Below are 68301 nucleotides of genomic sequence, written 5' to 3'. Positions count from 1 at the left end.
GGTTCTGCTTTTGTTCCCACAGAGAATGAGAAACTGTGGATTCCTTCCAAACTAATGTGGTTTGATGGACCAAGACCCCACAGAAAGGTTGCAATGCACACCCCCAAAATTTACTTCACCCAGCAAAAACCAGGAAGAAGTTAGGAAAGAACTATGCCCAAATGCCCAAATATTATTTACAAATATTTGTTTACATTTAAAGGGGGATATGCTACAGAGATTCACATTGATGTAGATCTTGGTCTATTGATACAAATTTTAGGTCACTTTTGTTATATGTATATTTCTTTGGCTCTTGATTAAGGTATTGTGTTTGTGCAGCTTATTTAAAAATGTAATGTATAATTGAGAAATACAGGTTAGTAGATATTCATCTATAATAGTCATTTGTAGTCATGTTATTTAGATTTTCTAGATATATAGAGATATATTTCAGTTAGATAATCTACAAATTTTTCAAAGACTAGCAGAATATGGCATTTAAATGTTGTAAGAATTTAGGACTTTTCATGACAGTGGGACACATCTCCTAGAAGCATCAATCTATTTTAAGAGAATGATGGGTGTCAAAGAGGCTCCTTATGGAGTTGGTTAGCCATTTGGGCAAGAAACTGCTCTTACCTGGACTCTTGATAGTAAGCTGTATGAACTGGACATGCAAAACCCACAGAAAAATGATTGCTGAACTTACCTAAAGAAGGTGAGACAGTCAGTCCTTCAGGGTGCCAGATTCATGAACGAATCTGTCAGACATTCTTCAGTACACAGAAGAAAGTGACAAACTGCAAATAAAGGCAAAACAGTCTTTCAAATTTTCTGCTTCATGTAAAAGTCTGCTGGATACTATGGGCCTGTAGGCTGAAGATGGACGCCAATGTTACACAATAACTTTGGATGACTGGCCAGGCAGCAAAATGTCTCTGTCAATTCTAGAGTTTTGGAAGTTGCTTACAATGCACTTCCTGTTAACTTAAACTTAGGTAATATTATATCTTTCTGTGGTCTTTGATGAATTTGAAGAATAGAGAATTATAGTTTTTCTTAGTTATGATAAAAGATAAAGTATATATAAATATTATAACTATAATTCTTGCTTGATACTTGTTTTATATGTAATCTTGCCATGTTAAAGTTAAAACCTTTCTTTTTTATTTAGACGGAAAAGGGGAGGTGATGTATGTTGTGAATATATTTTATTTCCATTGGTTAATAAAGAAGCTGCTTACTTTTAACAGAGTAAAGCCAGGCTGAAAGAGATAGAGAGAGAGTAGGTGGAGTCAAGGAGATGCCATGTAGCCACAGGAGCAGACAGATGCCAGAGCTTTGCCTGGTAGTAAGTCACAGCCTCATGGCGATACACAGATAAATAGAAATAGGTTAATTGAAGATGTAAGAGCTTGCTAGGAATACTCTAGAGTCATTGGCCAAGCAGTGTTGCGATTAATACAGTTTCTGTGTGATTATTTCTGGTCAGGCAGCTGGGAACGAACGAACAGCCTCCCCCAACAGTAACAGAACATATGTTCCTTTGAATTAGGACTTCTAGCATTTTTCAAAGTGTTGAACTTCAAAGAAATTTTGTAGTGTGGCCTTTAAGATACTGGCTCTTTTATTTAGCTATTGAAAAGCAGAAAATCCCTTCACTGCTGTAAAAAATCTCGAAAAACCAAAAAAAAAAAAATCTAATTCCTAGTGATCTAAGTACAGGTATGGTTATCAGGCCCCAAAGATGCACTTCATTAATTCACGATACTCTTGTGAAGTTCTTATCTTCTGCTCATGTAGAAACATTGAGGTAGGGTATAAGACATTGCCCTAGCCATTTTTTGAGAGCTCAAATGCATTACCAATAGATGTTTTTTTCGCCCTCACTGCACTCTGACTGTTACTGTAACTGCACTAACCATCGTGAAATTCTAATTGCAAGTTATTGGTGCTCATGCAGTTCTGGCTTCCCTTTTACCTGTTATGAGAGCTCTAATCTCCATGATGGTGGGTCCCTGGGCATTACCCCAACTAGGAGACCTCACAGGCATAATTTGAATGGTTCTCTTCCTCTCACTCAAAACCATAACAACCCAGTTCAGCTGACCCCTCTGCCCTGACACAACACTTCTGAGTTAAATATGGAAACCAAGACCAGACCTGGCTACAAGAGAGCCTGTATCCAAAAAGAAGAAAATAAAAGCAAAACAAAACAAACAAAAAACCCAGTAGCATATCTCAGTGACTCCGGTTTGCTTCATCATCTTACTGCGTGTTGCTGTGTTTGATGATTCCCCCAGGTATGTTCTTAGTGATACTTGCCTTCTTTTCCTTTTTAAAGTACCATTTAAAAATTCAAACCTTGCAAGTTGGAGAGATGCTCAGTGGTTAAGGGCACACTGGTTGCTCTGCCAGACAGCCAAGGTTCAAGTCCCAGTACCCTCATGGCCCAGTATGCACATGGCATCCAACAGCTGTCTGTGGCTCCAATTTGGGGAGTGGCTGGAGGGAATGTGCTGCTCTGACCTGTATGGTCACTGCATGCACGTGAGGCATAGACATACATGCAGACAAAACACCCATACACATAAAATAAAAATAAGAATTAAAAACTTTTAGTAAATAAATGCTAATTTTAAAAATTAATCTTGAATTCTGGTATTATCTTTTTTAATACTCTGTCATCAAACTAAAGCATCTGGATCAGGTCACCTTTTTTGCTCTTTCTCCAGTTATACATCTAGTTTCTTCCTCTAAGGTAGTCGGATCCAGATTCCTCCTCAACAGGAAACAAACATTCCAGATCCCACAGGGCTGCTGCTGTTCTAACTAATGAAGGGCCAATTACAGGTTCTCCTTCTTGTGTTACGCAAGGTTCCGCCTGTTTTCAGACCAGGTTTCAATCTGTGCTGAAAGGTAACAGATCTGTTTTAGTGTAGCAGTAAATACTGACAGCCACAGAAAGGTTTTCTAGGCTGATTGCATTAGCAAACAGAGAATCTGAAACTCATCCATGGAATCATCTCACCCAGATACCTGAATACAGTCTCCAACATTGCACTCCTGAGCTCAACCCAGGCTGCTGCAGAAGCAGCATGCTGCAAGCTAAACATATTCCAAGTCTCCTTGAGTTTTTTGCCTTTGAGTCCTAGAACATCTTTACTGACTTAATGTAAAAATGGGACTGGAGAGATGCTCAAGGCTTAAGAGCACCGGCTGCTTTTGGGGTGAAACCACCAAGTTCAGTGCATAGCACATACCTGGTGTCTCACCATTGCTGTGACTCCAGTGGTACAGAGGAACTGAAGTCGTCCTCTGGCCTCTGTGGGCACTGTGCACAGAAGTGGTACAACATACAGACACATAGGCAAATACTCACACACATCAAATAAAGACAAATAAATCTTTCCTGGGCAAAATGATGGACACCTTTAATCTCAGCATGAGGGAGATAGAGGCAAGTGAATCTCAGTGAGTTCAAGGCCAGTCTCATCTATATAGGGAGTTATAGGACAGTCGAAACTACATATTAAGATCCTATCGCATGCAAACAAACAACTAATTAAAATAAGCATTAGATCACCAATGGGGCATTTAAAGATGTTGTGTTTGCTAGGAGTTCTCTTTCAAGTACTTTGGTTTGCTATTATGGAATCTGGCAAATTATAAGATCTACTGAATTCTGAGGGGCCAGAAACCCTTTTGCATCAGGTGGAATCTAGCAAGAAATGATATTTTGTTGAACTGGCTAACAAGAAGCTAACTGCTTGTGGGTGAAATGTATCAAAGTAATCACTGGTCATTGTTATCAGCATATTTGTCAGGTTGGGGGAAATGTGTTGCAGAAAGCCTACGCTGAGAAGTAAGATGGTACAACACAGAGCAATACAGCATGATAAAATGCGAACAAGTTTTTTTAAAGCAGAGTTTACTTTGCTTCCTGCTGTGTCGGTGAGCACTTCTGTCCTTACTAGCTGTAGCTTTAGGAGAGTCTGAGGCTACCCCTCTCCTCACAGCAGCTAGAGATCCTCTGGAGCAGTGGTTCTCAGCACTCCGAATGCTGCGACCTTAGATACAGTTCCTCATGTTGTGCTGACCTCCAAGTATAAAATCATTTTGTTGCTACTTCTTAACTGTAGTTTTCTTACTGTTATGAATCATAATGTAAATATCTGATATACAGGATATCTGATGTGTGCTCCAAAGGGGTCTTGATCCACAGGTTGAGAACTGCTTGTGCAGAGTAACTGCTTGGTAGACTCGGGTTAGGAGGCATCTCCAGGCCAGTGGATTTTATTAATGTGCTATGCTCTAAAACATTACTCAGTTCTTTCGTATTACTCTGATTACAATATTTTGCATCAGCCCCTTACATGGCCTCCTGGACTTTTATTAAAGAAAGTCAAATTGATTTAAATGAAATTGTGGTTTTAAACCATCAGGCCAGAAATGTCATGGGGAGAGCCGGCTGGACTGACAGGATGGCAGGATAGCCCTGCCTCGCTTAACTTACTTTTTCCAAAGCTCAGCCTCAGTGTTGCAAGTCCACAGATTTTATTTTTGTAAAGATGCCCCAAATTGGTCACCCCAGGGGGCAGAGGCTGTACTAATGCAGGGTACAAGTGAACACTGTGCAAACTGTAACCTCCATCTAAGAGCCAGAGGGACTAACAACTTCTAGGCACCTAAAGGTTTTCTTCCCGTTATGGACTTCAGTTCAGCAGACATTTATTAAGCATGTACGGTACATGTCACTGTGATTCTGGGGATATTTTGAACATCAAAACACACTAACTACATTTGTGGAATCATTGAATTATAATAGAAACACTGTTTTTTTTTTCAGAGCAAATTGTTTTAAGCCTATTTTTGCATTGCCCCATTTTCTGAAGTTATCTCTTCTGATGTCAGCTTGAGCCATTTTGCAGACTGGTAAGCTATCTGCTTTATGCAAGAGGATCATCCAGTAGTCTTGGTCACAAACCCACTCTGATTCTCTCTAGGAATCCCATGCCTCTCTGAACAGTTTTACAGATGATCACAGGCAAGGTATTTGTATTTTCTGCTCTTTGGTTTTATTACCAAGGAGGAATGTCAACATTTAGAATCTTTTAGGTTCTTCTGCAGGGAATCTGGGCAGACAGGTCACCAATGGAATACTGCCCATTCCCTAATAACAAGGTATTACTAATGCAAATTTGTAAAAATTGGAGCCAGTTGACGCTAGCGTGCCCCATTTTCTCACATGTAAGTTTATAACATATAGCTTCCCCTGTGTAACTTATTCAGGTCATCTGGGTTGACCCAGGCTTGTGCCTGTTGCTAATCTTTTCCAGTCTACCCTCTGGAATTTTGTTTGGGCCATGTGAAGGAATCAGACCTTTCTCCTTCTGTTCTTCTGAGTTCAAAAGAGACATCTATCTACTCTTCTTCTCTCCTGTTGCCTCAGTTAGCCCCCCATCTGTCACTTCACCACCCTCAGCATACACGGTGTTCCTTAAATGCCCAGTATTCACCTCTCACTCTTTCCCTCAAGCACAAATGTGTCCGAAGTCTCAGTGATCTCTGCATCCAGTTGAATTCCCTTGCCACATCTGAGCCTCGTTATCTTTGGTGACCTTCACCACAATTCTACTTTATTCGTACATAACCAGAACCAAGAAGCTGTCACCATCTGTAATATACATTGTATTAATAGGTTATCATGCTCTGTTTAAGCAAAAAAGCTGTTTGTAGAGCTAGGGTTGCCTACCCCCTACCTTCGGACCCAAGCATGCTTACCTTAAAATATCCAGAACCCCCTGATGGGGATGGGTTGTGCCTCCACCTCTTAGCCTGTGAGAAAGAAGGAGAGTTGAAAAATAGCGTAGGAGTGAATATACCATTTTCTTGAGAACATAGGGAGTGGGTTGAGTTTTTAAATTACATTTCAGTGACATCATTGACCAGAACTAGAAAGTAAGTGATTGGATGGCTCCTTTCCAAAGCAAAAGCCTCAGCTACTGCTACCCAATGACATGGGAATGGTGAGTTGCAAGGCTCACACAGAAGACTTCTATCTGGGAATTTTTCTGTAGATCAGAGGCTCTAGCTGATGCTTTTATTATCAGTTTCTTCAAGTCACTTTTGCAGGATGATGTATCTGATCCAATGCTCTACTATTTAGTTGCTGCTTGCTGTTCTTGGACTGTTGCTTGTTCTATCCTTAACAAACTCATTCCTTCGAAACAAAAGCAAAGTATGGAGGATCATTCCCTGTATGGACATCTAAGATGATGCATTCCGATGTGGATACGCGGGACGAGCAGCCTCCAGCCCTCGGCACTCATCACTCATACTGCCTGCTCGCATTCTCACAAGATGTCTGACCTCTGAATCTTTCTTTTCTCCTCATCTTAGCTAGCCTTTTGATTTTATTTCCTTCTCTATTCACCCTTTGTCACATCCTCAGTCTCTCTTTATATCTTATCTCCCTCTCTCCCTTTTATCCTAATCTAAAACTGGATCCATGGAGGAAGCTGACTTCCCATATCTGGATTATGAAGCATTACTGTACCCATTAGTTACTTCTCTATTGCGGTGATAAGATCTCATGTCCAAAGCAACTTATAAAGAAAGAGATTATTGGGTTTTAAAGTTCCAGAGGGTTGGAGTCCATGACCATCATGGCAGACAGGCAGGTTCAAGATATAATCAGGAATAGGCTTTGTCTCATATACATAATACACATCTGATACCATATTGGGTCTGCCAGGTCCTCTAGCAACAAGGTAAAGGTGAAATTTATCGATTATTGATTGTAAATGTGCTGAAAACCTCAGAATTTTATAAAAAGACATGATGTCCATAGCAAAGGCTTAAAGAAAGAGGTTTTTATTACATGGCAGCAAGCTAAGGAGATTATAAAGAGATGCCCTACTTCTATAACCAAACACTGCTAACTGCAGGTAGTAACCCAAAGGATACTCAAAGAAATGAAATCCGGCAAATGGATGTGTTCCACTTAACAGAATTTGAAAAATTAAATTATGCACACCACACCATTGATACTTATTCATGTTTTTAATGGGCAACTATCTTGAGCTCAGAAAAGGCTGATTCATTTATTAGAAGTTACGGCCATCATGGGTATACGTGCACAAATAAAGACAGGTAATGGGTGCTGGAGCCTCTGTAGCCGAACCCTGACCATGCTACATGCGACTGAAGCTGCTCAGCGTTCACTAGCGGTCCCAAAAGTTTCAAAGTCCGACAAGATGGCAACCCTCAAGGACCAGCTGATTGTAAATCTCCTTAAGGAGGAACAGGCCCCCCAGAACAAGATTACGGTTGTTGGGGTTGGTGCTGTTGGCACGGCTTGTGCCATCAGTATCCTAATGAAGGACATGGCGGATGAGCTTGCCCTTGTTGATGTCATGGAAGACAAACTGAAGGGAGAATGATGGATCTCCAGCATGGCAGCCTTTTCCTTAGAACACCGAAAATTGTCTCTGGCAAAGACTATAGCGTGACTGCAAACTCCAAGCTGGTCATCATCACAGCGGGGGCCCGTCAGCAAGAGGGAGAGAGTCGGCTCAATCTGGTCCAGCACAACGTGAACATCTTCAAGTTCTTCATAATCAATGTGGTGAAGTACAGTCCAAGCTGCAAGCTGCTTATTGTCTCCAACCCAGTGGATATCTTGACCTATGTGGCCTGGAAGATAAGTGGCTTTCCCAAAAACCGAGTCATCGGGAGTGGTTGCAATCTGGATTCAGCTCGGTTCCGTTACCTGATGGGAGAAAGGCTGGGTGTTCACCCACTGAGCTGTCTTGGATGGGTCCTGGGGGAGCAAGGGGACTCCAGTGTGCCTGTGTGGAGTGGAGTGAATGTCGCTGGTGTCTCCCTGAAGAATCTGAACCCAGAACTGGGCTCCAATGCAGACAAGGAGCAGTGGAAGGAGGTTCACAAGCAGGTGGTTGACAGTGCCTATGAGGTGATCAAACTGAAAGGTTATACGTCCTGGGCCATTGGCCTCTCTGTGGCCGACTTGGCAGAGAGCATGATGAAGAATCTGAGGCGGGTGCATCCCATTTCCACCATGATTAAGGGTCTCTATGGAATCAAGGATGATGTCTTCCTCAGGGTCCCCTGTATCCTGGGACCAAATGGAATATCAGATGTTGTGAAGGTGACTCTGACTTCTGAAGAGGAGACCCGCTTGAAGAAGAGTGCAGATATGCTCTGGGGGATCCAGAAAGAGCTGCAGTTCTAAAAGTCCCCAGATGTCCTAGCGCTTCACTGTCCAGGCTGCAGCAGGGTTTCTATGGAGACCACACACTGTCTCCTCATCTGAGCTGTGGTTAGGGCGGTTGTGTTCCCACAGCTCTACCCTGATGCTAAGTGGTACTTGTGTAGAGGTAACCTGGTTGGTGTGACACTGCCAACTGTGTGCAGGCTTCAGTTACCCTGTGAACCTGCTGTGTCTGTGCTGTGCACCCTCACCAGACATGCCTAGGCCAATGATTTCCCAATTAGTCATAACCTGGCTCCAGTGTGTAAATTCATTATGCATATCTTGTGTATAACTGTTCTAAAGGATATTATTTTGTGTATTAAGTATCTGTAGTGTACATTGAAATATTGTGTAAAGTGAAGATCTGCATATGGATGATGCAACCAACTAAGTGTCATGCCAATGAAAACACCAAATAAATCTTGAACAGTGAAAAAAAAAAAGGGACAGGTAATGGTCCAGCATATGTTTCTAAGAAAATGAAACATTTTTTTCTTATTATAATAAAGAGCATATTATAGGTATATTTAATATCTACAGGCCAGGCAATTATAGAAAGATCAAATTGAGCTATAAAGGATATGCTAAAACAAACAGAAAGGGATGGAAAATACTTCCAGAAATAGATTACATAGTGCTTTACTAACCTTGAATTTTCTTAATGCTAATGAGAAAGAAACTATGGCAGTGGAGAGACATTGGATAATAGAAAAGACTTCTGAATTAAATCAGCCAGTGTATTTCGAGGATGAGTTGACCTCAGAATGGAACCTAGGATATGTGCTATGTTGGGCAAAGGTTTTTGCTCTTGTTTCCACAGGAGAAGAAAAGCTATGGATACCATCAAAATTATTAAAGATTCGGTTTGGAAAGGAGAAAGGTCTTGAGAAAAAAAAATGACAGCTCATCCACAGAAGTGACAATCATACAGGTGGTAAGAAAACCTCATGAGTGTTGGGGCAGGGTTCTGTTCTTGTCTTTGCAGCAAAACACTCATCTTCAAAAAGTGAAGAGACTTTGGACATTTAGATGCCCAAAGAAGAAATGATAACTATCCAGAAAAGATCACCAAGCAAAGAGAAATCTGACTTATGAAAACAGATCATCTACAGGGTAAAATTTCTTTACCTGAACACACACACGCACACACACATATAAAATCTCAGTATAATAATAGTTGTGACTCACTTAAAAAAAATACTGGCTTTGGAGTTGGACAATGGCTATCCTTCTGTAAATCCAAGTATGTTGTTAAGAGAAAAATTCAGAGTTTCTGTCTCATGTTAAGGAGCCATCTGGTATGGGACAGAAAGAAGAAAGAATTTAGGAAAGATTTTACTTTTCCCCATAAATACTTTTGTCTCTATAGTACCTTTCACTGAATATATGTCTATATGAATAATGTTTAAGTTTTCCACAATGAACAATAAATTTTCCTGCAGTGATCTTTGAAGTTGCCAGGAAGAAGATGGGGCCTCACAACAACGACTTCACCTGGTTGATATGACGTCGTGATGCTGAGGGAGCTAATTTAAGATTGGTTTTGTGTACCAGCTGCTCAAGATGATTACACCTTGGATAGCTGGAATGGTGAACCTTCTTACAACGTTCTGGACAGAACTTAAAATGAGATCTTCAGAAAAACCCTATCGTCTACTTTGCAATTACACCAGACAGTGATCTTGAAACTTAACCATCATTTTACTTTCACAGGATCCCATAGAAAGAACATAGCCCCATAACAGCTGGAAGTAATTTTAGAAGATGACATCCCCTCTCCCAACCAACTTTGTCCTCAGGGTTAGGGGCATCAATTAGGAGTTGATTGTAACTGATATAGGGTTGGGGGTTGGGGTGGAAATTATGTAGGCTCAGGGATCTCTTTAATAAAAGGGAAATTGGATGGGATAATAGGTAGAGTAGTGTGAGTTTACTCATACTAATAATAATAATGAGTAAGAGAGTGAATACCTGTGAACTACTATTAATAGACAATTTACATTGGTATGGATTCTTGTATATTGATACAAATTCAAATTATATTTGTTATATTGAATATGCTACTATTTCTGTTTACAATATGTGTACACCTATGCAGTTATATTGTCATTGTATGCATGCATGTTTCTACCTCTGCTTAAGACATTTTGTATACTGATACAATTTTAGAATATTTTTATCATATTGCACTATACATTTCTACCTCTGATCAAGATACTTATTATACATTGTTTACATTTTGAGGTCATTGTCCTCATTTGCTGCTCAGTCATTTAAAGATTGTTTATTATTTTAATATAGAGGTATTAAATATTAAATATAATAGTCACCCATGTTTGTCATACTTAGACTAATCAGGTTTTTTAGACACATGGAGATTATAGTATTTGAACTCAACAGATAGATAGATAGATAGATAGATAGATGAGAGATAGATGATATAGATATAGATATAAATGGATAGAGAGAGGAGGAGGGGGGAGAGAGAATATGAAGTTGGGAGGAAAAAATGTAGGTGATGGATGAAAAATTGGAGGGGAGGTAATGGGGCACATTTGACCCAAACATTCTATGTATGTGTGCATATTAAATAAACATATTTTTAAAATAATACATAAAATTAGGATTTTTCTTATGTTTTATTTTGTCGTACTATGCTAAGAGTAGAACTCAGGGCCTCACCAGGGCTAAATAAATGCTCCATCACAGGATTATATCCGTAGCCAACAAATCCTTTTAAGCAACAAAGCCAATTTCTGGTGAAGAATTAATTTAATACAGATGATGCTTTATGGCAAATTTCGAGGAAATAAACAAAGCATATAATATAACAGAGCAAGGTACTTAGTGACGATCCCCAGTGAAGGTTCTTTATCTAGAAATGAATGATTTGGGTTGAATATGTTCAAAAGGTCTACATGCTTTAGTCAGACCCTTCTTTCTGCCTCTCTCCAACTGGGGAAGAGAGCTGGAAGTCTCTAATGCCTTTGGAGGTCAGTACAAGTACTGTCTGCCAGAGGCAGTCCTGGGAGTGTGCAGCACACAGGAGATATTCAGGATACGTTCTAGCACTTGGCAAGTGCTTTGAGACAGGATTTTAGTCTGCCATGTAAGAACAAAGCCTTCCTAGCTCTTCAGAGGGAGTCAAGTTCTCTGTTAAAATGTTGACAATAACTTAAAAATGTAAGCACTTTTGTTTTGCCACAATGTTTTCAAATGTGCTAATTTTATTTTGCCATGCCTTTTATCTTTTAGAAAGATGACTTTTTTTTTCCTTCTAAATCCATTGACTCAAGGCAAATACTATGTGTTTCTAAGTTCTCCCTTGAGAAAATAATGGCATTATATGGAATTATTACCATAATTGAAAATGGAAAAAGCCACTGAAAAGCTTTTTTGAGGCTTTAAATACACTTTGTGTGGTGATTTGAATGAGCATGTCCCCTTCCACCCCAAAACTCATACTGACATTTACATGCTTGCTCACTAGCTGATCGGAACTGAAGTTTCAAAAGTACAAAAAAGGGTGTGTGTGTGTGTGTGGTGTGTGCCTGTTGTCTATAGATCATGATGTAAACTCTGTTACTGCTTCAGCATCATGCTTGTCTGCTTCCTGCCATGATGATCGTGTACTCACCCTCTGAAACTGTAAGCCAGTCCCCAATTAATGCTTTCTTTTCTTTTTTTTTTTGATTTAATAAAGTTTTATTTTTCCAAAAGTACAGCTGATTGAACCTGTTCATGCATCTTCACCAGCAGCTGGGGCATCTCCACCCTTTGCGTTTCTGGTGTAAATTACTTGGGCTCTGTGCTTTGAAACCAGCTTGATAAGCCCTTTACTAAGGAGCTCTTGAAGAGCTGCCCTGGCCAAGGAACCGCGAATCTTCAGTCTCTCAGAGACCACGGTTGGAGTAATAAGTTTATAGTTGGGCACTTCCTTACAGAGTTTGTCGTATGTAGCCTTGTCAAACAAAGAAACAACCTCTTGTCACTTTTATGAAATAGTTGCAGATTTTTTTTTTTTGAGAAGGGAAATTTAGTTTGTAAATATTTTTCTTGGCAGCTTTCCGACTATTATTTTCTCTCTACACAGAAGATGCTTCTTTGCCTGGCTTACAAGAGAGCATCACATATTTTGACATATTTCAGTTGGAATGAAGCTCATGGCTAAGTAATGAAGGCTACCAAGACAGTAATGCCTTGTGATGTTTTGTTTAGTTCCTAAAAAAACAATGGAGTTATATTTTCATTAAAACATAAAAATTACTTTTGTTAGCACAATTAATCATTGATTTATTCTCTTTTCTCCCATAGTCTAAAGTTGACAAGTCATTTGAGGAAGCAGCCACTTGTGGTACCATGTTGAGTAGGGTGTTGCCTCTGCAGTCACTGGCCTGCTCAGGCAACAGACTGTCCTGAACTCCTTGAGAGCATTGCAGCTGCACAGCTACTGCTTCACGTGAAGATGCTGAGTGACCTAAGGGCCATTGCTCTGGAGCTGTCGACCACCATGGGTAGCAGGAACTCTAAACAAATCCATTTTAAAAGAAAGATAATTTTGTCAGTTGATTTTAGTTCTCTGAAAAAGAAGTCAATATTCTATCCGTTGAGTTGCTACCAACATGCTAACAAGAATCCATGAAGCATTCTACAAGGTTGTAGTGGCTATGGTAACAGCAATTTATAATTAAAACATGCAAATGGAAAACAATTTATAACATTTAAGACATTAGTTAAGTTCCCAGGAATTGCAGTACTATTTATACTTTCAATAAGACTTAATACATTTATATTTCATGCTTTTAGTTTAGTTACTATGCTAAGTAACTAGAATGAAAAAGAACTATTTTTAAAAAAACTATTTTAATGAGTAAGGATGATAAATTACATAATTTCTCATGTGGGAGAGCATGGTTTAGAACCACACACACACAGACACACACACACAAATAAGTGCACATAACACTGCTGGAATCTGAATGAATTTAGTGGTCATTACAACATCATGCTTCTGGTTTTGCTGTTGTGCTGTGGTTTATAAGAGGTCATTATTGCGGAAAATGGGTGAAAGGTAATTGAGCCCTTGTTATTTTTGAAGTTTTCTATGAGTCTATAATTAAGATAAAGCTTGGAAATATGAGTAGCTGCTACGGAGCTGCTTCGTTGCCCTAATTAAATTACATGTAAGCTACAGATAGCTAGAATTAAATAGAAACACAACTCTGATTCTCACCCCCTTTTCCTAAGTCTTAAAAATCCATAGATTTTTCTCTTCCAAATATTCTCCCCAGAAAACTGATAAGGGGCCAATTCTATGCTGAAAATCCAGCTCCTTCCATCTATCACTGATATTCTGTTCAGACTTCAGTTCTTCATTAGATTGTTGTCACTTGAGCCCTGTGTGCTCTTGAGAAATGTTAGCGGGTAAAGAATAAATAAATGAATGAGCTTCCAAATATCTAAAGGGTTTTCTGCGGCAGGCCCTCTAGTTAGGTCAATTCAAAAAACAGTAAAACAAATCAAATATCTCTCCCCACTACTGACCCTTTTCCATCACTCTGTCTCTCTGTTTCCACGATTCTCCCACGCAACAAAGCTTCACAGCTCTAAAATGCTTTGGGTAATTTAATTTCTTTATTTCACACATGTGTGCGTGCACACAGGCACACACACTCAAACACACACACACACACACACTCAAACACACATTTTTATCATTATTGTTCATTCTCTTCCCAAATACTCCCTGTATCTGTTCCTTCTAATTTATTCTTAGAAACACCACTTTACTTTCATTTTGGTACTCAGTGTGTCCTGATTCAGTTTCTGTTCTACATACTAATTTCTGGTAAACATTTTAAGAATACTGTGTTTCTCAGTTACCACACTAAGACTACAATGGCTGTGATCATTTGTTGAGTACACACACTGCATGCTAGGCACTGTGGATATACACACTCCACTCCACAACAAGGCTATAAAGCAGGCCACATTTATCACAATCTTATAGATGAAACCAGAATTCAAAAGATTAACAGTGTATCACACTTTCTAAAGTAGCAAAGCCAGGGCAAGAACTCTAGGCAGCCAGATCCCGATCTCCGTGGGGTATCATTCTCCCAAATGCAGCTATGTACATTCACTGACACACAGAACCTCTGTCCAGGACAATTAGGTCCTCAGTAATGAGTAGCTTCTACAGGCACTTTAGGGAAGAATTGAACTGTTCAGGAAATTTACTGAAGGCAAATAGCGCTCTTCCACTGTCCTTTAAACTTGCGCAGTATCCAGTCCCCATCTTCTTGAAATTTGAGGGAAATTTCATCATTTTGTGGCTTTTCCTGGGTAAAACATGAATGGAATTCTGCTTAGTAATTTGAGTCCAGTTTAGTGGAAGAAACCAAGTTTAGATCTCATTCCATTTTAAAGCTTTTTCTTTTTCTCCACTGAGTTTTCTCCTGGCTGGAAGTCCACAGCAGTAGTAGTCCAAGTGACATATTGGTTCCCCTTCTCAGGATCCTCTTCATTGCTCATTTAAGCTTTATAGCTGTGCTGGAGTGGTGAGGTGGGAGAAGCACACACCCACATTCCCTTCTGACCATATTGGTGCCCTCAGGGGCAAACCTGACTCCCTGCCCCTCACCCCCCTGCTGAGAATGACCCACTGAATATCTGACTAGATGAACATCTAGGCCCCAGTCTTTAGCAGTCACCCCCAACTGTCCCTGGATCTGGAACCTGGGTTGTGAGGGTCTCAGGTTGCTTCTTGTAACAGACAAATGTCTACAGCAAACCTGTGAGCTTGCTCCTACTCAACTTCTTTCTCTTCATTCTTGAGCATAATGTAGTCACTTCATTCCGGTTCCATGAGTTTTGCTATAAAATCAAGTCTGTAATACTCCCCCAAAACTTTGCTTAAGAAATTTAAATATGGCCGGGCGGTGGTGGCGCACACCTTTAATCCCAGCACTCGGGAGGCAGATGCAGGCGGATCTCTGTGAGTTCGAGACCAGCCTGGTCTACAAGAGCTAGTTCGAGGACAGGAACCAAAAGCTACAGAGAAACCCTGTCTCGAAAATCCAAAAAAAGAAAGAAAGAAATTTAAATATGTATTTAAATATTAACTCTTGATTATGTCTAATTTCAATATTCCAAGCAATTAAATATAACATGTATAAAGTACTCCTACATAACAAAAGATGTGGTGGCCTCAAAGGAAAAGTTGTGCAACTGATCTTTTAAGCAGAGATTAGAACATAAGTAAGTGTAAAACTAACTCAAGGTCACATAAACAAAGATATCAAAATGTACTTAATTTGCATTTATTTGTTATTCATTAAATGTTATTGGTTGCCTGCTTCAAGGTGGCTGATTCTTTCAGGAGATGTTTAGCTGCTCAAATCCCTTACTGACTGGAGAGATGGCTCAGCAGCTCAGAGCACTCACTGCTTTGGAAGAGGACCTGGGTTCAGTTCCCAACATCTCCACAGCATCTCAGAGCCATTTGTAACTCCAGTTCCAGGAGATCTGACCCTCACATATACACAATCAAACAATCGTACATAGAAAATAAAAGTACGTGTCTTAAAAAATTAGTGGTCAGTGAAGACAGATATCTGAAGATAGTTTTTTAAAAAAAAGATTTAAATTTAAATCAGATTTGTAGCATCAGATTTTCTTTTTTATTGATTTTTATTGAGCTCTACATTTTTCTCTGTTCCTCTCCCTGCCTTTCCCCTCCCCCTTCAGACCTCCCCCAAGGTCCCCATGCTCCCAATTTACTCAAGAGATCTTGTCTTTTTCTACTTTCTACTTCCCATGTAGATTAAATCTATGTAAGTCTCTCTTAGTGTCCTCATTGTTGTCTAAATTCTCTGGGATTGTGGTTTGTAGGCTAGTTTTCTTTACTTTATGTTTTAAAACCACCTATGAGTGAGTACATGTGATAATTGTCTTTCTGGGTCTGGGTTACCTCACTCAAAATAATGTTTTCCTGAGAAATTCAAGATGCCTTTTTTTTTTCTGTGTAATACTTTATTGTGTAAAAGTACCACATTTTCCTTATCCATTCTTCGATTGAGGGCCATTTAGGTTGTTTCTAGGTTCTGGCTATGACAAACAAAGCTGCTATGAACATAGTTGAGCACATGTTCTTGTGGCATGATTAAGCACCCTTTAGATATATACCCAAAGTATTAATGCGTCTTTTTTTGTTTTTTGTTTTTTTTTTTTTGTTTTTTGAGACAGGGTTTCTCTGTGGCTTTGGAGCCTGTCCTGGAACTAGCTCTGTAGACCAGACTGGTCTCGAACTCACAGAGATCCGCCTGCCTCTGCCTCCCAAGTGCTGGGATTAAAGGCGTGCGTCACCATCGCCTGGCATTACTGGGTCTTGAATAAGGTTGTTTCCTCATTTTCTGAGAAATTGCCACACTGACATCCAAAGGGGCTCTACCAGTGTGCATTCCCACCAGCAATGCAGAAGTGTTCCCTTTTTCTCACAACCTCTCCAGCATAAGTTGTCATCAGTGTTGTTGATCTTGGCCATTATTACAGGTGTAAGATGGAATCTCAGGGTTGTTTTGATTTGCATTTCTTTGGTGACTAAGGATGTTGAACATTTCCTTAAGTGTCTTTCAGCCATTTTAGATTCCTCTGTTGACAGTTCTCTGTTTAGGTCTGTAACTCCATTTTTTAATTGGATTATGTGTTCTTTTGGTGTCCAATTTCTTTAGTTCTTTGTATATTTTGGAGATCAGACCTCTGTCTGATGTGGGGTTAGTGAAGATCTTTTCCCATTCTGAAGGCTGTCATTTTGTCTTGTTGACCGTGTCCTTTGCTTTATAGAAGCTTTTCAGTTTCAGGATGTCCCATTTATTAATTGTTTCTCTCAGTGTCTGTGCTGCTGGGGTTATATTTTGGACGTGGTCTCCAGTGCCAACGCATTCAAGTGTACTTCTCACTTTCTCTTCTATGAGATTCAGTGAGGCTGGCTTTATGTTGAGGATCCGTTTGGACTTGAGTTTTGTGCATGGTGATAGATATGGGTCTATTTTCTTTCTTCTACATGTTGATATCCAGTTATGCCAGCACCACTGGTTAAATACGCTTTCTTTTTTCCATTTGATATTTTTTAGCATCAGATTTTCCAAGGCCAATATAAACCTACTTTTCTTTTCTTTTCTTTTTAAAATATTGTTCAGGCTGGAGAGATGGCTCAATGGTTAAGAGCACTGGCTGCTCTTCCAGGGGTCCTGAGTTCAGTTTCCAGCAACCACACGGTGGCTTGCAACCATCTATAAAGGGATCTGATGCCCTTTTCTGCCATAAAGGTACTCATGTAGATAGAGCACTCATATCCATAAAATAAATAAACAAAATCCTTTAAAAAAAAAAACAGAAGAAGAAATTGTTGAGCTGGCCTGAATGTCTCCTTTGTGAGGACTAGCTTTACAGAAGGCCATCATATAAGCTCCAATACCATTAAAGAAAATCACAGCCAATCCAAATGCAGAGTTATGGCACTTGGTCCTAGTGGATACAGCTATAAAAAAATTCCTACAACCAAGGCTCAGGGAATATTGTGGAATAATGGTCAGAAAGAGTGTAAGAGCCAGAGGATCAAGGGGTTTAATAAAAGACCGTGTCCCCTAGAAATGTCAGAAGTGACACTCTGAAAGTCTCACCAACATGATTGCTCAATCTTGCGCTGACCAAGGATGACACCAATGGACAAGACCATGTGAATGGGGTTAGCTCTCAAGGCTTCAACCCTACCAGCAAGAACCGGGGAATAATACTAGGAGTGCAGGAGCTCTTCTCTAGGGAAGAACACCCCATGGGTGGCTCAGTGCCAAATAGTCAGCCCTGAAAACATATACACAAGCAACATTGCACAGACTGACGAGATTGTATTTAGGAATATATTAGTGTACGCGAGCGCGTGCGTGCATGTGTGTGTGTGTGTGTGTGTGTGTGTGTGTATGCATGTGCGTGTGCATGTGTGTGTAAACATATGCATGAAATAACAATTAGTGGAAAAAGAGGTCATGAATTTGAAGGAGGGTGGGGCAGGGTGTGTGGGAGGGTTAGGATGGAGGAAAGGGAAGGACGAAATATTGTAATTGTGAAAGACCCTCAGAGAGGACCTTCCCTCAGGAGGAGACCCCTGAACCCAAGGAACAATCCGAGACCACTGGCTGCAAACTGCAAGAGGTTTTTTTATTGAGAGTACACAGGTACCTGCGGGTGTCAGAGTCTCTTTGGAAGACTTGCAAGCCCTCAGGCTGGGCAGGGGGTCTTTTATATGGAAATGGGCTGAAGAAGCATGCTTGGTTACAGGGATTCCATTGGTCAGTTCGGATGAGGCGATAGGCTCACTTGGGGACAAGCTCCTTGGGGACATGAAGATATGATAATAGCTGACTTGGCTCTATCTAGGGCACATGTAGTTTTTCCCAGAACTTTTCATTCCCCTCCTAGGCCTGATGTGTGACCATAGATATCCTGTTTGGAAGCCTAGGAGTACCGACTTTACCTTGAACTTATACTTGTTTGTGTGAAAGCCTTGCAAAATGGCATTACAGCAGCTAAGCTGGGGTCTTTCAATTGTATTATAATCTTTTAAAAAGAAATCATTCAATATTAAATTGTTAAAAAAAATTGATGTTGATGCAAACAACTTTAAAGAAAATTAGGTGTGGGATGTTTAGTCTGCGTGTATTTCCAAGTGTTCTGTGCATACCTGGTGCCCTTTGAGTGTCAAAGGTACTGGATCTCCTGGAATTGGGATTATGAATGAGGTGAGCCACTATGTGAGTGCTAGAACTCAAACCCATGTCTATTGGGAAGCAGGCAGTGCTCCTAACTGCTAAGTCATCATTCCAGCACATAAGTCTCCCTTCAAAGCAGAGAAATGTTTTATAGCATATGAAGTTTTCCTTTCCATGTACAAAATATGAAAGGAATCATTTTTCTAGGTTCTTAGAAAACAGAAAATGCCTTGTTTCTATTTCTCACTGAATGTAAGCTCCTTGCTATAAAGGTTTCTCTCTCCCGGTCCTGAGAACCGCGATGTGAGATGGCAGGATGCTCAGTCAAACCAAATGATTTGAATGAAGCCCTTCTAGCATGTGCATCGGTGCTTGTTACCAATCAGTAAGACGGGTGTTAGTTGACCCTCGTGATAGACATGAGGATCAGATATTGACGTGAACAGTGGGGAGCTCATGTGCATTTTCACTGGCTCTGGTTCTCACTAGAGCACAAGAGAATTTATAAGGTTCACTCCTTTGTTAACTTAAAATGAGAAAAAAGCAACGGAAAGGCAACGAAAGGTATGAAAATAAAATGTGTGGATTGTCTTAACACTGTTTTATCCCGTGGTAGATAGAGTGGACTCTAAAAATTAAGTAATTGAATCAGTTTATTATTATCCATTTTGTTCTTTGATTAGAGACTAATCAAAATACATCCTTTTGTATAACTCAAATATTCATTAAAAATGGTCATGTAGTTTTTCAGAAGGAAACCTTCAAGTCTGGGAAGTAGAGATTTTATAGGCCATATTCTCTGACCTAAATTCCAACCAAAAATAAGACCTTAAAATGTAATTACTTGGAAATTATGAAACATAGTTAAGATAAGCCTTGGGGCAAATATAAAATCAAAGGAATCATTGAAAAGAACTGTTCTTCAAAAATCAGTAGAATATGTGAAAGATGTGTTTAGAGTATTCTCATTGTTTTTTTTTCTTTTTTTTTAAATTTTATTTGCTATAATTAAAACAATACATCTATTAATATTAGTACAATCTGATGTCACAGGTAGCGTTTTTTTTTTTTTCTGAACTATATAGTATCCCAGCAAGTTTAAAAGCCAAAGCTTTCTGAAACGGTTAAATGGCTTCGTGTGACATTATATATTTTTCCTTTTTTTTTCTTTTTTTATTGAGAAAAGGAGAAAAAAAAAAAACAAGTTTCCACCTCCTTCCAGCCTCCCATTTCCCTCCCCTCCTCCCCCCCTACACCCCCTCCTCCCCCCCTTCTCCCCCTCCCCCCATTCCTTTCCCCCTCCCTCTCCAGTCCAAAGAGCAGTCAGGGTTTTCTGCCCTGTGGTAAGACCTAGGACCTCCCACATCCGTCCATATCTAGGAAGGTGAACATCCAAACTGGCTGGGCTCCCACAAAGCCATCACATTACGTAGGATCAAACCCCCGTGCCATTGTCCTTTGCGTCTCATCAGTCCTCATTGTTCGCCATGTTCAGAGAGTCCAGTTTTATCCCATGCTTTTTCAGTCACAGTCCAGCTGGTCTTGGTGAGCTCTCAATAGATCAGCTCCACTGTCTCAGTGGGTGGGTGCATCCCTCGTGGTCCCGACTTCTTTGCTCATGTTCTCCCTCCTTCTGCTCCTCATTGGGACTTTGGGAGCTCAGTCCAGTGCTCCAGTGTGGGTCTCTGTCTCTATCTCCATCCATCACCAGATGAAGGTTCTATGATGATATGCAAGATATTCGTCAGTATTGCTCAAGGATAGGGTCATTTCAGGTTCCCTATTCTCAACTGCCCAAGGAACTAACTGGGGACCTCAGCTTGGGCACCTGGGAGCCCCTCTAGGGTCAGGTCTCTTGCCAACCCTAAAGTGGTTCCCTTAACTAAGAATTGTGGTTCCGTGCTCCCCTGTCCAACCTTCCTTTATCCCAATCCTCCTGCTTTCCCAAGGTCCGACCTCCTTCCCTTCTAACTTTTCTCTCCCCATCTCCCCTTACCCCCAACCCACCCCACCCCAAGATACCAATTTTCTCCCCGGCAATTTTATCTACTTCCCTTAGCCAAGAGGATAACTATATGTTTTTCCTTGGGTTCCCCTTCTTACTTAGCTTCTTTAGATTCACCTATTGTAGACTCCGTGACCCTTATTTATGGCTAGAAACCAATTATGAGTGAGTACATCCCATGTTCATCTTTTTGGGTCTGGCTTACCTCACTCAGGATAGTGTTTTCTATTTCCATCCATTTGCATGCAAAATTCGAGAAGTCATTGTTTTTTACCGCTGAGTAGTACTCTAATGTGTAGATATTCCATACTTTCTTCATCCATTCTTCCATTGAAGGGCATCTAGGTTGTTTCCAGGTTCTGGCCGTCCTGATGGGATTCCTCAGCAACTCGAGTATTCTCATTGTTGAAGAAAAACTAAGAATATGGCAACATTTTATTTAAGAAAAATGAGAGACAAACATTTAAGATAAAAATAATATAGAGAGACCTGATACAGTTACACAGGACCCTGTGGAAACATATTTAAAACTCTTGCAGTAGAGAAGTTACTAGAGAAACAAAAGTTAGCAAAACTACCCAAGAAAATTCGAACACATATTGCCATGTGATGATTGCAAAAGTTGGAAACTGACTTTTAATGAAATATAAAGAAAACAAAGGAGAAGTTAAAGCAATTCTGAATAGTTCAGGTGCTATTGTTCCAGACACTACTGCAAAATCCAAGACACCTCAGCTTGTATTCACAAAAATGTGGTACTGTTCTGTCAAATACTGAAACAGCCATGGACCAACATCGATGTATGAACACACTTGAGAAATGCTAAAGTCAAACCTTACCCAAAAAATGTGGGGCAAGGCGGGCTTCTGCTGCTGCTCTGAGGTGGGGCAAGGTGGAATTCTGCTGTTCTGAGGTGGGGCAAGGTGGGCTTCTGCTGCTGCTCTAAGGTAGATCTTGGCAGCCAAGAGGTTCGGATAGAACAGAGAAAGCATCTCACTCTACCCCAGGTTACTTTTAGTCATTAGTGAATAAGATTTTCTTTCAGGTAGTGCATTGTGCTTTTCAATGTTAACACATACTTATGAATTAAGACCATGAGGGAAGGAGGGTGGTATTTGGCTAGAAGTGGGTATATGAAGTATTTACAGTCAGATTAAGAGCTGAGAAAAGTGTGAGAACTAATCTTCCAATTAGCTCTCTTCCAGTTTCTCTGAACAAGCTTCCATTTTCCACAGCCTCAAGCTCACTGAAGACAACCACCAAGCTACTATTAAGAGGAAAAATTTTAACTCATCCACACCAACAACTAAACTGACTTGATATTCACTTTGTTCCTTGTATAGTGAGTGAGGGAAAATGATTTTCTAGGTATGCAAAAACTAAATAAAAGAAACAAAGATAAATAAAAAACTTCACAGTTTTGCCTGATGTTACTTATTGATTTCCAGCTGGGCAAACTTCAATTTGTTCAGAAGTCTCTCCAAATTAATGGTTTGTGTGTGTACGCATGTGCATGCATGCGCTCGCGCGCGTGTGTGTGTGTGTGTGTGTGTGCATGTGTTTGACACTATATGAAGTATTTCTTTTAAATCACATCACAACTGCCTTCAAGAGGAGCTTTGTTCTCAGAACATCCATTAATTCAAGCATCACTATAGGACAAACTCATTTTGTACTGTAGAAGTTCCTAAGTGATTCATCTGTCAGGCTCCCTCTCCTCCTCTCCAAGCACATTCTTCTTCCTCCCACCTCCACAGTTATTTCAGAAGGTTCTGTAGCAGGTTCTCAGAGGCCCCATTGTGTAGTAACAAAAGAACTCCAGCAAGGAGAATCAGGTTCTGTCCTTGCTTGCTGTCCTCAGTGGAAGTATATCCTTTTCCCAGGCCTGAAACTTGCTCACAATTTGAACCCAAGTTCCAGCTCATCATGGAAGTCAGACCTATTGGGTGGATATGCGGGCAGGTGCTGAAGAACTTCTCCGGAAGACGTATGACTTCCTTACTGTAAACTGGGATATGGGCGTGGGAACAACTGGGGACAAATCTCACAGGTTTCCTCGTTTTCCCAGTTACCCAGGAGGTGGGCCAGTGTTCCAAAGTCCTGTGAATGTCAGGGGCTATTTCTCCTAACTTCTCCTTTCCTTAGTTGAGGGGATCCAGAAGGCAGTCATGGACCTTATAGATGAGTTTAAAGATGATCTCCCTACCATCCTAAGAATATCACAGTCTAATCAGGTAATGTGATTTATAATCTTCAAAGGAAGACAAAATATGGGATTTTTATGTATCATACAAATCATTAATACTGATATCAGTAAGTAAAGCTTAAGAAAACATTATTTTTGCTTAGGAAAAGAAATTTCTAATTACTGGGAGGAGTCCTTGGATAGCAGAGAGATAAACCAGGAAGTGAGTGAGGCAGATCAATTAAGATTAAATTAATCACTGTGCCATCAGATAAAAAATCTGAAAGTTTTTCATAGCAGAAACTGACAATGTAGTTCACTTAAGATTTGTTTAATGAAAAAGAAAAAAAAGATTTGTTTAATGTAAAATTAGAAAAAGTAGCTAGAAACACTTAAGTAAAATCTAAAGCAATTAAGTGAATATAAACATTTAACTGAGATAAACTAATCTTGGAGAGACACAGTGTGAATATGTGTGTGTGAATGTGGAAAGTTTACCACCTTAAACAGAATACACACCCACTGTGTTTTTAAAGTGTCCATTTCATAAAAGATTTGAAGGAGATAAAATATTGGAATTGGAGACAGAGGGAAAGAAGAAATTCTGAAGATGTTTATAGTAAAGAAAGACGTGATCTTATCTAATCTAATTATCCCGAGTATCAACTTTGTTACAGGACGCTGGAAAAGACATGTGGCAATGTCACACATCAAGTTTCTAGCCCAAACCAGAAACTGAACCCAAAAGCACTCTGAGCAACATGGCAATTATAAAGTTTACATGTTTCGTTAGGAAAGATATTGGGGCTGTTTTAGCCATGTCTCAAGATAAACCATCTCAAACACTTATCATCACCTCCCTATTGCTTGGGATTGGGGAGAAAAGGCTGTGGAGACAAACAGGATGTGATCACTGTCAGTGAGTTTAATCTAATGAAGACTGGTTGTAATGGTAAGGTTAGTAAGTATTATTAATTTAACCCAGACCTAGGACATGAAGATCTTTGGATGTCATGGAACAAAAGAGGTTGATCTTTTGTCTTAATTATAACACAAACATATGACAGAGAAGATTTTGAGGATGGAAATGACATCCAATTTTCACTTTGAACGTAGTTCTTTGGGCTACAGAGATAGTTAAATGGGTAAGATCGCTTGCTGTGCAAGCAAGAGTTTGTGTCCCCAAAACTCACATAAAAACCAGGCCTTTGCACGTGTCCATCAGCCTAGCATTGCGAGTCTTGGGGTGTCGCTGGTTGATCAGCCTAGCTGAAAGGGTGGCAGCCAGTGAAAGACCTGTCTTGAAATATCAGGCGGAGAATGATACAAGAGGAAATAGGAAGTCCTCCTCTGGCCTCCCCATGGGCCCATGCACATGAACACAGACATGTGCATCACACACACACACACACAGGAGAAAAGAAAAAAGTACTTCTCCAGTGCTAATGTTTTCTTAATGGAGGCAGAGTTTCTAGTAAAATCATGTTATAAATGGTTGCCAGAAACACTGGGAAGATAGAGGGAGTGTAGTATTTAGTCTATCACAAACTGATAGTGTGGGATGGCAAGGCCATACGGGGTAAGGAGGAGTCTACATTTCCTGAGTGACTGGAAGAATAATGACCATTAAGGGAGAGAGAGGACAATTGGACTATGTGAAGGAAAGAGAGTCGGGACATAATAAAATTATTTTAGCAGTTTGGATTCAAGGAATGTAACGAATTGTGTTCAGGCTATGTAGTTGAGCTGTAAATTGAAGTTGCTTAGCTTATAATTCTGACTGTAGACTAACAGAGAAAGTAAGCCTTCTCTATTTGGGTGTCTAGACCTGAAGAGAGTGACGTGAAGTGCGGGATCCCAGGTAGATAGTTGTTGGGCAGCACACAGGTTGTTCAGCTGAGCAAGACAGACTAAGGATGGAAAACTCCAGAGGAAAGGCAAAATTCTGCAATTTCAAACCTTCAAGTTAGATAGAGTCTAGTTACCTCCGTCTCTGTATTCCCCTGGACTTCATACAAAGTATTTTGAAATCCCAGAGACTTTTCTTGACCATATTCTGGAGCTCTGAGAGGAGAGATAGACAGATGTCCAGTGAACCTAGGATAATAGGTACAATAATTATAGAAAAAGCATGAGGGGGAGCCCTAGAGGCCAGAGCATGCTAGAAATGACTTATTTCTTTTCCAAAATGTGCTTCCTCCAACGCCAAAGTTAGAGACATTGAGATTTTGTTCAACCAAAAGAAAACCTGCAAATTTTTATACCCCTTTCACCTTGCTCTATCTTCTGAAAGTATCGCTGTCACTTGATCCAAGACTGTGATTTATGTTCAGACAGATGTGTACCTTCTTCCTAAAGAGAGCTCTATCCTGTTTCCAAAACCTTAAATTTCTTTCCTTATGAGCTTCTTAGACTATTTAAGGAGGAACGCAATGATAGCTTTCGCCCATTGTTCCCCATTCACTTTGCTGACTTAGACCACAAACCCATTTGTGTGTGAGATGCACAAAGCATAGGATGTGTAGAAGAAGAAGAAGAACCCTCCTGAGAAAGTGCTTACCTCTGCTTACTGCAGTACTTGCCCCCACCCCCACCCCCACCCCAATCTCCTAGCTCTGGTTTTGTCTGGATTTGTCAAGAACTATTGCAACATTCACAAAACGTTCCTGATTAAGTTCCACAAATATTAAAAAAGGAAAGAGAAGAAGGTGGGGTCAGGGAGGTGAAGCCACCATCTTCACAGGGCTTGCGGGAGCTTTGTTTTCAGTCGGAGTTCAACATCAGCTGAGCCTATGGAAGATGTGTGATCTGACACCTGTTTGAACGGGATCTCTCCCGTTTATTTGCTGCTGAAATAATGAAAACAAGCAAAGTTGGGAGAAGGGAAATGTGCAGGTGTCTAATTCACTAACCTAGAGAAGAAATATGTATTTTAGATTAGGGATGGATAGGTGAGGGGGTCACATTCTGGGACAGTACAAAGGAAGAATTGAATACGTTTGCTGACAGGCTGGTTTTATAGGCAGAGGATAGTAAGAGCTGTGATAAAAAGAAATGAAAGGTCAGCATTAAAACCGCAGACAACACACCCTGTGGGGAGGGGGAATCCCCACAAACATAGAAACCAGAAGGCCCGGGGTGGGGGTAGGAGATCATGTATTCAAACGGGGAAATCTAGAGCAGGGTTCCAGAAGCCACTTTACTGATTTGCCCTCTGGGTGCTTGGGCGGGGCCTTTCCTCCCCGTCCTCTGCGAACTGCTAAAATAATGGCGAGCAGTGTGCAAAGGAACTCCCACAATTCCACTGGAACCAGATACTAGGCTAAGCGTCTAAGACAAAATTAGCAGGCAAGCATGAAGATGGCTTTATTTGGGGTCGATGTCTATATTTAAAACCACACACATGATCTGATTAGAAAAACAAAGATGGTGGTGGCGCACGCCTTTAATCCCAGTACTCAGGAAGCAAAGGCATGCAGACCTCTGTGAGTTCGAGGCCAACCTGGTCTACAGAGCTAGTTCCAGGACAGTAAGGGCTGTTGCACAAAGAAACCCTGTCTCTCAGAAAACAAAAAACGAAAAAAATTAGAAAAACAATATGAAGAAGAAGAGGAAGAGGAAGAAGAGGAAGTGGAAGAAGAAGAAGAAGAAGAAGAAGAAGAAGAAGAAGAAGAAGAAGAAAAAAAGAAGAAGAAGAAGAAGAAGAAGAAGAAGAAGAAGAAGAAGAAGAAGAAGAAAAAAAAAAGTAATAGTGCTTTGACATCATCACAAATATGGCACTCGACATGAGAAATGTAGGCAGCTGGCCCTCCCTGTCATCGTTTGTTCAGAGTGCAGGCGAGAACCACGCCTGCTCGCATGTGCGTGCGCATGCACATGCAAACGTTGCATTTGCTTTCTTACATCAGTTTCCTGAGGGGGCCAGAGCATGCCTTTCTGGGAATGGGCCAGTTCTACGGTTTGTAGTTGGGAAGATACAAGTGATCAAGAGCATTGCATTGTTGGAAGTAACAAAGCCTTGAATACTATATGGGAAAATTTTTGTTTGTTGGTTTGTTTTATTTGGCTTTATTTTAAAGAAAGCGTTTTAAAAGGCATGCTCATGACCAAATTGTAACAACTAAGCATTAGAGGGAAACAAAGACCACAGTCATGAGCCACAGGTAAAGATGGAAAGTCAGCCAGGATTTCACGGTGACAGCTAAATACGCCTGTATTTCAATGCAGGCTTGCATAGAAAAATGTTTTTAACAATCATTCATATTTTGATCAACTTAAATTATCTGAGCCCTACACGAGATCAGAGCTGACCAAATTATCAATGATAATTAACCTTATTTTTATATAAGACAGAAAAAGCAAAAAGAAAAATGTAGAAGGGGCGTTGGACAGATTGATTAGTCGTCTGGTGGGATAAATCAATTTGCTTAAGAGAAACAGTGACTCCAGCCGTGGCCTAGTGAAGACGCTAAAGCCAAATAGTGCATGACTGCAACTCCATCACTCAAGTGAGAGGAAGGAGGTCCAGATTTTGAGCCCAGTGGAGTTTGAGATTAGTTTGGCTTAGACAGCATGACTGTGTCTCAGAACACTCAGAAGAAAGTCAAAGACCCTGTCTTGTAGAAAATAAGGAGAGGAATCTGCAGAAGTAACAGTATCAGTTCCTAACTGCCGCCATGGTAGATTTCCCCGAACACTGACCACTGGAACAGGAGACAAAGTTTACAAGGGGAAACTTCCCATGCCTGTTTGTCCTGACTACTCTTAGTAATAACTACCGTGAGGGAGAGTGTAGGTGAACTGCAGTCACCAGCGAGAACAAACCAGTGCCAATTCCAGCTGGGGGAGGAGCTGCAAAGGGTCAGGCAGTGGAGCCTCAGCCTCCTCCAGGCGGTGTGGCTTCTCGGCTGCCCTTCAACCACACCCAGGGAAGAAAACCACACCAGGTCACTATCCCTTTGGCCTGTTTTGATCACTTTGTTTTTAGATTGCTTTCCTCGGTATGGCTTAGGAGGGGAGCAATTTCAGCTGTCTGGATAGTACTAGCTACTGTTGCTGCTGCCTGGGAGACTGAGAACTTTTCAGAAAAGTTAACAGAACAAACCATATCAGGACACCAAACAGGGCAAAAATGCATCATCACGGTGGGCTAGACCAGTTGTCGTCAATGAAAAATACTGAACAGTAAGAAAAATACTAAAATCTGGTGATGTCTATTTTTAAAGTAAATATATAAAATGTAAGCTCTTAGGTGAGCACATGTTCACTGCAAAGAAAAAAACTTAACAGATATTTTCTTTTTTTGTTTTTTGGGTTTTGTTTGTTTGTTTGTTTTCTGAGACAGGGTTTCTCTGTAGCTATGGAGCCTATCCTGGAACTAGCTCTTGTAGACCAAACTGACCTCAAACTCAAAGAGATCCACCTGCCTCTGCCCGCTCCCCCCTCCCCCCGCCAAGTGCTGGGATTAAAGGTGTGTGCCTCCACCGCCTGGCCAGATAGTTTCTATGTATATATTAAGTTTAACAAAACACAACAGACTCAAATGTTGCTTATCTGTAGCCAATGCCTAACTAATTTTTCCCCTAAGGATGGTCTGATGACCCCCAAATTGCTTAAATTAGTGATGAAGCTGCCTGTTTGCTGCCTGGAATACAGTTAAGCACACTTTATGCAGTGTTGCGGTGGTGAACAACCGAGCAGAGCACACAAACCACATGTACATGTTAGACATTTCAATGAAGCTACAGTTTTTGTTAGCAATTGCTAGGATTTCTGAAGTGTTGACATGCAGGGTTCCTTAGACTTACTGACTGACATAGGATGTTTGATTTAGCTTCCTTTACTATACTCTAGCTCATGAACAAAACCCTTAAACTTGCAAAAATATTTCTAATGGTCTTAAGTAACTGCTTGAATATTTCATATATTGAGCAGTGCGTAGTTAAGAATTACTGTTTAGAGTCGAGCCTGGAAGTACAGGGCTGTAGGGCAGCCATGCAAAGGATGAAGCAGAATGGCTGCACATCCCAGGCCTCACTGGGCTACTGAGTGGGTTCACACCCAGCCTGCACAACTTAGCGAGACCTTGTCTAAGAACAAAAAGGAGAAATAAAGCTAAGACATAGCTCAGTCATAAAGCACTTGCCTAGCACGTACAAGATGCTGGGTTAAATCTCAAGTATTGGGAAAAAAGGAAGGGAGAAAGGAGGAAAGGAAGAAAGAAAAAGAAAGAGGAAGGAAGGAAAAAGAAAGGAAAATAGGAAGGAACAAAGAAAGGAAGGTAAGAAAGAAGGAAGAAAGAAAAACATAACCTTGTCTACTTTTTAAAACAGCCCCTAAAATCAATGTAGCACAATGCACCAGGCATAGTAGCACATGCCTTCAATCCCAGCACTCAAGGCAGGTGGTGATGGGTAGATCTCTATGAGTTCAAGGCCAACCCAGTCTATATAGAAAATTCAAGACAAATCAGAGTGACACAGGAGGACATAGTGAGACCCTGTTTCAAAAAACAAACAAGCAAAAACTCATAAATTCAATTAGAAATGAAACAATTTTATCTTTTGGTTAATTCGATTCTCAATCTTTATCCTAAGGAAAAATTAATGTGTTCATACACAAGCTTTAATTAGGGGTATCAATAAATTGTAGAGGGTGTATTTGTTGAGCTGAGTAAGTTTACGATGTAATGTACAGTGTTGCTATATACTCAGTTTCTGTTGAAAGTAAATGCTAGTAACATATCAGAGAAACATATATCAGATTCTTGTCAAAACTTACTTTTTCAGAAAAAAGATCCAGTGCAGAGAACATCCAAAGTCAGAATGGCTCTCGCTTTAGCCCAGATCAACCGGGGAACACTAATTCAAGGACTAACCAGCATATCCAGCTCTTCCAAGTCAGTGGCCAAACTTCTGCAGCCCCAGCTAGCATGTAGACTCTTGGAGCTGAGGCACATATCTCACCGGCTGCTGAGAGAGATGAATGCACCAAGCCAACCCCTGTACAGCAGGCAGGCAAGTGGGTGTTGCGTTCGCATGAGCTGTGGAATGTTGACGATAAGTGAGTGTTGGGTGCTCAGCCCTAAATGGGGCATTTATATCACCATTTCAAGGCTAAAGGAACATCATGGAAGGGGTGGTGGGTGAGGGCCAGAACATGGGAAGAAATGATGGGAAACCCCATCTTCTGGATGTGACACGCCTTCTCACCCACGAGCTCACAGCAGCCGTGGCTACCTGCACAAGGCTGAGCCCGCTGATACTCCTTCACCAGCTGGGAAGCACTGAATGGTTGCTGAGGAGGGTGAGTCGTTTTTCTTGAGTGACACAGGCACAAGTAAATTGCCCCAAACCTATCTCATACAAACACCCCAATTAGAGTAGTGGGTCACCCATCTCCCGCAAAAAGGCATGAGAGTAGGAGGGGACTTGTTGGGAAAAAGACAGTGTCAGAGAGAGAGAACAGAAAGAAAAATGGAGATTATGATCAAAGTACATTATATTACACAGAATTGTGAAAAAATAAATAACATGTTAAAACTTCTTTAAAAATAAAACTGAAGTGAATTTGGGATGCTTCATGTGAAACAGAAAAAGTTGAATAAGAGGAATGAATGCAGCACAGTTTCTGTTTAAGTCTAGAAGGGAAAACAATGCTGACTTTTGTTTTTTACCTTATTTAATTGAGCTGTGTAAAACTTTCCATTTCAAATAGTTCAAAGAAAATATAAGTATGATGATTTTTCAAAGCAGTTGTTTTGCTCCTCCCTCCCAGAACATTGCAATGTTCCCCAAACAACCTCTGGTGTGCTAGCTGGGGTATTCATCTATCTGGGCACTCAGTGTACCCCAACAACCTCTGGTGTGCTAGCTGGGGTATTCATCTATCTGGGCACTCAGTGTACCCCAACAACCTCTGGTGTGCTAGCTGGGGTATCCATCTATCTGGTCACTCAGTGTACCCCAACAACCTCTGGTGTGCTAGCTGGGGTATCCATCTATCTGGCCACTCAGTGTACTCCAACAACCTCTGGTGTGCTAGCTGGGGTATCCATCTATCTGGTCACTCAGTGTACTCCAACAACCTCTGGTGTGCTAGCTGGGGTATCCATCTATCTGGTCACTCAGTGTACCCCAACAACCTCTGGTGTGCTAGCTTGGGTATCCATCTATCTGGGCACTCAGTGTACCCCAACAACCTCTGGTGTGCTAACTGGGGTATCCGTCTATTAGGTCACTCAGTGTACCCACAAGTATTTATGGTTATCTCTAATTATGTTTGCTGCATGCCTTCAGGGAACTTCTGTTATTTCTTATTAAGGGAAGCAACTGTTAAAACGTTTTCAAGTCTGAATTTTTTAAAATGTTATGACCCATAACTCCGGATACCTCAAACTGGATGCTATTCAAACATTTGATCTTGCTCTGCAGGAGACTCAGAGACTTTCATAACAAGCATCTCATACCAGGCACATCAGCTTGAAAACAGGCTGAAAGGACAGGAAACCATGCTCACACTGGGTTAAATCCAAAGAGAAGACTCTTAGTTCATACACACAGCCCAGAGTTAAGATTCCAGGCACTTGCATAGATGATGAAGCAACGTGCTAACTTGTTTTCTTTGCATGTTTTCATTCTTTTTTCTACATCCATTCTATTTGTAGACTATCTAAAATGACTTGTAAGTGTTTGAGAGGTCTCCCTCCTTCCAAGCTCAAGTAATTACAGCAGAAAACCAAGTACCTGAGCCAGTGTTTCTTGGATTCACTGGTGAAAGATGGTGCGCATTCAGTGTTTGCCGTTACCAGGGAAATGGGCTGCAACGGAGACATGAGACCATCTATGAATGTTTCACCTTCATGTATGTCTGTGCGTCCTGTGTCAGGGATGCAGATTTGCTGTTCACGGTAAATTATTAGCTAGAGCTATATCCTGTTGGTTCCCTACTTTTCATTCAAAAGGATGACACATAACTGCATTTTTAAGTGCTTATATTTAATATTGAGAGAGAGAGGAACCATGAAATGAAGAATCAGCCTATTCCAGGGACACTGAAACACTTCCCTAGCTTCTCTTCTAAAAGGGCAGGGTATCCATTACCCTGCAATGTGTCTGCAGAAGAAAGGAGAGGGCATTATCTTGGGCGCCCTCTGATATGTCTGGAAGATTCATCTCTCCACAGGAATGCACTCATTGTAGCTCTGAAAGCCTTTTGACATTTAAAGTTGCCCCTTGCTCAGAACATACAGTTTGTGCAGGAATTATGAGAAATCCATGGAGAATAATCTCTCTGTACTCATAAAAATTTAGTGGCAGAAAAATTCTGTCTTTGCATTTCACATAATGTGTGTGTGTGTGTGTGTGTGTGAGTTTAACCACTTACGAGAACAACAAAAACGAAGCAAACAACCAACAACTACCACCCCCCATAAACTCCACAATGTATTTGCTGTTAGCCTTGACTGACAATGAGATTTTGAGATCTGTATCATATATATCTACCTCATTTGATTAGCTTACTCTAGAGACATGTTTTGAGATGGGGTGGCTGGTCCAAGGCTGATGTGCTGTCATTGTCTGTTTTGACATCAATTTACAGTTGGCAAATATAAAAAAAAATCCTCTTGGGGGCTGCCTAATGATGTTACTTTAACTAATTAGCAGTGAAATAGTTCAAAACACAGAAATAAGTTAGCAGAAGTTTCTCATGACCAGAAGTGAGCCCTAATGTGTTTCAGACTGCCCTCAGAATGCCTTTCATAAAAAGAAACACATTCTAGCCTTTTCTCCATTGTTTCACAGAGTTGATCACTGGGAAGCTGAGGTGAACATCTCTGTATATACTTTTATGTTTTTATTAAATTGGACATGTCTACTTACATAGTCATGTATGCTTACAGTTTTACAGAGACTACATTCTACTGTAAGTATCCTTCTGAAAATTCTTGGTTTTAGCTAACATTGAGAAATGTAGCTGGAGTTTATTTTAGCTCCTCTCTGGTATTCTGGGAAGCAAAGATAATCTGGAGTTTGTTACTGGGAGGATGAACAATTTAATTTCCAGTTCTTTTCTTTTACAAACAGTGGCTTGGTTAGCATGCTTATAGACGTCTCCCGCCCACATGCATGAGACCTTGTCTGGGTTTGTCTCCAAGGGGGATCTTCTTTCTTCAGTCTTTACTAACTCAAACTGTACTTCAGGAAGGGTGAGCTTCCCTGAGCAACTTCTGACTCTAACAATAACTAATTCAATTTTAGAAAATTCTTAGCTAAATATTTCGTCTTTCTTTCTTTTTTTCTTTCTTTCTTTCTTTCTTTCTTTCTTTCTTTCTTTCTTTCTTCCTGGGACCAACCTCCAAGCTTTCTCAATTCAGGGTTTTGTGCACCACCCTGAGAATTTCAGGCATCTTTCTAAGGCATGATCCCAAAGAGAAAATTGCAGGGCTAGGTGGGGAGCAGCTTTTTTCTTTCCTGCTGTGGTGGTTCCAGCTGTTTGTGTTTCACCTTCAGAACTGCAGCACGTGTGCCCCCAGGCCACACACTCAGTTGTGCGAAGGTGTCTGGTCCAGTGAGGGACTGGAGAGCCTGAGACAGAAGCTCACATACTCGCTTCTCTGTTAGCTCTCTCTCTCTGTTCTCTTTCGTAGTCTTAGCCTTCCATGATGTTTTGGGCATTTGATTCTAGAAGGAATTCTCAGTGGCTCTGTGTAAGTGTTTACACATAGCTCAGGCTGATGTGTCACTGGAGCCAGCTTTCTGCCCTACTTACTTCTCTTACAATTTAATGTAAGATATCTAAATCTCTTTTGGGAAGTAAGTGAATATAATTTAACCTCTTAATTAACTCAGCAAATATTTATCAAAAGCTGGTATATAAAATTACTAATTTAGGTCCCAGGTAGATTTTATCCTTGTTCCATGGACTACGAAGCTAACAGGACATGCAGACACCGTCAGTCACATGTAGCAAGTGCATGACCAAAGGATGCAAAGCAGACTGTAGAAGCATTCAGAGTGACAACTGCAGACTGCCTAGGAAACCCAGTATTCTACATGAGACTGGAAGAAAGAAGAGCGAACCAGATGAGGTGGCAGGAAAATCATTAGAGGAAATGAAGGGTCCATAATGGAGGTACCTGAGTAAGAGAGAGCATGGCCTTTCAGGAAAGCAGACATAGTAGTATGTGGTTGGAGGGAGCAGATAGAAGAGGATTTGGCATCCAAAGTTTCAGGATATCTGAGCATTAGGGGTGAGGGAAACACTGCAGTGACTATGCCGACTAGTGGTGAGAAGGCTTGTCTCAGAGCGGAAACCATCTGCAGTGAGGAGAGAAACAGCAGGTCAAACCTGAAGGCACAGTGAAGGCATAGACAGAAGTATGGATGTGAGCACAGCAGCACCGGAGTCGAGGGTACAAGAGGGATGTAGGAAGTGTGAAGCATAGGAAGGAGAGGGGATGCTCTGATGAGGTGTCACGTGTACTAAGGAGAGGGATGCTCTGATGAGGTGTGACGTGTAGGAAGGCCAGGGTTGCTCTGATGAGGTGTCACGTGTAGGAAGGCCAGGGATGCTCTGATGAGGTGTGACGTGTAGGAAGGAGAGGGATGCTCTGATGAGGTGTGATGTGTAGGAAGGCCAGGGATGCTCTGATGAGGTGTGACGTGTAGGAAGGCCAGGGTTGCTCTGATGACGTGTGACGTGTAGGAAGGCCAGGGTTGCTCTGATGACGTGTGACGTGTAGGAAGGTCAGGGATGCTCTGATGAGGTGTGACGTGTAGGAAGGCCAGGGATGCTCTGATGAGGTGTCACGTGTAGGAAGGCCAGGGATGCTCTGATGAGGTGTCACGTGTAGGAAGGCCAGGGTTGCTCTGATGAGGTGTGACGTGTCAGAAGGCCAGGGTTGCTCTGTGGATAGAGTGCATCCATGGATACAGTATCTTGAGACTTGAGAGTCACAGCATAGAGAAGCTATGTTCATTCTTAATAACCCACAATTGATATTCCCAACTGCTTTCAGGTGAAGCTTTGTGGTGGAGAATTTCAGGGGGTGACAGCTGGAACTAATGTTCAGAGGAATATGCTGTCTGAATGCCCAGAGGATATCATTTTATGTAAATATGGCGGCCTAGTAACCAATCTGAAGTTATCTCTTTTACAAGTGACCATGGGTCTCTGAAAGTGATGAACGCTAGAAAGAAGCATCCTTCGTACCTGGAACAATTTAATTAGTTCTATCAAATTTATCTTATTAATGGAATACCAGTGAAGCAGATGTCTTCCCTGTAATGTGGACATGGAGGAGCACTTTCATTAGCACACTGATGATGTAACTAGGCTGATATTTGAGCCCTTTAGTACAGGGGAAGTCTAACATAAAATCTGCAGTAATGGTTTCCTTAAGATGAGCAGAGAAAGGATGCTGCTGAGCCAGAGCCCCTAAGATGTCTACACCTAGGTCTTTTGAATGGATGCTCAGATCTGGGGCCTTTAAAATGTGTGCAAAACATATTTTATGTTTTTATCGATTTATTATTTAAGATAAAAAAAATATGTACAAAACAAGATCTGCCTAAAGACCTGATCCAAACACGTCACCTAAAGAATTTCCAGAGGACAGACTGACCTGAGCACAGAGGTTTTGAACCTGACTGTACAGATAAGACTCCCCAAACTCTCCCAGATTCTGCTGAGCTGAGACCACAGGAATGGAAGAGTAGCTAATAATGTTGAGCCTCAGGAATGCAAACCCCAAGCGGAGGATACCCTGGAGGTTTCCGGCATCTTAGCACCAGTCCTCCAGCCTGCAGCTGCTCTTGCTGCAGTGACCTAGATAGTCAGCTTAGATGCTGACTTCAGCCAAGGCACGTCAGTTCCAGACAGAGCTGTTGATTCTGGAAGGCCAGTTAATGCGAAGCCACAGAACTGAAAGATCTTCCTGGGCTGAGAGGATGAGATGACTGTTTCTATCGTGCAGAGGCAACGTGGGAGGTAGAGAGCAAGATGTGTGCAAAACCCGAGTGAACCTCAGTCCCTATGCTGCCTGGAGATTTCATTCAAGGCCACTGAACTCTACTCCTCCCCCGCCTTCCCTGCACCCTGCAGGGTGTACGCCAGTTAAGAATTAAAATGCACATTTACAAATATCAGCTCTGTGGGTGATGGGCCTGCCACAAGACTAACAAGCAGGTGGGATTTGGACCTGGGAAAAGCCATTTCCCAAAAAAGAACTTTCCAAAGACATACTGCTCCTGGTTGGCCAAAAGGAGAAGGCATTTGACCTCTACTGGACCATCCGAATAAAGGCTTTCTCAGGAATGATACTGCACAAGATGCTGAGCCAGGCTTTCTGTACTAGAAAAGTGCAGTGCTAGGAGCTTTTCTTATAAGTGTGGCGGTGAGTTATTGCACAAAGACATGGCCACACAGATTTTACCAACTTACAGGAAAGCCTTTCTTCCTGGGCCTCCCTCTTAACAGTGGACAACACGTTTTACATTTGTTCATTAGTCCCAGAGAGAGAACTTTGTACCCAGCTCTTCCCCTGTCCTCAGCAAGGTGATTTTGAGCAACATGAAGTCAGGTCTGGTAACTCTCCACCCTACAGCTATGTATAATTGGATCTTTATTTTCTTAGCTGCTCAAACATGGCTTTCTTGTGATTTATGTCATCATTAACAAAAAGAAAATGAACAGATGTGGTTCTTTATGAGATGAGACAGTCAATTATGTGAAAGGAGTGGAAAGGTTGAACTTGGTTCTTGTCTCAAACTGTATATATTGTGCATATTAACGTAAACAAACTAAAAATATTGACATAGTATTGATACTGTAATTTAATTCAAATATGTAAATAAATAAAATTAATGAAACAAACATAAGATAAAATATTTCTGGTTGGCCAAGAAAATGTAAACAAAGACTCCTATTTTTTTCCAAACATCTCCTGCTTATTATTTTAGTTTATCTATATGCTACTCCTGCTAAAAGGCAGAAGCAGAGCAAGGTGGTTTATAATATTAAGAAAGCATGCAGTGTTCTGTGAAGACACCATGACCAAGGCAAGTCTTACAAAGGAAAGCAGTTCACTGGGGCTTACAGTTTTAGGGCTTAGTGCAGCAGCATCACAGCAGGGAACACGGTGACAGGCAGGCAAGGTGCTGGGGAAGTAGCTAAGATCCTGAACTACAGGCCAAGAAAGAGAAACTGGGTCTGGCATGGACTTTGGAAACCTCAAAGCCCATCCCCATGACACACTTCACTCCAGCAAGGCCACACCTTCTACTCTCTCAAATAATGCCACTCCCTGACGGCTAAACACTCAACTATTTTAACCTATGGGGGCCATTCTTATCCAAACCACCATTGCATGTGAGCCACAAAACTGAAAAAGATGCTGCTTGCTAGTAGCCACATAAATTTTGGAGGAACTGTTTCCTATGGGGACGATTTGTTACAGAAATCGAAAGCAGTATGATACTGAAAACAGCAATCCTTAGACAATAGACAAAATTAATTACAAGTATAACAGGTATCCACATAATTAATTTTGAAACTAATCATTTTAATTGCCTTTAAATAAGAGAATAAATCCAGGGAACTGTGTAGTGAAACAAAGTACAATTTCTTACAGACACCAGTTTGGTATGACTCCCTACTCGTTCGGCACAGACCTTCCTCTAGGTCTACAAAGACACATCTTGTTGAGTAGACCTGCTTTCCTTCTCCCACTCTTTCCCCACATGCTTGCCCTCTGCAGCCATGAGCTGTGCCATCTGTGCATTGGGAGGAAAGAAGATGTGGCCTTTGACTCAGTTCCCAGGGAAGCGGAGACATTCTCCATGCTGATTTACAGAGATAAATTAGAGGAAATCCATTTCCTTGGGGATGAGTTCTTACCAAAGTAGAAAGCATTTATTGACAGCAATAAGAAAGGATATCTGGGAGTTGGTGTGGCTCGAAGAAACAACCAGGCAGTTCACACTAAGTCCCCCATGTTGTTCTTAATTCTGCGGGTTAGAGGGTAAAGACGTTACGAGAGGAAGAAGACACAGACACGCAGCGGTCCCACGTGGGTGCACTTTAATGGGGGAGGGGTAACAGGCAGGTAAGGGGCATGCGGACATGGTAGGAAAGGTGGGGGAAAAGAGAAGAAGGGGAGGAACTCGTGACGGCCTTTGCTTTTTAACGGGGAATGCAAAGGCTTCTGGGAAATGTGTTCCGCGCTTGAGTGCGCTGGAGTCCAGTGGAACGCTGGGAGCTGTAGTCTTGCAAAGGAACAACATTTCACCCTTTTGGTTTGATTAAAAAAAAAAATTGGGGGACCTTAAAGGGTAGGGAATGGGGGCTTAGTCCGGTCTCTCATGGCTGCTTCCTGCTGGCTTTGGGCATTGAGGGGTCCAGGGAATGTCCAATTATTCTGGCGATGTCCCACTGGTGTCTGAGGTCGCTGGTGTCGCTGATCGCTGGTGTCTGAGGTCACTGGTGTCTGGCGATGTCCTACTGGCGTCTGAGGTCGCTGGTGTCACTGATTGCTGGTGTCTGGGATGGCTGATTGTACCGCTGGCATTTGAAGTCCTGGCTGTCATCTGAGGTGGCTGATTGAAGAAATCTGTCTGGCTTTTCCTGAGTAGCTGGGTCATCATTAAGATGCTGGAAGGCAAAAGTTGCATTAGTAAAAGGAAAAATTAAAAAAGGGGGGGAGGGATCTAAGGGAATTTTGGGGGGGGAGCTGGGGTGAGGGGGGAGAGGAGATCCGGGGTGAGGGAGTCTTAGGATGTCCGGGGTTAAGAATGATAAAAAAATTAAATGACACTTATTCCGTTAATGATCCGCTTGTGTTTGATTTGTTTAGGTGAGTTGAGCTGGCATCCTGGAGCTTAAAGAGAGTGTCTTAAAGGAAATAGATCTTAGCCGTATATTCCTTAACATTTCAGGGGCCACTGCTGCAGTCAGCAGCTGACCTGCTATGTCAAAGAACCTTATTGAGAATCTGCTTACCACCTGAGTCCTTGACTCCGTATTTGATGATGGTACCTGTAACGACAGCTAGATGGTTATTTATGAATTTAAAGAAGGGAGAGTGTGTTAACACAGCGACGGATGGGGACCACTGTTTTCCTTAGACTGTAGTAGAGGGGACTGAATCTGGCGTCCTTTGGAACTTAAGAGAACAAGGTCCCGTCTGAGTTACCGTGTATGAAGGATTATCTTGAGCTGTGGAGATAAACGGTTTAAGATGTGACAGGTGAATCCAATGAGGAATTCCTTCAAGCTTGGCAGCTGTGGGAGTTAAAAGAATTACTCTGAAAGGGCCCTGCCATTTGGGGGAAAGAGGTGAAGGGCGCTGGCCTGGAGGTGAGAGTAATACCTTATCTCCTATTTTAACCGGCGATGGACATGTATTAGCACATGGTCGAGGTAGTGAGTGATCTGTGAAGTACCTTACCTAATGACTGAGGATGGTACGGTATGTGAAAATTCCAGGGGATTCTGAGCGCTTTAGACAGATTTGGGCATTTTAAGTGAATATTTGGTCCTGGGATCTGACTTTTGGCAGATCTGACAGGAGGCTGCTGTAGCTTTTAGGAACCTGATATCCTTAGGTGTAACAATGGGAGAGTGGTGGTTAGTGACAGCGGGAGCCTAGAGGGGCTTTGGAAGATCAAGGGGGAGGCGTAGGACAGGGAGGAGATGCTTTAAGCCACCTGTGTGACCTGTGGCAGAGAGGAGACAGGGAAGAATCCGAAGACATGCGCGACCTGTTGCGGGAGAAGTGGGGTGAGGCTGGTTCGGAGAGGGAGCGGGTAGGTGACCCAGAAGAATATTTATGCGGGACTCCTGGAGACCTAGGAATGAAACATTTAGAGGCGACATGGGGGAAAGGTGCAGGCGAGTAAACCTTGGAAGAAAGAGGAATGGGTGAGCCGTCACTGTCGCTCGACTGGGCGGAGCGAGAGCGAGTGGCCCCTCCAGGCGCAGTGGAGGGGGGTGGGGGGTTGAGGTTTGTCTGGGATCCATGGCAGTGGGAGCAGAGGGTCCCTGGAGGGATGGCATTGATAGTTTTATGGAGGGAATCAGGGTGTGAGGTTTGAGAGCTTCCAGAAGTTGCCCAAGAGGAGAGGATGGGGGAATTGTTTTAGACAGCTTGGAGCCCATGACTAGAAACGTAAGCCTGTCCGCAGAAGGTACCAGGGTACCACGAACACGGCAGCCACGAGCACAGGCATCCGAATACTCGAGGGGCCGTGCTAGAGCTCAATTGGCCCGAGCCCAACTACCGACGGGAAAAAGTCCTGGCTGGGAGGAGACAATTAAGCTTTTTGGGGCTGACCGTACGGCCCGGAAGGCACCGCACCGGAGCGGGCTGGGAAGAAGACAGGAAAGGTTAGAAAAAAAGAGAAAGAGGCCGGAAGCACCGAACTTCCAGGCGCAGACTGAGGCAGGTTTCAGCCAAGGGCAAAAAGCGGGGGGGGGGGGGGGGGGGAGGGAGGTCGGTGACTTTGCCCAGGATGTGCCAAAGAAAGCCGGCCGGACAGTCTCTGAGTGCCCCGGGGGGAAGGAAGCCAACTTAGGTTAACTTACGGATCAGGATCAGGCGGTGGTAGATGGCCATGGTAAACAGGTGGAGGTGGTTGCAGGCCGTCGGTTCAGACCTTGTGCCGGTGAAGCCCAGAGGCAAAAGCCTCAGGCACCGGGATGGAAAGGTTACCAAGTCGGACGATGGCACTACTGTTGTTCTTAATTCTGCGGGTTAGAGGGTAAAGACATTACGCGAGGAAGAAGACACAGACACGTGGCGGTCCCACGTGGGTGCACTTTAATGGGGGAGGGGTAACAGGCAGGTAAGGGTCGTGCGGACACGGTAGGAAAGGCGGGGGAAGAGAGAAGAAGGGGAGGAACTCGTGGTGGCCTTTGCTTTTTAACGGGGAATGCAAAGGCTTCTGGGAAATGTGTTCCGCACTTGCATGAGCTGGAGTCCAGCGGAACGCTGGGAGCTGTAGTCTTAGCTGAGAGCTTTTTTGGCCTCTTATTAGCTTTTGCATTCCACAAACCCCTTGCTGGCAGCAGGCAGCCAAAGTGAGGCCAGCACACTCGCACATCAGCCTCTGCTTCTTCAGCTTAGCTGGACAGCACAGAAGAGTCATCTCTGAGCCCCTCTTCCTACTGCACAGATTTTTTAGAGATTAAAATAAGAAGAGATGCTGGCATATACGGAATGTTCCGTGAATGTTAGTGACAGACAGCTGTATTATTCAAACAGAAGCCATCTCAATTTTGGCACAGTTCTGTCCATTTTTTTTTCTATAAAAAGCTAGTTGTATTTTTTTTATCCATGAAAGATGGACAGAATTCTTAAATTTTAAATCAAAATATTCAGACAAGTGTGCAAGTCATTGAAAGCATAACTCAATGAATTCTCATAAATAGAACACTCTTTATGGTAGCCATATCCCAAAAATCTACCTTCTTCAGCACTGATCTCACTCCTGTGAGGAAGGCATCTGCTTCCTTGATTTCCACCAGTTTGGCTCACTTTTATTACAGTTTAATAATTTGCTGGGCATACACTTTTAACCCCATTCTTTCTCATATGCCATGAGATATTAATAGCTGTCAAGTCACTTAATGCTACCTGTGCCCAGGCACTTCACTAAGTACTTTAGCATTTTTTTGTCTTCTGGACAAAACCTTGGCATAAATATGTGCTGGTTCCATCCTCCCCTCTCCCAGCAGGACAGGGGGCAGGCTTGGGTGTGACTCATGCACGTCTAACTTTGCCATTAGCAGCTATGTTCCTGCAAGAGGGTCCTTCTTTTATTCCTTGGCTCTTTGTGGAATGGTAACAATAAAAAATGTCACCTTCCTGGGGTTGTTCTAAAGATAAAATTGAGTGTCTATAAAGCACATATTTGGCAGTACTGCTGTTTTATTTAAGCTAAGTAAATAAAACATTTTATAAACATTAGGGTCATTCTGTCTGCTACCCTGTCAGTTTACGAAGGGGGGCAGCACAACACCTGTAGCATAAAAATTTATTAAAATACACTTCAGAAGCACGCTTAAAGGCTGCAGAATATATTCTTGGTTAAAGTTCATTTTCCTAACCTGTCTGCTATCATTGATTATTTTGGCTTTTTTTTTTCTTGATAGTGTAAATAACTTTTGCAAAATGAGATTGTCTTATGCTGCCCAGGCTGCCCTCAACCTGCTGTGCTGAAGGAATCCTCCTGCCTCAGCTTCCCTTCCACCCCCAATGGCTGAAACACATGCTCTTATGTGTGGGTAAATTTTTGATTGTTTTGGGGTTTTTTTGGTGATGCTAGGGAATAAGTCAGAACTGCAGCATCCTAGGCAAGCATGCGCTTGCCGAGCTCCAGCTCCAGTCCCAGCGTTAGCATTTCTAAGGCTGTGCATGCAAGTTCTTCCTAGCATGACTGCACTGTCTACTGCATGTTTCTATGACTATTAGTTACAGCCCTACCGTTTGGACAGTCACCGAAGCTGATGAATAGCATGGCTAACTGCACTTCACTGGGAGGGGTAAGGAAATGCCTCATTTCATTGCCTGTTCCATGCAAAGGGGTGGCTGTATGAAAAATCCCCTTAAACTGAATATGCCACACTGGTGTGCTTAGGATCATTAGCGTAGATCCTTCAGAGCCGCAGGCTGGGTAAGAGCTGGGAGCCTGGCCTGAAGCTTACTGATTGTCTAAGGTCAAGGCTGGCTGTAGCAGTCCCATGATTAACATTTCCAAACAGGTCATTAATCTCCAGGAAATGCTTAGCATGTTGATTACTGTAGGCTTAATTGAGGCTGTGAATAATTTAGTAAAGAATGATTGCACGGATTTGGACAGAGAAAAGCCTTTTCTAATACTCAGGGGAGCACCTCCTAGCCAGCACATTTCACAGCTGTAACCCTGAAATATTTCAGGTTTCAGAAACAGAAATTTCTGACTTGTGTAGATTTGCGGCTGGTTTTTATTAGTAAAGGGATATGTCTTCTTGCTAATGGGAGAAGCAAAAAATAATGGATTTTCACAGGGTGAGAAGCCCAGATAGTTAAAAATAGAGACAACTTTCTTTAGATAAAAAGTTTAAATTATCTTAATATTGTAAAATATAACATCGAGATCTTGAAATTTTTCGTTTTAATAAACTTTTTTGTTGTTTTTGCAGGTCAGAAAGGGTTCTTTGTTTGAAATAATTTCTTTTCCAGCAAAAACTGCTTTAACCAGCATAATGTATGCTTCCTACGCAGCACTAATTTATTTGGTAAGTTAACTGCTAGATTCTAACACAAATGTATTTCACACATTGTTAGAAGTAGCATACTATGGCATTTGGTATCAGCTTTAATGTCACCAGCCAAGGCACACCACTGGCAAAATGATTCCATACTAGTCGTCTGATTCCTGCCCAACAACCTCGGGACACAGTTTGCTTATATGATTTTACTTCTCTAAAGGTAATTGCTATCTAATGAAATTTAATCAAATTTAGTAAATTTGATAAAATTTAGTCAAAACAGATTACTTTTGCTTTGAGATATCTTGTTGTCTAGTGATAGCCATTGTTTCATGATGGTTTTAGTTAGTATTCCATTATTTGGGGACTATGACTTTGAAGAACACAGCTACTATATTTTGACTATCAGTAGTGGGCATGACAAAAATATAAAAGATTGTATCAATTATATGAATTTCCATCCATTAAAAATATCCATATAGGCTTTATTAAAAACACAATTCAAGAAAGGTCTTATCTTGACGAATTATCACAAAATCTATTGTTCTATTTCGCCATGAGGGAAAACATTGCCAGGTACCACAACATCATTCTTGCTTCTCTTCCATATGTGTGACAGACATTTTGACTTGTGGGTGATTCAGCTTTTTAGATTGAATGCAGATTGAATCATGGCACACATTTTCGTTCACGTCTGCTGCTGCTGCTCACCATTGTCATTATGAAATTCATTACTTATTATAGCAGAGTCTATTCCTGTCCATTGCTGTATAGGGTTTTAGTGATTGATACTCAACTACCCATGGGCATTTTAGATCGCTCCTAGTTTGAACCTTCACAGCTGCCATACATATCTTTGTACATGTCCTTTGTTGAAACTGCTAGGTTGTTCAGAGGTTAAGAGCACTGGCTGCTCTTTTACAGGTCCTGAGTTCAATTCCCAGCACTCACATGGGGGCTCACAACCATCTGTAATGAGATCTGGTGCCCTCTTCTGGCCTGCAGGCAGACATGCAGACAGAACACTGTATATAAATAAATAATTGCTAGGTTATAGGAAATGCAAGCACTTATCACTAAACACATGCTGTAAAAAAGCTTTGAAAATGGCTTTTAGCAATTAAAGCACATCCTAGAAGACCATAACAGTCCTATTGCGTCACCAGTGGTACTTGATACTGTCAACATTTTCTATTTTAGCCATTTTTTAAGGGGGTGCTATAATACTGCTTCTAGTTTACATGTTCTTGATTATTAATGAGATTGATTAGCATTGCATAAATTAATTGGATATCTCATCTGTGAATTTCTGTTAAAATCTCCAAAGCAATGGAGACAGCTAGCCTCAGGTGAGACCTCTGAGACCTTGAGCCAAACCAACCTTTCCTTCTTTAAAATGGGTTTTCAGTTACTTCTCTGAGCAATGAAAAGCCACTTAGTATAGTTCCTTCTGTTGATAGAGGCCTTTCACTTTCAGTCTGTGTATGACTTTGTTAGTGATGTGAGTTCCTTGCAGGCAGAATTTCTTGGGATTTGTTTGCAGTGCAAATCGGCCAGTTTGGAAAGTGTGTGTGTGTATATGTGTGTTATATGTATATGTACACATGCATATATGCACAGAGGCAAGAGTATATTGGAGATCTTCCTTGATCATTGTTCACCTGGTCTTTGGAGACAGGCTCACTGAACCTAGACTGCATCAGTTCAGCTAGGCTGACTTGCATAACCTGAGGGGATTCGTCTGACCCTCCCCCTCCCCACCAACCAGTGCTCAGGTTCTACTGTGTGCTGGCCTGCTTCTTTGTATATTTAAGGCATATACTCCTGTTTACATAAGGTATCCAAACTTCTCATTGCTACTTGGTTCTAAAATCTTCTTGCACTGGGAATATATTGGAAGTTTTCTGCTCTTTCACTGAATAAGCTTCTCTGTGTCTTTTATAACTTGGCTCCTTCATCAATACTGGTTATTCATAAACCTAGTCTTCTAATCACTGTCCCAGTTACCATTCATACTGGTCATGACTTACCTTTCCACTGCCCTCTGAGTGTGCTATTGTTCATTCTTCTTCAGCCTCCGACACTATGCCTTCCAGTTGACTTTGTTTATTGGTGAGATGTAAGTGACTTTTCTATTTTCTAGTTCGAGTTTCGCCTATACTGGTGGTTTGGCTATTTCATTCAGCTGTTCACTTGTATTCTATTCAAATTCAGTCATCATTTTGAAGAACAATCTCTGAATTCCTTGCCGTTCATATGCCTCAGTATCTTTGGATTCAGATATGAACTTTTGGAGAAGTTCTGGGCCTTGTTTTACTCCTAGCTCTTGTATTTCTATATTTGGGTTTGTACACCTATTACACAGACATTTAATGTTATGTGAGGGTCTTAGCAAAAAGCCTTTTCTTTCCTTTTTTCCCCTTTTGGTTTTTCGAGACAGGGTTTCTCTGTGTAGTCTTGGCTGTTTTGAAACTCACTCTATAGACCAGGCTGACCTTGAACTCAAAGATATCCTCCTGCTTCTGCCTCCTAAGTGCTGGGATTAAAGTTGTGTGCCACCACTGCTTGTCTAGAAGCCTTTTCTTGAGAGTTCTGTATGAAGAATCACTCAAAGGGATGTAGATAATCATAGTAACAACAGGAAAACAAATCTTCTGGATACAGAAACACAGCAGACAAGTATAAAACATAACAGCAATGCCACTACCAATAACAACAGGAAATAATGAGGCAGAGACAATATAGAATAAAGTAAAGAGCTAAAAGCAGTAAGACAGGAATTTAAAAATCCAATTAAAATGAAAAGTGTAATTAGACACAAGCAAGAAAAAAATAATGTAAAGAAAGGAAGAAAACACTCAATCCTCCCCCTAGCTGAGGCCCATGGATGGCAGCTTCTTTCCTGTCCTCTAACAGTGCAGCCAAATGTGACTGGTGGGGAAGTGGGATGGTGGACGAAGATGAGGCCTGTGGCCATTGACTCCCCCACCAAACAGACTAGTGTCCGAGCTTGCTCTGCCCCGCCCTGCATTTTCTACTTGGCTTGGCCAGTGATGCGTGTGGCAGAGCCGTATTCACCTCACAGGCTTTCTGTGTGCATGCTAAGGAGCCATGACAGCCCCAGCAGTAACAGGGCTGAGTGGGCATGCCTCTCCTGAACCTCAACTATCTCTGATAGGTGAGTACGCTCTTACTCCAGATGCCCAGGCAAATGTCCAAGTGTATCTTCAGACACCCTAAAGAGTATGGGAAGCAAACAGACAGCTAACCTCTGACTGGTGATGGGAGAGAGGGAACCCGTGGGAAGTGAACTTTATCTACTGACCTTTCAGCATTCCAACTGAGAATAAACTAATAAACAGGGGTGGGTACTGACCGCTGTGCCCCCACATCTTGCACTTCCCTCTGCAGAAACTTCTCAATGACCAGCAGAGCTGCTCTTCTCCTTGACTGTCACCTTGTCACTGCTCTGGGATCCTCAGGGCCTTGGAATTTTGACCTTTGTGTGGAGTCTGAAATCCAGCGTAGGGCAGTCCTTAACAGTACTTCCTTTTCACACTGGATCCCAGCAAGACACTCTGAGCAGTGAGTCACCTTCAGAACAAACCGCAGCACTGGACAATGAGGCTTGCACGAACTATGGATTTCTCCTGCTGTTAAGATGGTGTGGCAGCATCACTGGGACTCTCAGCACTCTGACGCACCTTGGTATTCTGGCATGAAGGCTGGAGCTGCGGACTGTCTGGAACCTTTGCCGAGCGGCCTTGCTGCTTCGCTGTCTTTCAGTTCTCCCTTCTCTGCTGTCCTCCAGCCTTCACTCTTTCTGTCACTGGACTGGCTCTTCTCGCTTGCAGAGTCATGCGGAGGACACTTCTATCCCACCATACTGCTACAGAAGGCATCAGAGCCGTCCTTGTGGGAGTGGATGCAGCTCTGGTTTTCTTGAAAGAATAGAAGCGAAAGGTTTGAGGCCTCAGGCTGCTCTCCTGCCCTGTCTTGCCTGCTCCTTACTGTAAAACACATCAACATATATCTTCCCTTCTTCCCTTAATTTTTTTTTTAACCCTGCATCCTCCACCTCTTGTTTGCTGGGATTACAGGCCCTTACAACCATGCCTGGTTTATGCATTGCTTGAAACCAAGCCTATGATGTCTGTGCACATTAGGCAAGAACTGAGCTGATTTATACCCTCAGCTCTTCCTGTTCAATTTAGAATCAGCTAGTCAATATATGTGCATGTGCGTGCACACACACACACATGCATGCACGCACACACACGCATGCACGCACACACACACATCTACATACCTGTTTGGATTTTAATTTAGACTGCATCAAGTTTATAGATTGTGGGAAAAGTTTAATATTGATGCATGTTGCAATATGATAAACCTTAACAAAATGTATAAGAATGTAGTAATAGGAGCGGCGGGGCTGCGTCCCCAGCACCCCGGCCGCCTGCTAGCTTATGCCTGAAATAACAACACACAAACTGTATTCATTTAAACACTGCTTGGCCCATTTCTATCTAGCCTCTTCTAGGCTAATTCTCACATATTAATTTAGCCCATCTCTAATCATCTGTGTGTAGCACCCCAAGGTGCGCTTACCGGGAAGATTCTAGCCTATGTCCATCCTGGGTCGGAGCTTCATCGATTGCGTCTCAGAGAGCAGAGCTATCGCATCTCTCCGGGAGAGGGGAGCATGGTGTCTCTGCTCCAGAGAGCAGAGCTGTCGAGTCTTCGCTCACTTCCTCTTCCTCCCAGCATTCTGTTCTGTTTATTCCTCCCACCTATGTTTTAACCTATGAGGGCCAAGTAGTTTCTTTATTGCTTAACCAATGAAATCAACAGATTGATATATGACACTCCCACATCACTTCCCCTTCTTCTGTTTAAACAAAAAAAGGAAGGCTTTAATTTTAACATAGCAAAATTACATATAACAAAACAGTTATCAAGTAAAAATTGCAATATTTATATCTATTTTATCTTTATCATAACTAAGGAAAACTATAACTAACTATTCTTAACTCCATCAAAGACTCCAGAAAGATACAATATTACCTAAGCAAACAAGAAATAAGCAAACTCTAGAAATGACAGAGACATCTCGCTGCCTGGACAGTCACCCAAAGTTCTTTTATACCGTTGGGGCATCCATCTTCAGCCTTCAGGCCCATAGTATCCAGCAGACATTTCCATGATGCAGGAAATTTCAAAGACAGTTCAGTCACTTTCTGCTGTGTCCTGCAGAATGTCTCATAGACTCTTTCATAGATCAGGAACCCCGAAAGATCATCTCACCTTTAGGCAAGTTCAGCAGTCCTCTCTCTGTGGGTTCTTTGTGTCCAGTTTATGCAACAGTTCAGGCAAGAACAGTTTCTTGCCCAAATGGCTACCAAACTCCATAAGGTGCCTCTCTGATGCCCATCTTCTTCTTGAAGTAGATTGGTGCTGCCAGGAGCAGACTGTTTCATTGTCATGAAAAGCCCTAAGTTATTAAAACATTTAAAATGGCATATTCTATAATCTTTGAAAAATATGAAGAATGCTTATCTAAAATATATCTATGTACATCTAGAAAATCTTAACTAACATGACTACAAACTTGACTATTATGATTATCAACTACCTATATACATTACATTTTTAAATGAACTTACCTTACCTTATCACAATACCTTAATAAAGATCAGAAATACATATACATATAACAAAATTGACCTTAAATCTCTATCAATAAAGCAAAATCTATACTAATGCAAATTATTCATACCTATATCATATCCCCCTTTAAATGTAAAAGAAAATTTATAAACAATTTTTGGGAATATGGGTGCAGTTATTTCTCCCCAAACTGCTTCCTGCTGAATGGGGGCGTCATTAATTAGGTCTTTTATGGTATAACCTGTGTGCTATTTTCATCTCAGTTGGTAGTTGAGCGAAACAATTTTCTGAAGATGTTCACAGCAACCCTTCAGGAGGGCGTGGTCCATCATACCATATCAGAATAGAAGAAATGAACAGGGTCTCATCCTCTGTGAAAACAAAATAAGAAACTCCTTTCCAAAGCATCATGTCCTTAGATCCAAATTTCAAAGTCAAGGCATTTTCAAAATATCTATGTTGGATTAGTTCAGCAGCATTTATAAATAAATATCTTTTAGCAGCTGTTGCTCTTTCCTCAGCATTCAAATAATTCAAAGAGAGCATAATAGCATACAGTATCAAAATTCTCTGTGTATTTTCCATCTTTGTGTGCCTTATTTTAACCTCTATTTTGTTAATTTTTACTTTTATTTTTTGCTTTTTGAGACAGGTTCTCTGTATCTTTGACCTGGAATAACTCTGTAGACCAGGCTGTCCTTGAACTCTCAGAGATCCACCTGTCTATGCCTCCCAGGCATTGGGATTAAAGGCGTATGCTTACTATACCTTGAACTCACAGAGATCTGTTTGTCCCTGCCTTCTAGGCACTGGGATTAAAGGCGTGTGCTACCACACCTTAAAGTCACAGAGGTCAATCTCCCTCTGCCTTCCAAGTGTTGGGATTAAAGGTGTGTACTACCACACACAACAACTCTCTTCCTTTTTTTTTTTTACTTTAAGAACTTCAACTTTTAGCTTGCATATATTTTCAACACACTGTAAACCATTTAGAAATTTTCTTTGTCTTTGAATCTCTCTTTACTGTATATCTCTCTTTTTCTGACCAAATGAGTCTTTAATTTACCAAGCAATATCAGTAGGACTAAAGCCGTGGCTTTGCCGGCTAGATCCAGTCCATTCCTTAGCTTTCCAGCCTCATGGCTGAGGTACTGGCTGTAGCCATGTTTACTGCCACAACTCTATGGCATTTCAAGGTCCCTGCCAGCAAGTAAGTTGCAGCATTATGTCCATAGACAACACACAAGTCCTCTCTCTGTAGCTGGCCCTCCTGTCTCAAACAGTTAGAGTTTGCCCTGGCAGGACGGCCCAGAAACAACAAGGTTTTTTCCTGCTGCTGAGTCAGAAAAATTTCAAAATGGAGGACGTACCATGTTGTGCTAGCTCTGGGGCTGCCAGGTAGGAGCGGCACTCAGCACTTTAATTCTGAGACTGAGCGTGCAGCACAGAAATTCTTTTCATCCAAGTTACATCCAAATCTGACACGCAGAGCACTGCACAGTCTAAAAACACGTTTTTTGGAGCCTGTCCTGGAACTAGCTCTTGTAGACCAGGCTGGTCTCGAACTCACAGAGATCCGCCTGCCTCTGCCTCCCGAGTCCTGGGATTAAAGGCGTGCGCCACCACTGCCCGGCTAAACTGTATGGCAGCAGGAATCCGCAATGCTCTCCCGCCTGCCTAAGCCTGATTCGGCCATCTGCCCAGGTGCAGGCAGGAGCGCTGAGCCATCAGCACATCTCAGAGCACTCTCCTTCTGATCCCAAGTGGGAACACAAACATCCAGTCCCATAAAATCCATTGAAATGCTTTAAAGCCAGAGTTCACGCTGGCAGCACAGCCCCAAGAAGCTGCGCTTTAAATTGACACCGCGTTTTTTCTGCTGCTGTTGCCGAATCAGGAAATCTCTCTATAGCACGCCACCAACAAACAGCAAAATTCTGTGTTAAACTCTCTCTCCCTTATTTTTAAGCCTTCTCAGGTTTTTAAGTGGATTTAGTCCATCACGTCTGGGCACCAATCTGTAGTAATAGGAGCAGCAGGGCTGCATCCCCAGCACCCCAGCCGCCTGCTAGCTTATGCCCGAAATAACAACACACAAACTGTATTCATTTAAACACTGCTTGGCCCATTTCTATCTAGCCTCTTCTAGGCTAATTCTCACATATTAATTTAGCCCATCTCTAATCATCTGTGTGTAGCACCCCAAGGTGCGCTTACTGGGAAGATTCTAGCCTATGTCCATCCTGGGTCGGAGCTTCATCGATTGCGTCTCAGAGAGCAGAGCTATCGCATCTCTCCGGGAGAGGGGAGCATGGTGTCTCTGCTCCAGAGAGCAGAGCTGTCGAGTCTTCGCTCACTTCCTCTTCCTCCCAGCATTCTGTTCTGTTTATTCCTCCCACCTATGTTTTAACCTATGAGGGCCAAGCAGTTTCTTTATTGCTTAACCAATGAAATCAACAGAAGACTGAAATAAACAGAGGATGTGCCATGCTCACAGACTAGCAGAACTTACTCTTTCAGTTATAAAAACGTGGTGCACACTTTTAATCTCAGCATTTGGGAGGCAGAGGCAGGCAGATCTCTGTGAGTTCGAGGCCAGCCTGGTCTACAGAGTGAGTTCCAGGACAGGTTCCAAAGCTACACAGAGAAACCTTGTCTCAAAAAACTAAAATAATAAATAAATAATTAAATAAAAAATAGAAGACATTTTATGAAGCTCATGTAAACAGATCCACACACAAAGAAACTGGGGGCAATAATGTTCTAAGACAATACAAAAAGGATTTTCCTGATAAGTAGGGGCAAATCAACTGAATACCATTGGGGTAAGTATTTTTCTTTTACCTCATACCTATTCCACATAGATTATAAATCTGTAAGTGAAACACAAAACAAAACAGCTTTTAGAATATAATAGATGAGAATGTTCTCATGACCTTGGATATAATTGATGACTTCTTTGAACAGAAAAAATCCCACACAATACAAAGAAAAGCATTAATAAGCTGAACTATATGAGAATTAAGAAATTGTGCTTTAAGAGTCTGCTATCAACATGAAAAGACAAGATATTGGAGGAACCAATGAAAAGGCACATGAGGCAGAACAGCACGACAGTGAAAGCAGGGGAGGACATGGGTTCAGGGCAAGATAGAACCCCTAGAATATGCCTCACCCCTAGAAAATATGAAATATTTTCTCTAGGTAGTACACATGACCTAAAATTGCCAGAACATCCCAAAATAAGTCCATCACCTGGGGACCAACCCTATGGGAAAACATTTCACATTCGAATCTAAGAACAATCTATTGAGGAGACGCAATGGTTATAAAAATGTATGAGTTAGGGGGCTGGAGAGATGGCTCAGTGTTTAAGAGCATTGCCTGCTCTTCCAAAGGTCCTGAGTTCAATTCCCGGCAACCACATGGTGGCTCACAAACATCTGGAATGAGGTCTGGTGCCCTCTTTTGGCCTGCAGACATACACACAGACAGAATATTGTATACATAATAAGTAAATAAATATTAAAAAAATGTATGAGTTAGATACAATAAGGTCAATGGATTTAACAAATATCTACACAATATTCCATACAATAGTAGCAAAATATGTGTGCTTTTAATCAACACATAAACGCTACTTTTCACAATATATTTGAGCCATTAATATAAGCTTTACACATATAAAAATAAGAAAGGAAGAAAAGGAAGTGAAAGAAAGACTATAGGCCAAAATATAATCTTTGATAACCCTTTATTATCTTTGAAATTAATTAGGAGCAAAAATTCCTAATATTATACTTGCAAACTGAACTCAGAACTATACCTTAAAAAAGCATCCAACATGATTAAGTCAGTTTCACCTCAGGGATGTTAGGATGGTTCTGCATTTGTAAATCAATACATTTAATACAGTATAAAACAGAAGGAAGACAAAAGTGGCATGATCATCCAATCAATGCAGAATAAACCCTGGAGATAAAATTATATCATTTGGAACAAATTGAAAGAATGAACCTGAGGTCATCCTGTTAAGCAGAAAGACACTGAAAAGAAAGTATTGTATGTTTTGTCTCATTGCGTATGAACTATAATGATCTTTTAAAACACCTACACTAGTGGACGGGCTACCAGAGAGGCAAGGCACTGGTGAAGAGAGGGTGGATGAGATTCAGATGCAATATACACATGCACGGAAATATCACAACGAAGTAATGTGTCACTGCAATAAAGGTTCTACTAGAAATCTGAAGAAGAGGGAGGAAACACTGCAGTATTTATCCTCAGGCAGTTCTTCTGTAAGGTAAACTAGTTCCTTTAGCTTCGTGACCGTGACCGATGCTGTGCCCCTCCCTCTAGGATCACTGCCATCATCAGGAATGCAGAATAAGCTGAATGAATAAACTTGCTGCATTTCTCACTTCTGAGATTAGTCTTATGCATATTTTATTTAAACACTTTTCCATACTTAGGATAAGGAATCAATCTATTGCTTGCCATGTGTCAGGGTTTCCTCAAAGGGCATTTTAAATTAAAACATGTAGATTATTGACTATATTAGACATGTTACTGACTTTTTGTGTGTAGCTGCTAGTATCTTAAAAAGAAACATTACTTTTCAACATTTTTTATTGATACAGGCAGTCTGTGTTAATGCCGTGCTGGCAAAGATAAAGAACATTTTCCAAGAAGAAGAATCCCTAAGGCAAAACAGAGAGAGTGAGAACTTTAGGAAAGCCTTTTCTGAGCCTGCGCTTCCACAGCCCATGTTCTCGGAAGGTGAAATCACAGCGAAACCTTACAGATCACTGCCGGAGAAGCCGGACCACCTTGCGACTCTCACTAAGCCTCCTGCCAACAAGCAGAGTAACAAGATCCAGGTTTTACACTCTGTGTTTGACCAATCACCTGAACTGAATGAATGAGAGATCCAGAGACAAATACCACTCCAGAGAGCTTAGCAGTCATCCATCCATGGGAACATCTCATCAGACAAAACCAGAAGACTAGTTTTCATATGCTGAATGCTCTTTTTAAAGGGGCAGAGCAGGGAAAATGATGACATCATTCTCTTGTATTTATACGGCATACAGAATAAAAGGAAACGACGTAGAAGAAATGTCTGACTACCCAGTATTTTTTATTTTTTTACATATTTTACATAGTAAATGTGCAGGTACCTAAACAGGCCAGAAGAGAGTGTCAAATCTCCGGGAGCCACCTGACAAGGATGCTGGAAACCAAACACAGGTCCTCTAGAAGAACAGAACATGCCCGTAACCACTGAGCAACTTCCCTGCCCTGACTATACAATATTTTTAACGAATAAGAGAATTCATATTTTGTTGGGCTAGAGTTTACACTGTTTATAATATTGATGTATTCCTAATTCATTTATATTTTTAATTAAGAATTATTCTAAATGCTTATTTGGAAAGGAAAATTTCATAACTAAAAGTTATACATTTTGAGGCTGAAGAGATGGCTCAGTTAAGAGCACTTGCTTCTCTTACAGAGAGGCCAGATTCGGTTCTTAGCACCCACAACTGTTTGCAACTGCAGCCCCTGGGGATCTACTGCCCTCTTCCGGCTTCTGCATACCAGATGGAGTGTGGTGTGCATACATACAGGCAGACAAAAACTTTATTTAAAAAATGCTACACTTTCAGAGATAGTAAAAACTGTATTTCTTTATATTTACAGGCAGAGTAGCCAAGTCTCTCTACTGATTTTATAAGTCATTTGTAAAGTTATGAAGGACTTGAAATTCAGATGCCATAAATTTATAAAAAAATTGCATATCTGATAAGACAGAATGATAAGGTGAGGTTGTTATCTATTAATGGAGTTTGGTCATATCCTCATTCCGGCTATGAATTCCTGGCTCAAATGATTGTCCTGCCTCAACCTCCTGAGATGCCAGGAGTACAGGGTCACAGCACTGAACCTGGCAAAGTGATCACTTTTATTTCCAAATTTAAAGATAAAAATTTAGAACAAGACTCCATATTGTCCATCACTGCCATTGGCTCCTGACAGAAATGCTGCTATTCTTGGTCGCCTAAACCAAGTCCTAGATTTGCTGAATGGCGCAACTTCAGTTGCTTTCAAGCACTTTATATTCTAAGATATGATAAGATTTGTGAATATCCAAGAAATAACAGGCTGGTATGAACTCTGCCCAGAGATGGCATATTTTCTGAACCCAGAGAGTAACTGTTGATGGAAACATTGTTGAAATGTCCAAGTCTGGCTTGTTAGTGTTCTCAGAAATGAGTAACTTTTGTGATGTGACCCATATCCCAAAAGAAAAGGAAATGTACTACTATACAGCAGGAGGTCCAAGCACCCGTGAGTCACTAGGTGGGTGCCGCGGCCCACACTGCAGTCCCCTGTGCGAGAGCAGTGAGTGCTGCTAGCCAGTCGTCTCTCCGGGGCTCCTGGCTCATTTTCACAACAACCCAGTGAAAGAATCCAGGTGAAGGAGAACGTTAAGCACTAGGTATAGACACTTAATTCACCCTGCATCATGAAAATTACTATGTTTGAGACTTAGTTTTATTTTTAACAGTCTCACCACGAATTCATAACCTACACACCCTTTTTGGCCCCATTTACACCTACATTTTACTGAGTGAGTGCTAAGTTCTGCATGACAGACACCAGGGTGCTGCTCTATATGCTCAATAAAAAGCACGATATGGGTCCTAGGCAGTCAGAGCAGCAGTGGCCACAAATTACTGGTGTAGTAAGGTCAGGGTAAACCAAGAGAACATCAGTCTGCTTGTAAACTCTGAGGAACAAATACTACATACACATTTATGGGAATCTGTACACACACACACACACACACACACACACACACACATGCATGCACATGCAGGCACGCACACACACACGCACGTGCACACACACACACACACACGCACACACGCACATGCCGGGTGCGCGTGCGCACACACACACATGCACGTACGCACAAACTGTTCTCCAAAATTCTTTTAAACTTCTATTTGAAAGTTTCATGCAAACAAAATACTTTGGTTCCTAAGAGACTTTGCTAACGTGGGTGGTTTTTTAAATTCAGAAATTAGCCCTGTTAAGAGACAAGTCAAACCAAGTTTTATTTGGTTTTGACATCTAGCACCCTCCTTCTCCCTCTCCTGTAGGGTCTCACTATGGAGCTCTGGCTGCCTGGAGCTCACCGTGTAGACCAGACTGGCCTCAAAACCACAGAGATCCACCTGCCTCTGCCTCAGAATGCTGGAATCAGAGATGTGTACCAGTATGCCTAGTTTTAAGTTTCTCATTTTTAAGTTCAACACATACATTGGCCTCATTAGAAGCAATTTTGACATATAAATAAATGTCTGCTAAACATTTGTAAGCAAAAGTATACAATTAAAATTTGAGTGTCTCAGTATACCTAATTTTACTTTTAAAACTGTAAAAACCATAATTTAAAACAGGAGGCAGATAATTTGTGGACAAAGCAACACAAGAACAGAAGAATGCTGGGAACCATAGAAGAGAGGGATGGAGGCCATTCTTTGACTGTTCCCAAATAAACCTGCGGATTTAAAGAAATCTTCTCCCACTTCAACTTTTCCTGTTACACCTTCTGTTTTATCTGTTACTGACCTTGTAACCTTCCTAACTGGATCATCTGAGCCTCTAAAGGACAGATTCCAATCAGTCCAGAGAGGGATGGGATGTATTCTGTCGACCTTCAGTGGCCCAGAGTCATACTAAAGTAAACGTGATTTCAAAACCACCAAATCCAGGACTTTAAAAAATACTTGCTTTTATTTTTATTTATGAGATGTGTGCTGGTGCCCACACAGGCCAGAAGATTCCCTGGAGCTGGAGTCAGAGGCGACTGTGAGGTGTGAGGGTGAGGAAGAAGAGCAAGAGCTCTGAGCCACTGGCCCATCTGCAGGCCCTGGAAAAACCGGTGGTTTTTAAAGTTACATGTACCTATGTTGGAAAAAAATTATCTTTGGTACTGGAACAAAATAACTGTAAAATATTTTTAAACATACACGTAATTTTGCTGCCATATGTATTTTTTAATCAGGAAGAACTCCGAATCACTTTGAATTCACCAGTAGCATAATAATCAGAGTCACATTTAAAAGGCTCCTTAGAAAGTGTCACATAAATGTTGCCATTGTCCACTGTCACAGTGTGTATCCTTTGCTTTATTCCCTTGGAGCACCACTCAGGTCTTGCTGATGGGTCTTTAGGGTTTATAGACTGGTATAATCCTTCTCCTGTTGCCAAAGTGATTTTGTATTTATGCCAGGGGCAAACTATACATGGTTGTCCATTGAAATCCTAGAGGGGAAAAACAAAAGATTTAATAGGCTGACATTACAAGTGTTTAAGATAGGTTTCAGATTTAGTTAAGAATCTAATGCAGGAGAATCGGGTTAAAGAACCACACCAGGCGGACTTGCATGCACTCAGGATCAGAGGATCTTGATGCCAGCCTGGACTACACAATGAGACTGTCTCATAAACAATGAGGAGCTTGCCAGTGGGATGGCTCAGCAGCCCTTGCCACTAAGGCTGATGACTGAGTTCCTGGGAACTCATGTGACGGAAAAAGACAGCCACCTCCACACAGTTACTCTCTTTTTCCATGCACAAATAAGCAAATAAACATTACAAATGTTTATATCAATATATTTAAATAAATACTAAAAAATGTTTATTACAAAAGCAGTGTTTCCCTCTCCTATTTCCAATTTCCAAGTTATCCAGCCCTAAGCAAAAGGAGGACAATGGAGTTTCTGTTGCCAGCTAGAACTTAGCGGGAGCACCAGCAGAAGAGGGCTGGCTGGCAGAAGACCAAGCTGCCTCTGAGCCACAAAAAAGGGTTGGGGCTTCCAGTGCTGCCAGAGGAATTTTCAGTAGCTTCTAGAAGAATTGTAAGGCCTGGGAGTTACTGAAGGTCTGAGTGCAAATGGCCATGAAATCTGTGGTCCCAACTTTCCAACTGTCCTAAGGAGCATGGGCACCACCTGGATCTGCTTTAACTTTTCAACTGTCCTAAGGACGTGTTGCCAAGCCTTAAGGAGCATGGGCACCACCTGGATCTGCTTTAAACACAGCTGTTTGCTTAACTTCAGGAAGCATTTGTGGGAGTGGGCTTCTACATGTCCAATAGGTACCACTCTGTCAAGAGTGCTGGGCTGTGGCGGACACACTGAGTAGCAAGTTCTTCATGGGCTAAAACCCTCGACAGTTCTACAGTGCTCACATCGGCATGTGCTTTAGTCCTGTACACCAGAAACAGACATGCTAAAGTGGTTCCCACAGAGGTTCCAATAATAAAAATATTGGAAACATCTGAATTTGCTTAGAGTAAATTTAATTTTACATACCTCAATTTCTCCCAAGTGTAAGGGTCCTCCAGAATCTGAAAAGGAATTGATATTATATCTAATCACTAAACTGAACTTTGACAGTTTTGTGATGAACAAGTACAAATTCTAAAACCAAAATCTTACGGTAACAGCGAATGTCCATAGCATGGTATTCCCCTTTGTGGTAGAAAATGACCACTTCTCTGTCATGGACAACAGCTGTCATTCTTTCCGACTTTCTAATGTCATCCTCTCGGCCAACACAGACAGAAGTGTTCTTGTCGTCACCACCTTCTTCAGAGACTTCAGGGTCCATGCTAATTAGTAAGGGGAGAAGAAAGAAAAGAGAGGAAGGGATGTGAGAAAAGGAGAGGAGAGGAAGGAGGAAGGAAGGAGGAAAACACTAGAAGTGGTCCTTTCTAGTATGGACACAACCTATAGATAAATATTGAGTTGTCTGAATTTTTTGAAACTAATGAATGCATTTTTCTACAGCTGTATAGAATGTTGTTGGACTTTTTAAAAAGTATTTATTATGTATACAATGTTCTGTCTGTGTGTGTGTGTGCAGGCCAGAAGAGGGCACCAGACCCCATTACAACTGGTTGTGAGCCACCATGTGGTTGCTGGGAATTGCACTCAGGACCTTTGGAAGAGCAGGCAATGCTCTTAACTTCTGAGCCATCTCTCCAGCCACTGTTGTTGGGCTTTTTAAAAAAATTCTTTGTTCTTTGATCTCTTTTGTCTTTGGGAGGCCACCATTCAGCTCCCAAATAATCACACAGAATCTTATTTTTACTTATAAATGCCTGGCCTTAGCCTGACTTATTTCTAGCCAGCTTTTCTTAAATTGTCACATCTACCTTTTGCCTCTGAGCTTTTATCTTTCTATATTCTACACACCTTTCTTTACTTCTTACTCCATGGCTTGCTGTGTGGCTGGGTGACTGGTCTCTGAAGTCCTCTACCCCATCTCCTTCTCGCTCCTAGATCTCCTCTTCCCGGCTTTCTCCTCCTATTTATTCTCTCTGCCAGCCAGTCCCACCTATCCTTTCTCCTGCCTAGCTTCTGGCTTTTCAGCTCTTTATTAGACCAACTAGGTGATTTAGACAGGCAAAGTAAAACAGCTTCACAGAATTAAACAAATTCAACATAAAAGAATGTAATATATCTTTGCATCATTAAACAAAAGTTCCACATCATAAACAACTGCAACCTATCTCCAGCTAACATTCCACAACAATAGAACACTTGTAAATACTAGATTATAGCTGGTCTTTTCTCTGATTTATGGACCCAACACCACCAAACCAAGGAAAATTCCCCACTATCAGAAAAAGACAGGCAATTTCTGAGCAGCGGCATACAGCCTAAGGCTTCATGCCCTTTCATTCCATATCAAATTCAATATCAAAGAACATCCAGCTGTTCTCTGCACTATTTCTCTCTGTTGAAGGAGTCCGTGGATTCTTGGGTACCCTTGGTGGGTGCCTCACTTGAACACAGTCTTTGTTTACCCCATCAGATAATCACTCTCTGCAAGAGAGAGGTGTGGACAGGTTTTCACACTATTTTCACACATAGACACTAAGATGATTTCCCCCTTTGACACTAAGAGGATTGTAGAGTCTTTTATTCACTCTTTCTATTGTAAGTAACTCAGTGGCTTGTGTATATGTTAAGACTATAGTCACATTCCAGTGATTCCATGTGGGAAGAACCATCATGACATCACGGTTGGGGTGACTTCATAGAGCAATCTCTTCCTACTAGATGTCAATGTATGGGGTCCTGTAGGTACCCGAACTGTTTATTGGAGCAGTTACTTCAATTCCTTTATTCTGTGACAAAATGACAGAGGTTAAAGTGTCCCGGTCACATCTAATCACACTGTTTACAATACCGACAGAGAAGCTTCTTCTTTTTCTTCTTTTTTGTTTGTTTGTTTGTTTTTCGAGACAGGGTTTCTCTGTAACTTTGGAGCCTGTCCATAGAGAAGCTTCTTCTTCTTCTTTTTTTTTTTAATATTTATTTATTATGTATACAATAGTCTGTCTGTGTGTATGCCTGCAGGCCAGAAGAGGGCACCAGACCTCATTCCAGATGGTTGTGAGCCACCATGTGGTTGCTGGGAATTGAACTCAGAACCTTTGGAAGAGCAGGCAATGCTCTTAACCTCTGCTTCTTAAGGAACAACTTTGGTAGTCATCTTTAAAAGCCATCAGAATTACAAATGATGTTATCTTCAGATTCTCCTGAGTTTTCTCATTAGAGATGATCATTTTATGAATGCTTTCTGATCAATGACTATGTGACTGGCACTTCAGGAATTGGGACATGCAAGCTTTCTGCCCTTGTTCTACATGGCTAGACTGATATCAAACAAATATATAAGTAAGAATGACACAAGATGAAATTATATTGGGTGATCTGAGAGAAAGTAACAGGGTGAGGAAATCTTGCAAAGAACCAGACTATAGAGTAAGATAAACTACCCCCCCAAAATGAACAGACTATAGAGTAAGATAAACTACCCCCCCAAAATGAACAGACTGTAGAGTAAGATAAACTACCCCCCAAAATGAACAGACTGTAGAGTAAGATAAACTACCCCCCCAAAATGAACAGACTGTAGAGTAAGATAAACTACCCCCCCAAAATGAACAGACTGTAGAGTAAGATAATCAAACTCCCCCCACCCCAAATGAGTCAGACTTGTGAAGAACTGGTGGGAGAGAATTTCATACTGAGAAAGAATGAAAGCCCAAGGGAAAGAAAAGGCTTAGCTAATTTGATGAACAACAACAACAGACAAACCTGGACAACACTACGCAAGACTAGCTAGCAAGACTAGTTAGGCTGCCTGCATAGAGGTGAAGGACACCACTAGAGGTGACAGAGGGAGGGTAGCCAGTCTAGGGGTACTGGGAGTTTTGCATGTGTTCCTTTAAAAACATTGCTCCAGGGTGACTTGGCCAGAGTGTTCTGAGGTGGGGGGAAAAAAGAAATGCGGCCTAAGCCCACCCTGAAAGCTTGTGTTCAGAGACAAGAAGAAGACGTGGAGAGAGGCGACACCGGCCCAGCATCCAGTGACTGTTAATCAAATGAAATTTATTACTCTATCATCTGCCTTAAACTGCAAGTAGGTAATAATCAGAAAAATAAAGGCAGTCAATAAGGTAAAATCACTAACTGATACATGAAAAAAACTGGGGCTTCCCAGGAAACCATTCTGTTCTAAAACTGGTTAGGAAAAAGCTCAGAGTATCCTGCTCCCTTTGTGTAAACTGACTTAGTTTTGACACTTCAACTCTCCTTAAAAGCTTATATCCATAATATAGAACCCTCTGTTGCCCATATTTCAAAGTGCTTTGGGCCAAATGTGGAAATAACAAGGTGAAGAAAGAAATCAGGATTAAAAAATGAGTTGATATTATTCCTAGAGACAGTCTCGGCTACATGTCTGCTCAACCCTCAAGACTACCTACTCTGTAACACTGTTCAACACGCAGTCCCACAGCTGGATGTTTACAAGGCGTGCTTGTTTGTGAGACAGGTCTTGTGAGTCTCAGCTGGCCTTGCACACCGATCTTCCTGCCTTCCTCTCCTAGTGCTCACATCACAGGCATGAGCGACCACACCAGGTCTATGCAGGGCTCTGTGTGTGCACTGCAAGCACTCTACCAACTGAGCTGCGTCTCCAGCAGCAAGTGCTGTGCGTGTGCGTGTCAAACATAGCCCTCCAAATTCAAAACCAAATCCTTCTAAAGGTTTGTAGCAATCCTAGATCTTATCTTACATAATATTCTCTCCCTCTTCCCCACCCCCCATTCCCATTTTTAAAAGGTTATTTTATGTAAATGGTTATGCTGCCTGTGTGTGTGTCTGTGTACTACATGTTCATGCTTGGCTGGTGTCTGAGGCCAGAAGACAGCATCAGATTTCCCCGGAAACCAGAATTACAGAGGATTGGATGCCAACTCATAGGTGCTAAAGAGCAAACCTGGGTCCTCTAAAAGAGTAGCCAGTGCTCTTAAACCCCTAAGCCATTGCTTTAGCACCTTTGAATTTCATCTAAACAATTTTATAATTGTATGAATTTGTTATCAGAGTGTGAGATTTACAACTCTGACTTTAGCAAGATAAAGAATTTTATATGAATGAGGAAATGAAGTGAATAAAAATGATGTTTGCTATCGATAGAGACTCAACTGCTGTTAACCACACTAAGTGGACTGGGAAATACTCTTAGTATTAAACTTATGCAGCTGTCTACAATTGAAAATACTATGACACACACATCAGCTTCAAAGACCCCAGTTGTCGGTCGATGACCCTCAGTCTGCCTTCTAAACCACATTGATACTGACATATTCACAAGGAGCTAACATCTTGACCAACCCATTTCAGTCTGAGGTTAACATTTTACATATATGTACCCACATATCCAATTTGTTTAAAGGAGAACTTGGACCTAGATTAAATGACTCCAACCCATAAACTTTACAAAGTTAAGAGGAAAAAAAACTATGACTCATTTTAAAAGCAAGTTTATAAAAACAAAAACTTAGGAAGAAAATCTTTATTAGAAGTGAGCTTTGGAAAAGGAGATTTATCAGCTACTCTAACAAAGCAAGTGCTACACCAGGCAGAAGGTAGGACAAATGTTAGCATCACAAGCCCAGCACTAAGATAGGCAGAAGGTAGGACAAACGTTAGCATCACAAGCCCAGCACTAAGACAGGCAGAAGGAAGGACAAACGTTAGCATCACAAGCCCAGCACTAAGACAGACAGAAGGAAGGACAAACGTTAGCATCACAAGCCCAGCACTAAGACAGGCAGAAGGTAGGACAAACGTTAGCATCACAAGCCCAGCACTAAGACAGGCAGAAGGTAGGACATGTGAAAGCACCAGAGGCCTGGGCTTGGAGGGGGAAGTCAGTGTGTGCACTGGTAAGGAGAAGCCAGAGCTTTCACTCAGTGTATAAACTTCACATAGATTAAGTTTAGGAAACTACTCTGGAGTCTGTAGTCAACTCCTGCTCTGAGTAACCTAGCTGGGCTGGGATGCAGCTCAGCAACAAAGCATGTGCTGATAGCCCATGCCATGATTTCTAGTCCTGTGGGGGGGGGGGGAGGCGCTGGAGTTTAACTTGGCATTTAACTGTTATTTGAAAAAACTAAGATATATGCTGTTTTTAAAATTATCCCACAATAGAACAGCAAAAATAAGTTTAACAAGAAGAGCAAGGGGCCAGCTGTGGCACACACATCTTTAATCCCAGGTCTCACAAGGCACAGACAGGTGGTTGCCTGTGAGTTCAAGGCTAGCCTAGTCTACATAGTGAGTCGCAGACCAGCTAGGGCTATATAGTGAGACTCTGTCCAGAGGTAATAAAAAGGTAAAGGGGACCATCACCACAGTTTTTTTCTGGGTTATCTGTGACCGACAAGAAGCTGGGACAATATGTCTCTGTGCTCATTGGGTTTTGCTTGATTTCGTCAATTACATGAATTGCTAGTGGGAGCATTTACCTTCAGAGCTGGACTGCAGTCTTATCAGATTTCATTGGAAGAACACAAAGGAAGCAAATAATAAGAAAACAGAAAACAAAAAGGAGAGGAAAGGTAAATAGGCTGAAGTGAAAGGAAAAAATATATTGAATTTGCAACACATATAGCCCTCAAAGTAAGAAGCAGAAAACATGAAGACTCCCTATGGACAGTAAGTAAATGTCAAATAGACAAAGAAAATGGACAGAAGACAAGAGCAAACAGTTCACAGATGAGGAATTCCAAGTGGCCAACAGTCACATGTGAAGATGCTTAACCTCATCAGAAAAATAAAATGCAATGCAAAGCCCAAGCTAGGATATTTACATCCAGCAGACTAGCAAAAAGTTATAGGAGGTTGGCAAGAATATGGTATAACCAGTAGTGATGGCATTGCCAAAGCTGATCAGTCATGACCCAATAGCCCACTTGAGGCATGTTGAAAGAATGACCACACCAGCAATAGATAAGAAACAACATAGCCCATTAGAGGCAGGATGGATAATTTGTATACTCATTCAATGGAATGCTGTATTGCAGTAGAAACGAACTCATTTTTAAGCTTTCATTTCTTTTAATCATGTGCAAAATCACAGAAAACCAAACACCATGTTATTCATGAATACAAGCTTTGTGAGTGTTTTCATTATTATTTTATTTTATGTGTCTTGGTATTTTGCCTGCATGTATGTCTGCATTTATGTCAGGTGCCTTAAAGGGCTGGAAAATGGCATAGGATTCCCCTAGAACTGGAGTTACAGTTTGAAGTCACCATGTAGCTGTTGAAAATCAAGTCCAGGTCCTCTGGAAGAGCACCATTCTTAACTCCAGAGCCATCTTTCCAGTCCCCATGAATGCATGTTTATAAACTTACAGAGAAAAGTAAGAGGATAATAAAAGTATTCTTTAAAGCCTCAAAAATGTTGTTAGGTCTTAGATTTAAAGTTATTCTTTCTAGTATTTAAGTTGAATCCTACTTTGTCTTTGTTGCAAGGTCATGAAAAAGAAGGTTTTGAATCCCTAGAGCATTTTCCCACACAGAGATAAGAATGAACTACTTGAGAATATATTAGGTCAAAACTTAGCAATAGATAAAAGGTTAGCGCCACCACCACCACCACCACCAAAAAACAGCAAACGGCAATAGATGTAGACTAACTCTACAGGTTAACCTCTCCTGACAATCAGACAAATAAAACCAAATGCAGCCTCCCTCAAATTTCAGTGTTCGAGCATGGAACATTTACAAGGTTTGACTCAGATCAAGAAAAACTGCAGTGCACTCTGAAGGGGCTGATAAGGAACAGAAGGCTCCACATGATAACAGCTTCAAAAAGCTATGATTACAGTCTTACATAGAAAAGTACTATCTTTCAACTATCCATGGTACTATTTATGATATGAGATAAATTATTTAAAATTAACACCTATATTGTTCTTAATTACTGTGAATATCACAGTCAATTTAGGCAATGAGTCCATGCGCTCACCCTTAAGAATTTAAATTTTGTTACTCTGATACACTGTTCATGCATGCCTACATATGCTTACATATTTCCTCTATTTTAAAAAGAACTTTTAAAGAGGGGAGTTTTTTACACTAACATAAAATTGTATGTATTTGCAGTCTACATGATGTTCTGAAGTACACATACATGTGGAATGACAAAACCTAGCTAATTAATTAGTTACCACACATAATTAACATGTTGTGATGAGAACATTTTCCATGTACTTAGCTTTTTCAAGAATAACTGTTAGTCACCATGTATACAATAGAGCTAAGATACCAGATTCCTTTACCTAAATAAAATAAAGTGCAAAGTTAGACAACTACTCAATTTGAGCAATAGATGATTTTCATCTTAAAAAATTTAGTTCTGCCACGCAGTGGTGGCGCATGCCTTTAATCCTAGCATGCGGGAGGCAGAGGCAGGCGGATCTCTGTGAGTTTGAAGCCAGCCTGGTCTACAGAGTGAGTTCCAGAACAGCCAGGGCTACACAAAGAAATCCTATCTTGAACAACAACAACAACAACAACAACAAAAATAGTTCTTCTGTTCCATAGTTCTCTTTTTGAAAAATGGTGGGTTTTGTTGTTGTTTTGTTGATACCTAAAATTAGGTACCTAAAAGTGAGACTTCTAAAAATAAAACTACATATTATCTAAGTGAACGTTCCCGTCAGTTTTAGAAACCTTTCTAATGCAGATAATTCATTCAAGTAAACATGCACTGGGCATAAAAGACGACATGAAAGTAAAGGTACTCACGTGTGACTCCTCTTAAGCAATGACTAAGGCGCTCTAAGAGCAAGCAAGCACTTGGCCCACACACTATCCCAATGCTTATCTCCACGGTGACACACTTGGTTTTAGGCTCAGGGAGGGAAAATGCTTTAGCAGTTTTATATCACTTTGGATGAATAAAAACATACGGCCAGCTACATTTGATGAATGACTACTAGCTTGGACACTGCATGTAAAGGCTCATTACTCCTGAGCTAACTAGGTATTGCTTTCATGTAATTAGCAGTCAGCGATTTATAAGAACATGTGACCTGAAAGAAAGTCATCTTGAAAGCCACAAAAGCCGTTCAGCAAAAATGCATAGAGGTCTTTATATTAGCGGTGCATACGTGTATCAGGAAACATGGTTCCTGGTCTAGGAGTGCTAATGCACAAGACTGTATCCACAAATATTTAAAAAAAACACCTGCTCAATTTTAATGAAGTCATGCAGCTGAGCAAATTACCGCCAGCGTCTGGTATTAAAGAGGACAAGAAGGTTCGCCTGAGTCTGAATCCCTGGAATACGCTTGATTTGGGGCTGTGCTGCATTAAAGGTCGTCATCACAGAGTGCGGGGACGGAAACTGCTTTAATACACCTCTGCTATTTACAGCTGGGTGCTGCCGCCGGGAAGAGCCCTGCAGTTCGGCTCAGAAGGCAGCGACGGACCGAGCCGGCACCAAGACGCAGTCCCAGCGGCCATTCTAGGACACGGGGGTGCGAGGGACCTGAGGATCAGCTTTCACGACTGTCGGCGCAGCAGCAGGAGAGTGCGGCCCCGCCGGCTCAGAACCGCCGCCGGCCGCCACCGGAAGCCCAGGCCCGCCCTCCGAGGGACCGGAAGCAGCGCGCCGGAAAGCTCCGCCCGCACGCATCGCCGCACCCTGAGAACCCACCTTCCGTGGCTGGGGTCCTCGCCCCGCCCCACGCGGCTCACTGGCACGGCGTCCCGGGCCTGCGCGCGCAGTCTCCAAGGGGGTGGGCAAGGCCACGCGATCGGAAGTACCGGGTCCTGGGGCTTCCGCCCAGTGTCTGTTTACTGCTTCAGCCCTGGCCTGTTATGAGTGCTTTTGATGGTGACAATGGTGACAGCCAGCCCACCCTGCTCTTCCAGCATGAGTGACATCAATTCTTTTTTAAAGGCGATTAATGGTTTCACGCTAGATTTACCCAAAGTTTAATTGCACTCAGCAATCTCACGCCTAAGAATATACCTTGTAAAAAATATTGGCAGAAGCCTCATAATTCTTGTAATCCATGTATAGGATTGTCTATAGCAATGGAATAATACCTAGGCCGATGTTCAGCTCAGTGGTTGGATAAAACACAATACGGATACGAAAACTTTGCAGCCATATACTGCATACCCAAATATCCAATTGCATGCTGTACTGAACATTGAAAGACAAAGCATATAGGTTCCCATGTGTAATATGCTCTTTTTAGTACAAATTAAGTTATTGCTTGAGATACAAATACGCAGGTATGTGTAATATTGAGTTGGGAGGGTCACCCCAGCCCCTGGCCTGGGCTTTGCCAAGCACTTGGACTCCAACTCTCAGCCTGCCAAGCGCTGAACCCTCCTCTGTGGAGAGGGTCAGGACCACTCCCACAGGGTATTTAGGTTCCCTTCGGGAGAAGGAAGGCGTGGTTTCAGGTTTTGTATGTGCTTTGCTCCCCCTATGCAGCCACCCAAGAGCACGGCATTTTTGATGGTTTGATTGGAGTATTTTGCACAGGCAGAGAGGCTCGGTTAGGAAATATTCCTAACAGTATACATGCAAACTTTTTTTTAAAAAAAGCTTTTTAAAAAAATTAGTGATTTTAAGGGGATACGGTATGTTTTCACTTTCAGTTTTTTAACTGCCTATCATCCTTTTCACATTTACTTATATTAAAAGCAATACAATAAAAATTACTCGCCTAGCAGTGGTGGCACAGGCCTTT

At 41.7% G+C, this 68301-nt stretch overlaps 2 protein-coding genes and 1 pseudogene across 4 annotated transcripts; 2 read left to right on the top strand and 1 right to left on the bottom strand.

Moving 5' to 3' along the window:
* Positions 1 to 7241: 7241 nt before the first annotated feature.
* On the top strand, positions 7242 to 8239 carry LOC121455870 (annotated as a pseudogene).
* A 14721-nt stretch (positions 8240 to 22960) lies between these two features.
* On the top strand, positions 22961 to 54064 carry Spata9 (spermatogenesis associated 9). The gene is made up of 5 exons (XM_041663740.1): positions 22961 to 23021; positions 23180 to 23268; positions 30008 to 30235; positions 43401 to 43496; positions 53780 to 54064. Exons 1-5 carry the CDS (start codon positions 22961 to 22963, stop codon positions 54062 to 54064), a joined length of 759 nt encoding a protein of 252 aa, XP_041519674.1.
* Positions 52900 to 67296, bottom strand: Rfesd (Rieske Fe-S domain containing). Of its 3 annotated transcripts, none has more exons than XM_041663743.1 (4): positions 67251 to 67296; positions 58655 to 58827; positions 58529 to 58563; positions 52900 to 57476 (listed from the first exon to the last, which is right to left on the bottom strand). In XM_041663743.1, exons 2-4 carry the CDS (start codon positions 58824 to 58826, stop codon positions 57213 to 57215), a joined length of 471 nt encoding a protein of 156 aa, XP_041519677.1. In that variant the 5' UTR covers position 58827; positions 67251 to 67296; the 3' UTR covers positions 52900 to 57212. The 3 variants fall into 3 exon arrangements, with proteins under 3 accessions (XP_041519677.1, XP_041519675.1, XP_041519676.1); XM_041663741.1 differs by lacking the exon at positions 67251 to 67296 and adding an exon at positions 66780 to 67224; XM_041663742.1 differs by lacking the exon at positions 67251 to 67296 and adding an exon at positions 66338 to 67219.
* Positions 67297 to 68301: the final 1005 nt, after the last annotated feature.

Source organism: Microtus oregoni, unplaced genomic scaffold, assembly GCF_018167655.1.
Source record: "Microtus oregoni isolate MIOR12 unplaced genomic scaffold, Mior012 000014F_ref0000157, whole genome shotgun sequence".
In the NCBI taxonomy this organism is placed as follows: Eukaryota; Metazoa; Chordata; class Mammalia; order Rodentia; family Cricetidae; genus Microtus; species Microtus oregoni.
This window is presented reverse-complemented; position numbering and strand designations above follow the sequence as displayed.

Bases quoted from the DNA above. Each gene is read 5' to 3' on its own strand.
- Rfesd (XM_041663741.1), bottom strand. From the start codon at position 66,904: ATGCAGCACAGCCCCAAATCAAGCGTATTCCAGGGATTCAGACTCAGG. The intron at 58,828-66,779 runs GTGTTTTTTTTA...CTTACTAATTAG, and splicing joins ACTTCATTAAAATTGAGCAG to CATGGACCCTGAAGTCTCTG. The intron at 58,564-58,654 runs GTAAGATTTTGG...ATTCCTTTTCAG, and splicing joins TATGGACATTCGCTGTTACC to ATTCTGGAGGACCCTTACAC.
- Spata9 (XM_041663740.1), top strand. From the start codon at position 22,961: ATGGAAGTCAGACCTATTGGGTGGATATGCGGGCAGGTGCTGAAGAAC. The intron at 30,236-43,400 runs GCAAGTGGGTGT...TTGTTTTTGCAG, and splicing joins AACCCCTGTACAGCAGGCAG to GTCAGAAAGGGTTCTTTGTT. The intron at 43,497-53,779 runs GTAAGTTAACTG...TTATTGATACAG, and splicing joins ACGCAGCACTAATTTATTTG to GCAGTCTGTGTTAATGCCGT.